At 33.0% G+C, this 67278-nt stretch overlaps 6 protein-coding genes and 1 long non-coding RNA gene across 14 annotated transcripts; 3 read left to right on the top strand and 4 right to left on the bottom strand.

Annotated features, from left to right (window-relative positions):
- The first annotated feature begins 23 nt into the window (after positions 1-23).
- On the top strand, positions 24-3013 carry LOC135120896 (nucleolar RNA helicase 2-like). The gene is made up of 15 exons (XM_064045225.1): positions 24-369; positions 424-548; positions 607-685; positions 750-837; positions 889-997; positions 1049-1233; positions 1285-1406; positions 1462-1650; positions 1703-1777; positions 1845-1941; positions 2103-2211; positions 2363-2467; positions 2537-2660; positions 2741-2860; positions 2919-3013. The coding sequence occupies exons 1-15, from the start codon at positions 24-26 to the stop codon at positions 2996-2998; spliced, it is 1953 nt and encodes a 650-aa protein (XP_063901295.1). The 3' UTR covers positions 2999-3013.
- A 3613-nt stretch (positions 3014-6626) lies between these two features.
- Positions 6627-14355, top strand: LOC135120895 (uncharacterized). The gene is made up of 26 exons (XM_064045224.1): positions 6627-6661; positions 6778-6856; positions 6911-7119; positions 7180-7449; positions 7506-7681; positions 7737-7834; positions 7925-8087; positions 8188-8298; positions 8369-8583; positions 8638-8802; positions 8880-8985; positions 9174-9262; positions 9315-9421; positions 9474-9577; positions 9745-9878; positions 9939-10007; positions 10069-10237; positions 10438-10557; positions 11141-11248; positions 11579-11698; positions 12459-12655; positions 12734-12919; positions 13070-13174; positions 13228-13308; positions 14139-14201; positions 14257-14355. Exons 1-26 carry the CDS (start codon positions 6627-6629, stop codon positions 14353-14355), a joined length of 3378 nt encoding a protein of 1125 aa, XP_063901294.1.
- A 1960-nt stretch (positions 14356-16315) lies between these two features.
- Positions 16316-21496, bottom strand: LOC135120884 (uncharacterized). 3 transcript variants are annotated; one of them, XM_064045210.1, is made up of 10 exons: positions 21418-21496; positions 21229-21343; positions 20569-20678; positions 19255-19380; positions 18999-19112; positions 17650-17808; positions 17548-17596; positions 17324-17494; positions 16669-17275; positions 16316-16393 (listed from the first exon to the last, which is right to left on the bottom strand). In XM_064045210.1, exons 1-10 carry the CDS (start codon positions 21463-21465, stop codon positions 16381-16383), a joined length of 1512 nt encoding a protein of 503 aa, XP_063901280.1. In that variant the 5' UTR covers positions 21466-21496; the 3' UTR covers positions 16316-16380. The 3 variants fall into 3 exon arrangements, with proteins under 3 accessions (XP_063901280.1, XP_063901278.1, XP_063901279.1); XM_064045208.1 differs by having other exon boundaries at positions 16669-17494; XM_064045209.1 differs by lacking the exon at positions 16316-16393 and having other exon boundaries at positions 16472-17494.
- Positions 21497-26291: 4795 nt separating this feature from the next.
- LOC135120894 (uncharacterized) lies at positions 26292-28740 on the bottom strand. The gene is made up of 13 exons (XM_064045223.1): positions 28658-28740; positions 28509-28608; positions 28385-28430; positions 27941-28054; positions 27515-27570; positions 27374-27433; positions 27241-27318; positions 27031-27182; positions 26898-26958; positions 26758-26842; positions 26615-26686; positions 26463-26554; positions 26292-26404 (listed from the first exon to the last, which is right to left on the bottom strand). Exons 2-13 carry the CDS (start codon positions 28585-28587, stop codon positions 26292-26294), a joined length of 1008 nt encoding a protein of 335 aa, XP_063901293.1. The 5' UTR covers positions 28588-28608; positions 28658-28740.
- Positions 28741-39673: 10933 nt separating this feature from the next.
- Positions 39674-40555, top strand: LOC135120891 (uncharacterized). Its single transcript, XR_010278778.1, has 4 exons — positions 39674-39746; positions 39802-39874; positions 40230-40299; positions 40427-40555. It is a non-coding gene; the product is annotated as an uncharacterized LOC135120891 (long non-coding RNA).
- Positions 40556-42165: 1610 nt separating this feature from the next.
- LOC135120889 (LIM domain-containing protein B-like) lies at positions 42166-45766 on the bottom strand. Of its 6 annotated transcripts, XM_064045217.1 has the most exons (10): positions 45672-45766; positions 45541-45608; positions 45431-45485; positions 43688-43805; positions 43503-43598; positions 43375-43452; positions 43182-43234; positions 42513-43116; positions 42318-42460; positions 42166-42210 (listed from the first exon to the last, which is right to left on the bottom strand). In XM_064045217.1, exons 4-9 carry the CDS (start codon positions 43734-43736, stop codon positions 42333-42335), a joined length of 1008 nt encoding a protein of 335 aa, XP_063901287.1. In that variant the 5' UTR covers positions 43737-43805; positions 45431-45485; positions 45541-45608; positions 45672-45766; the 3' UTR covers positions 42166-42210; positions 42318-42332. The 6 variants fall into 6 exon arrangements, with proteins under 6 accessions (XP_063901287.1, XP_063901286.1, XP_063901290.1 ...); XM_064045216.1 differs by lacking the exon at positions 42166-42210 and having other exon boundaries at positions 42296-42460; XM_064045220.1 differs by lacking the exon at positions 42166-42210 and having other exon boundaries at positions 42296-42460; positions 43688-43738.
- Positions 45767-56370: 10604 nt separating this feature from the next.
- On the bottom strand, positions 56371-59081 carry LOC135120885 (trifunctional enzyme subunit beta, mitochondrial-like). Its single transcript, XM_064045211.1, has 13 exons — positions 58952-59081; positions 58708-58852; positions 58501-58656; positions 58361-58403; positions 58156-58260; positions 57710-57774; positions 57529-57646; positions 57385-57479; positions 57039-57179; positions 56826-56902; positions 56671-56764; positions 56517-56620; positions 56371-56465 (listed from the first exon to the last, which is right to left on the bottom strand). The coding sequence occupies exons 2-13, from the start codon at positions 58816-58818 to the stop codon at positions 56396-56398; spliced, it is 1179 nt and encodes a 392-aa protein (XP_063901281.1). The 5' UTR covers positions 58819-58852; positions 58952-59081; the 3' UTR covers positions 56371-56395.
- Positions 59082-67278: the final 8197 nt, after the last annotated feature.

Genomic DNA, 67278 nt, shown 5'->3' with positions numbered 1-67278 from the left:
ATAGGCAATTTGCTGCTGGACTAATGGCTCATAAATCGATTGATAAATCATCTAAAAAACATAAAAAGGATAAGCACACTATTGAGAAAAAAAAGAAAGAGAAAAAATCTAAAAGGTCAAAGGACGTAGAAGCGGAAACTTGTACGGAGGGCAAGCGTTTAAAAAAAAGTAAAACAAGTTCTGACTTTTCTTCCGCTGAAGACGAAGAGGGCGTTATAAATAACGAAGATCCTTCTTCTTTTAATAATTATTGTTTGTCACCAAGCACTATAAGAAATTTAGAGAAAAAGGGCATTAAAACTTTATTTCCGATTCAACAATGTTGTTTTAACCATATTTACGAAGGAAAAGATCTTGTAGGACGGGCAAGTATAACTTTTTTGTGGCTCCTTAGTTATATGTAAAGTTTTCCGTTTATACAAGGAACTGGAACAGGGAAGACTCTCGCCTTTTCACTTCCTATTATTGAACGTTTAGAACCTTCACACGAATATGGTAGGAAAGCACGTGTTTTGGTTTTAACTCCAACTAGAGAGTTAGCTAAACAGGTTTTGATTTATTATTTTTTTAATTTCTTAATATATAGTTAAATATAAAAAAATCTAGGTTGCGGAAGATTTTATTTCAATAGGAACTTTTTTAAAGACGCTGTGCATTTATGGAGGTGTCCCATATGAGCCTCAAGGTTACTAAGACTATCTAAATTTTTTATTTATTAATTCTAAGTTTAATGCGTTAAAAATAAAAAGAAACTGCCTTGAGGAAAGGAGTTGACGTCGTTGTTGGTACACCCGGTCGCATTTTAGATCACATTGAGAGAAAGACTTTAATTTTAGAGTAGCATTATATTTAGTTATTCCTTTCTTTATGCTATAATGAATATAAAAGTAATCTTAAGTTTATTTGTCTTGATGAAGCCGATCAAATGCTTGACATTGGATTTAAAGATTCTATGGAAGCGATACTGAAAGTTGCGGCTCCTTATGGGAATAAAGAAGTTAAATATTATATAAAATAATTTAATCTAACTCATTTGTCGTTTATTTAGAAAACTTATCAAATGCTTTTATTTTCAGCAACTCTTCCTACTTGGGTCCACAAGACAACTCAAAAATACATGAATATAGATAAAGTAACTGTTGATCTAGTAAAAGACGAAGTGCAGAAAACAAGTACTCTTATTGAGCACGTTGCTATTCGGTGCCCTTATTACGCTAGGGAAAAGGCCATTCGGTAGCATTTATTAATTTTTTCTGTAATTTTATTATTTTATATAATAAAAAGGGACGTAATTATGGTTTATTCTGGGAAAAAGGGACGGACGATTATTTTTGTTTCTACTAAAAGAGAAGCCAATCAGTTAAACTCCAGCTCTGTTTTGAATCAGGAGTGTCAACCCCTTCACGGTACTCCCCTCTTTTATTTTCTAATATATTTTTATATAATCTTTTCATTTTTTAGGCGATATCCCGCAGGCACAACGAGAGGCGACCATGAAGGGCTTTCGAGATGGGCAGTTTCGAGTCCTCATAGCGACTGACGTTGCTGCGCGGGGGCTCGACATTGCCAACGTGGACGTCGTTATTAACTGCGAGCCCCCGAAGGACAGCGACACTTACGTGCACCGCTCCGGTCGCACCGGAAGAGCAGGTTCATAGAAAGCGCTTCTCTTGATATTATTCATATACTATTATTTTTGAAGGGCAACGCGGGCTTTGCGTGACTTTTTATAAATCCAACCAAGAAGGGGCTATAAAACTCATCGAAAAGCAAACTGGTTTTTTAAAATACTTTTTTTAGTAATATAATGTTATATATTATTATTATTTATTTGTTTATGAAAGGCACTATTCTAAAACGCATTAGTGCACCGCAACCGGCGGATTTGATGAAAGCCATATCGAACGAAACTAAAAAAGCACTTGAAAGTGTTTCGGAAAGGTTTTTTTTATAATGAGTCGTGTTATGTAACAGTGGTTTTTTTATTTTTCTTACTTGCTGTAATAAAAAGTACTTTTTTATTGTTTTATTTCTTTATAATTACATTTTTTTTTATTTAATACTTTTTTTAAAAGGTAAGATATTTTTAATTTTTTTCCTAGTATTATCCCTCACTTTGAGGAGACTGCAAGAGAACTGATTGATACGTATGGGCCTTTGAAATCTTTAGCCTCGGCTCTTGCTGTTATCTCGGGCTACACGGAATTAAAGGTAATAATAAGTTATTTTACTAATTTTTATTTAATTTTTAATCTAATTAAATACTTTAATTTATATAGTTTTGTATTTATAAATAATTTAGTAATTATATCGTAAAGTATTGATTACGCTATTAATTTTAATCATTGGAATTTTTAAATAGAATCGTTCGCTACTAAACGCAGCTGAAGGCTTTATTACCTATATAATGACGTGCAGCAGAGAGTTTCGCACTTTGGGCTACATTCGCACGATTTTAGAAAGAAATGTATATTTAAGTGTTTTATTTTGGTATATAAATTAAATTTATTCAATTATTTATTTAAATCATACGCAGATTGATCCTACTTTAAAAAACGAAGCAAAAGGAATGAAAATGAGTGTAGATCACAAATCTGCCGTTTTCGATGTTCCTGAAAATATTCATAAGTTAATACAAGAAATTTGGTGCGACACAGCCGGTAAATTGTTTATATAAAATTCTTTGGAAGTTTCTTATTATGCATTTTAAGGAAGTATAATTATTTTTTATCTGTATTAGATTGTACTCTCAAAGTTGCAGCTACACTTCCAGAACTGATTTATCAAGAATCTAATTTCGAGAATGGGAATGGCTGCACCAAAAATTACACACCATGGCGTCGTATTAATGGCCAAAAAAGTTATTAATTATTTTATTTCCAAATATAATAAAAAAACTACTAACATTTTTTTTTTAGAATCGGGGGGGAATAATTATTTTAAAAAAGGGAAAACATTTTCAAGAGATCCCTCAAGGAGGGGATTCCAACGGAGTTAATTTCTTTATTAAATAAACTTGGTTAGTATGAATGAAAAAGTCATTATTTTTTTCTGAAACATTCTAGCTATTTTAAAAGTAAATTGTAGCGCTTCCAGCGGAGTTTTGTACAGGGATTGGCTTGTCAAAGTTATAAGTAGTTACTGAGTTATTCTCTTTATGATTATAGTGGAAGAGTATTTATTATTAGTAGATTTCCCCGTACTTACATTAATTGCTTTTACCGAACTTGGAAGTTTATAGTTATCTACCTTAGAAAGATTTTTCAATATTATTGTATATTGTCGTTGTTTTTTTTTTAGTAATCAATTTTTAGAACAAGAAAATTTATATAATTGAATATAGAGAATAGTTCTAAGTATACTCTCATCTAGATTCTTTTTTGATTGATAGCCTTCCTTTTATTGGAAACTTAGTCGCACATTTATAATAAAAATCCGCACACAATGTATTTTTAAAAAGTACTTTTTAAACTTTTAAACAATCGTTTTAAACTTAATAACTTACTAATTGAAATTTATAAAGTGTTCTAATCGACTTTTGGTTTTATTTTTGCGTATAATACCTAATGCTAGTTCTTTTTTTCATTTCTTCTCTAAGTTTCTAGTTATATTGATTCCGAAGTATTAAAGGTGCCACCACCGCTATACTAACAGTACGTTCAGTTTCCATTTGGAACAGAAATTGAATCATCTACCTTATTAGAAATTTAGGCAGTAATCTTTTAGTAATATAATATTATTAGCTGTCTTTGTACGTCATTTAACCAAAGAAAGTTAAAGATAACCTGGAATTGTGTTATCTATCTCTGTCATATAATCATATTTAATAGGTTAGAAGGCGACTGGAGATACTGTAATACTCCTCTACCTGTTTTAAAGTTTCTTACTTGTGTTAGGACGCGATAACATAAACGGTTTTTTTAGCTATTATGACTGTTATTGAAACTTGATTAAGAGGGCCCGTTATTACTTGATACTTGGATTTAAGTGTTTCTCTTCTTCAGATCCCTTTTTTTTAATAATTTGACAACGTGCGCGGTAAGCTTGCAACGCAAGCTCACCACAAAAAACGAAAGGGTTGCTAGATATAAAAAAAAAGGTTGTTTTTTACCACTCTAAGTAGATCCCAACTTATACCTTAATATTTTTTATAGTTTTATAGACAAAATAACTTTACATTTTTACAGATAAAACTACCTTAGTTTTATTCTTATCGTTATATATCAAAATTCTGCGTACAAAATTTTTTAGACAAACCTTTACAATATACAAGTAATAGTAAGCTCCTAGGCGGGTGTATAACCTCCAGATACTAAAAAAGTGATAATATAATTTTAATCTAGCAAGGTCGTAATTTAGTATATAAGGTAGCCAGAGAGGTAAAAAATAGTTTTTTCTCATTACTAACATTGTCTCACAATGGTCGGTGTAAGCTGTTAGGCAGTGCCCCTGAGCTAACCGAATTAACAAGTAAATACCGCGTGAAAATATGATCCTACTAAAGTCAAAGTTTAGTTAAGGGTTTTTCGTATTGCCTTTTGCGCTGTACTCGGTTTTACTTTGGGCGCAGCTAATTAGAATTTATGAGGGCGAGTTTAAATTAGGCAACCATCAAAGACAGTCGCCTCGAAGGGATCGAATCCCCGGATTCAAGTATGCGCGTCAGTGCTCTTCACTGCTGAGCTACCGCGACGGCATGAGGCTTTACTTATTTACATTGTTACAAGCAGGCACCCGTATATCCCTGGAAGGAGTATCTTAACTTGCCCCAGGAGGTTTTAGGTGTAACAAAGGTGTATTAGACTTAGTCACTCAAATTAGAGTAATGGTAATCCGCTAAAAAACACCACCGAGGGTGGAGGGCCCCTTGTACTTGTATTTAAGGTTTTCTTAAAACAATGACCTCTCATTACTGCTAATCAGGCCTCTTTAATCAAAGGATCCAGCTATGTACCCTTTGTATATATGTATATTGGTATAAGTACTAATTAGTCCCCAATCAGAGAAGAAAAGGTATCAAATTTGCTCCTTGGTAGTTGCTTTCTTTTGCGTGCAACCCCCCATTTTTTCTTGTTAATCAGTGCTGTCGTTTGTAGGGCAAGAACTGAGAAGAAACAAAATGGTTTGTGTAGAAGGTAGTATAAAAACTACAAAGAAGAAAAGGAGAAGAACACTCAGGATTTTATTTAATCGATGTAAATATGTACTGAGAAAATATGGTTAAAAATAAATGCTGTAATATTAAAATTTTTATTTAACTTATTTACATATATAGATATTTTTAGTGGTTTTATTAATTCATCAGCTATAAATTGAGAAATACTTTTCCAAAATGATGCTTCTATAAAAGCGATACTTTTAACTTGAAAAAGCCATTTGTGGATACACTTTATGTTTGTAGCCAATTAACTTTTTGCTTTTTTCGAAATTGATTGTTGGTATTATGGTGTCAGTTTTAATTTTCTTTGTAATATTTGTATTTGAAGTTAAAATGTTTATTTCCTAAGGATGCTAATCGTGAATAGTGGCTCCAAGTGGAGTAAAATAAATTACTCTACGTAAGAACCAGTCTATCAATTTATATTATATATTCCATAGCACTATAATGTATAGCTAAAAATATTTTTAGTGCTTTACATGTAAGAACTTTAAGTTTTTGTTTATAGTTGGGGAGCATAATCATGAATGGTCAACAAAAAATAAGAAAGATCTTAAAACTCTCTTTTTGCATGTGATCTTAATTATTGGGACTAAATTATAACCGGCGGTTAGTCCTAGGCAAACCAGAACTAGCCGTGTAAAAAGCTGATATATCGAGTTTAAAATAAATTGAGACTACAAAACTTTACAAAAAATTTGTTAAGTAAAATCTACTTAAAATGGCTTATTTTAAAAACAACTTTGGCAAAATTTTATTATTACACTGCTAGTCACAATTGTATGGAGTCAATCTCAGCGTCTATAATTTGCAAAGTGGTTACTTAGTTTACTGAAGGCATTAACTATTTGCCTATAAAATCCTAGTGGGTGTTTTTAATGCTACTTTAGGGTAATAGCTAGAGATATTTTTTTCCTTAAAGAATGGAGGTTGTTAGTATAGAAAATAATTGTAAGTCTATTTCATATTTATCATTAAAAGAAACTAGAGCACATGCGTCACCGGTATGCGAAATTCTAGAAGTTTAAGGTTGTCAAGTAATAATTTTATTTTTATAAAAACAAATAATATATCAAGTATATTACTCTAAACATTCTTTCCCTCCTGATAAAGCTACTTTATAGGTAAAAATCAATTTAAGTTCCTATGGGCCAAAACCAGGAAATAAAAATAGAAAGTAAAAAGTAAATGAGGGTTAATACATTCGTATAACAAGTAATTTTCTGTTATTTAATTGTTGGTATACTAGCATGCCTAATATTAGTCTTGTGATGAAGTCTATGAATTGTTTACCAATAGTCAGAAAAAAACCATGCTGAAACCATCAGAGTTGTTAACAATATATATAATTTTATAAAATTGAGTTTAAGATCAACTACTCATTTATACCGCTGACGTAATTACTGTCCTGTACTAGTAACAACTACTTTTATTGTTGGTTTAAACTCAAGTAATATTAATATGCTATATGGGCATAAGTAATGGTGATGACTTACCCAACAAGTCTCTCCCCCTGTGAAACAGTTTAGTGTAACAAGGAGCGGATAAAATCACGTGTCAAAATTGCATCGAGTAAATATTGTTCTTAGTTTTTATCTTGCTTGTGTTGTTTTTTATAGAATGCAGCGTACAATTTATACTCAAGAGTGCATGGAAGGTCTGCTTCAAGACCTTCTTGATCCATCTAGGATGACCTCCGTATGATATAATAAAATTTTCTTATTTTTCTTCTTTGAATTTAGTATTATTTAGGCCACAAAAACTTTAAAAGCCGTTTTAAAAAATCCAGAGCATTTGATTCTGGTTGCTAACTGCCTTGAATCCTCACCTCACCAAAGTGTTCGCCAAATGGCCTGCTCTGTATTGAGGGAGCGTTTAAAGTCCCTGTGGCCTAAGCTTAACTCAGACCTTCGACAGAAACTAAAAACTTTTATGTTACCTACGATTCTTAAGGAGCCAGTGTACTTATAAATAGACGTATAAGTACAGCCTTTTTTATAATTACTTGTAAACTTATACAGAGCAGCAGTAAGATCAAGTATTTCCTCTCTTATTTCCTTGATAGTAAAACATGAACTTCCTAGGAATAGTTGGCCAGAATTTATTAACTGGGTAGATCTTATTGTGCAATCTTCTAACGTAGCACACCGGGAAATTGGTCTGATGCTTCTCAGCAGTCTTTGTGAATATATGCCTAAACTTCTTCGCCCTCTGTACTCCAGTTTGTTTTCCCTCTTTAGCCGTTGTTTTGAGGAAAAGGAATCCTTATTGATCCCGTTTTATGCTATAGAGTATGCGCTAATTAAAGTTATTTTTCTTTTTTACGGATTTTAAATTATACTTATAGAGCAATTACTTTTATTCTTCCTGAGCTCGAATCTACTGAATATAATTACTTCGAAACTATTATTATTCCAGTTGTTACTACAGTTAAGCGTCTTATAGTAAATGATGAAGATCAAGCCCTCAAAGCATTTGATTTCTTCGATAGCTTATTTGATTCTGAGGTTGCTCTTGAAGCGGGTATAGTGTCATTCTTATTATAATCATTCTTTTATTTTATTTTGGTTCCTATTAGTTAACATTGTTCCATTGGTTCATTTTTTTCTCGAAGTGGCCTCCGAAAAATCTTATTCCATTGAAATTCGCATCTCTTCTTTGGCTCATATAGTTTATGTATTTTAATATATTTATTTCAACATCTCCCTTATTATATTAACTTTACTTTTTTATGTATATATTTTTTTGGAATGTGTTACCTTACAGCTAGTAAATAACTGCAAGAAGTACATTTTAAAGCATAAATTGGTCGAACCCATTCTCTCCATAGTTTTTCCGTTACTCGCGGAACCATACGACTTTGATGACGAGGAGATGTGCCCTTCTGAGTACGCAGCTGAATTGCTTGATTCTCTTGCGGTTAATTTTGGTTAGTTACTACTTATAATGTTGTAATTAGTTATAATTTTTCCTAAAGATTCGTTACTTTCGTTTTGCTACGATCTTATGATGACATATTTCTTTTTCAGCTCCTTCACTTGTAGCCACGCCCACTTTACATATGGTGAGTACTTTTTCTTCTTCTCCCGTCCCTGAAAACCGTTTAGCTGCTCAGCTTGCTTTAAGTTCTATTGTTGAAGGTTTAAAAAAAAATTTCTATATTATAACTTTTGAAATAACTTTGAGTTACTTCATATTTTCTATATAAAGGCTGCTCGGATCATTTGAGAACTCAACTGGATAGTTTACTTCCTTTTGTTAGCTTAGGCCTTAAAGATACTGAAAAAAAGAACAGAAAAACTTCTTGTATGACTATAATAAAGTTTGCGAGGCACCTTCAGCCTGAAATTAGCAAGTATCACGCGGATATCCTCCCTCAAATTCTTTTGCTTTTAAATTCCTCTACTGACGATCTTAAAGAAAAAGTTAATTTTTTTTACTTTGACTTTAGGAGTTTATTCATTTGATTCTTTGGAAAGGCTTGCATTGCACTGGAAAGTTTTTGTTTAAATCTAAAAGATGAGTTAAAGTTATACTTGCCGACTATAATGAGTAGACTACAAGAATTACTGCATCAGTCTCCCCGAACGCTTCGCGAGGCGGTTCTTTACGCAATTGGGTCTGCAGCGACTGCTGCCAAGGAGGTTTATATATAATTTTTTAAATTTGGCGGGGAGGAGGGGGGGGAGGTTCATTTTTTGGGTCTTTAATTTTATTGTAGGATTTCCAACCTTTTTTCCCGCCAATTTACAACGATCTTTTATGCTTGATGCGGGATACCGAAGAAGAAAATATAACGCTAAGAGCGAATGCTACCGATGCACTGGGTTTACTATCTTTCCTTATATACACAACTTATTCTCAACATTTATAAAAACTCTTTATTCTTTTGCATTTTTTTTTCGTTTCACTACAAAATTGTTATATAATTAGCCTCTTTGAATGTTGGAACTTATAATTCATTTAATATATTTTTGAATTTTTCGTTTTCCTTACTTTTATTATGACTTTTAAGGGGCCATTATTAGCGCTCTGGGGAAAAACAATGTCAATCAGTTTATTGGAGAAATATTACCATTAGCCAATGAAAACTTATTGATAAATGTAATAGCTATTATAACCATTCCTCATTATATTTATAATTTATTAATTTTAGGATCCTGAAATTGACCAATGTACACTGGGGCTCTTCGGTTCTCTCAGCGCAGTATACCAAGAAGACTTTGCACCGCAGCTTCCTTCAGTTCTTTCCCACATTTCACGGTAATTAATAATAATAATAATATTATTATTATTAATTATTATCCTTATACAGAGTTTTGCACTCCGATGGCGATGTGCAAGTGGAAGAGCCAGAAGACAGCATTAACCTGAACAGTAGCGCTTCTGAAGAAGACGTCGAGACTTGGGAAGATGCCGGTTGGCAAAAGATTTTTTAATTTTATATATATTTATAATATCAGTTCTGTTATACATAGAACAAGTTTTTTACTTGCAGGCACCCGCTGTCTTCTTTAATAGAGAATTATTATATTGATCTTTTATAAACTTTCTCTTACTTATAAAACTTTTTTTTTTACTTGAAGACAATCCGCTGTTGTCTCTCAATAAGGACTTATACTTTGCGAAGGAAACAGCCCTCAATGTTCTTAGCGCTTTTGCTCAGTATCTTCCTCGCTCTTATGCTCCTTATCTCCACTCAACTTTAGACACTATTTTGGTTCTTTATTTCAATATAATCTTAATGTCATATCTAACTGGACCCCTTTATTTTTATTAGGATTTTACCGGGTTTTCATATTGCGTTGACGTTCAAAAAGCCGCTTTTTCTACGCTTTGTCAATATCTGGTACTGTATACATATAAACTTCAACCACATAGAAACATCACAATATTTTGACACCACTTAGGAGTGTCTATGCGTTGTACATTTTGGAGAAGAGCCGCCCATGCACACGTGGGTTGCTGGACTCCCGCTTTCTGGGGCGCTTCCTGAAGATCTTCGGCAACTTTGCTATAAAGTAATGGACAAAATTATTCCCGCGCTTTCTTCTTCAAAAGACATCCAGTTTGTGGCTGGTTTGTTTATATTTATCTATTTCCTTTCATCATTAGGTAAATCCTATTTGTTAATAACTTATTTAGCGCCTACTTTATCACTTTCTTTAAATGAAACATTTTACCTATAAAAAACGTTACAACACCTACAATTATTAACTTGTGCTCTTTATATTACCATATATATGCGAAAATAATAGCAATAATAATAATTTACATAGCTCTTCTCGACTGCTTAGCGGATCCTTTGAGGGCTGTGGGTCCCGGTCTTTTAGAGCATCACCTTGACACGTGGCTTCACTTCTTATTGAGCGTCATACGCGGAAAGGCCCCTTGTCAAGGCTCGTCCGACTATCCATTATTGTTATTATATCTTTTATTACTTATAGTATTGGTTGACTTAAGAATTATTATATTATGGCTTCAGTTCAGCAAATTGACTATTATAATTTTTATAAAAACTATATACTATTTACTTATATATTATAAATACTATTTTTTAACTTCTTTTATGAATAATATTTTATTTGTTATAAACGAATTCTTACAAGTTGAGTTACTATATATGCTTATTTGTAACATTAAATTTTTGGTATAAATAAAAGAATTACAATTTGAAAACTATTTACATAGTAATTTTCTTTTTAAACTTATTATTTACTATCGTACTTATTTTTTATAGTTTTATTATTACATCAAAATTTTAAAGTTTTTTAATATAAAATTCAGATTATTGTCTTTTTTGTATTAATATAATTTATTTTTTTTATGAATTTTTCTTCTCTATAGCATTTTTTATTGATACATAAAATTTTGGGGTTTGTATATGTTATTATTATATATTTTTTGTTTATAATTGTTATTGCAGATACGACGGTGTTTGTGTATTTTTATTAATATTTGTATTTATTGTTATTATTACAGATATCGAACTTGATGGTGAATATGAAAATAAACTTTCCATTGGAGAGTTTGATTCTTTTTTAATAGAAAATGCTTGCGAGTTAATTTCTGGAAGTGCTCAAGTCCTTGGTTTTACTTAAACCGTTTTTTTTATACTCTATTACTTAAATATGATTTTTTGGTTATTTTATTCTTCGTAGTAAGTAATATTTATTAACTTTTTTTTGATTTTTTGCTGCTTATTAAAATTGTAAGAAGTAATAGTTTATAATAGTTTATTTTTTCAATAAAATATATTATTACCATCATTTTTTTCGTTTATTTTTTTTTTATTTATTATACTTTATGTCATCCCGTTTTTTTTATATATATTTTTTCCATTATTCCTTCTATATACTCATAATATATAATGAAATTATATGTATATATATTAGTAATAATAAAATATTTCACTTGTAGGGTCATCCTTTTCCACGTACCTACCGCCTTTTAAAGAGGCACTATTCAAATTTTGCACCGAAAACTCTTCTACTGCAGAGCTATCAACGGCTATAGCAACATTAGCTGAAATCACTTTCGGTTTAGTAATAAATATTATTTTTATTATCATTTTATAAAACTACACACATTTTTAAGCGCAAATTATTTTATTTTGGATTTTGATAGTAATTTTGTACTGTATGTTATATAATTATTTTTTTAATTATCTATTAATGAATTTTACATTATAATTTATTACTTGCTTTGGAAAGTCTTGTCTTGATGTTTAATTTATGTATTAATTATTATTGTATACTTTATAAATATATATAATTATTACTTATTTGTAATATAATTATATACTTATTAATATATAGTACAGAAAAATATTAAATTTATTATTTACTGTATGACTTTTAATTAGTTTATAATAATATTTGTTTTGCTCTGGAATATTATTGTTAGTTTATAATATCTACTCCTAATATATTATGTAAACTGAATTTTTTCCCGAATTTTATATATTATTCGCATATTATTTACTTTTAGTGTTTGATAATTATACTTTTATTTTTATTAAACTATTATTTCATAGAATTATACAAAACTATTTTTTTTATATTACTAAAAATCATGAGGTTACTTTTATTCTATATACTAATAGAAAATTTGTACACAGACCGTTATAATAATTTATTATTTTGTATCAGTTTATTTAAAGACTCATTCTCTTATTTAGAAGGGTCCTAACTAATTGTAATCAGCTCCTCCATATAATTATTAAATTTTATTTGGTTTTATTAATAAAGCACAGCTCTAAGTAGTTTGTGTGCCCTCTATTAGTAATATTAATTTATAGGTATGAAAGAATCTATTGGCCCTCACGCTCCCGAGTTATACAATCTTTTTGTGTTTGGTCTCCACCATTCCGACCCGGATATTCGAGTCAGCTCGATCTACGGTCTCGGGGTGCTGACCCAATACGGCGGCTCGGCAGTTCGAGCTAAATTCTCTGAAGTTTTCTCTCTTCTCCTACCGCTTTTTTCTGATCATCAAGTTTATTCTCATTCATTTATTCACTTATTCTTCTCTTTTTCATACAACTTGAGAAATTTATTGCTTAATACTCTGCAGCTACCGAACATACCCGATAATGTCTGCGCCGCTGTTTCGCGAATGATCTTATCGGATCCCACACTGCTCCCCTTGCGCGAACTTTTAGCTCCTCTCGTGTCTTCGCTGCCGTTGAAAAAAGACTTTGTGGAAAACGAGGTCGTCTATAGCGCACTGCACTCCCTCTGCGCACATGACATTCCGGAGGTTTAGATAAATGCGTTTATTTCTCTTATATTTATTATATGAATACTGGTTATTTACTTATATATTATTTATATATTTCTGTATTATTTTATATATATTATATTAAATGTCTTAAATTTATATTCTCATAAATTTATTATAATTATTTAGTTTTATGAATTCTCTGCAGCGTTAGTGCCTGTTTTTGCTCACATTCTTATGAATATTGAAACTGAAGTTAAAGTTTGTGATAATAAAGAAGCGCTGCTTAATAAAGTAGAAACCTTTACAAACTGAATTTACTTTTTTTCTACTAATTTTTAATATAGATCGCTAATACAGCAAAATCTTTATATAAGCGCTGTCCACAGTATTGGCAGGCTCATCTCCGCTCCTCACCAGAACTCGCGGTTTATTTACAATAAAAAATAGTAATATTGTATACTTTCTGGTAATGGAAACAAACTTTATCATTTATTACTTTATTAGTTCTTAATATTTCTTGTTAATACTTTTTTTTGGGGTTATCATTTAATTTGAAATTTGTTGAAATTTGGTTTTATTTAACTATAAGAAATTATTTAAAATGAAATACATTTACTTAGATTAAGTTTATTTTTCTGCTACGATTACGTGTTATGATTCTGCTTGTTACCTGGGTGTCTATTTATAGCGCAACTTTTTACATTGGAATAATAATTCAAAAAAAAAATTAAGATGTAGGAAAAGAAAGCAATTTTATATCTTCTTTTTAACATTTTTTCTTGTGTTTAAGGACGATTGGAGCTTTGTTAGTAGAAAAGTTAGTAGTAGACGAGGAGTCCCATATATCTTAACCTGTGAATTATATTATACAAAAAAACCTTTACTTTCTTTTTCTGGGAATTCCTTTTATCTAAAATTATATCGTTATCAAAGCGCTTTGGGGCTTAGGGTTGTATGAAATCTATTAATGTTGTAAAAGAATCCCCCGAAAGAAAAGTACATTGTTCATTATAATAATAAAGACCTATATTATGGGAGCGAATTTTTATATGGAAAATGGTAGGTCCCTGTGCCTTAAAGGATCTATAATGGCTATTCTTCAAACTTTCTTGCAGTTGTACCACTTGTAAAAGTTCTATTGTTAATCACAAGCTAAAATTCTTTGTTATTTCTCCTACTCCAGCATGGCCTAACAGTATTTATTGGTATTTTGCTAAATTATCCTGAGTTATTGAGTTGTGCTCTTTGAGGGTAGCCCTCAGAGGGCTACAAAGCTCCCTTTCTCCTGGTAACCAGTGATATACCGTCTATGAAGGAGGTCTTTAAAAGTTAGCAACAGCGATAAATAATAACAATTAACGAGAAAAAATAAGAACCACTTGCCTTACACTCAAACTTTCTATGCTAGCATTTATCACTTAGTTAACGTTGGAAATCTTTGTAGGCTTAAAACTAGGGCTAGTGTAGAATAAAGTAGAGGAAGGGATAGCAAGGAATGGACAATAGAGTACTTGGCTAGTTAAACTTAAGAAAATTATCTATTATTATTGATAAAGATGCTCAACCCTGGTTAAATTAAGTGGAGATTGACAGTTTGGTTATAAAAGCAAGGACTAACGGGTTAAAATAGATGGTTTGTATGCTGCTGTCACTAAGGTTAACGTTTGTCCTGCCTTCCACTTATGTATAACAGTAGATAGAGGTGTTTGCGGTATATCTTTTACGCACGGAAAGGTGGCTAGAATAAAAGACTTCATCAATAAAAGAACACACTGCGGGGCATTCTTGGCACGATTATTTTACGTAAGCAGAGGCCCTCCTCGTGGAGCACCTGAATTTAGCAGACTTTAATAGTTGGTAGCTTTCTGTTTGGGAATATCTTAACATTTATTGATATAAGTACTCTATTAACAAGGGCAAAGCATCAAAGCAAAGCAATTCTGATGAAGACTAGGCAAAGTTCCGGCTGATTTCGAATTAGACGTTTATAGAAGACATTCCACCTTATCTTAAAAATTGATCCCCGGAAGGCGTCAGTTAAACAAGGGTTATTGACCAGTAAAGTGATATTTATTGAGGTAAGCGTTGAAGGTACGAATGCAGAAGCTAACATTAAGTTTTCATATAAAATGCAAAATGGTACACCATAACAATCAGTTGCACGCCATAAGGGCAAATACATGACACCTTATAGTTTAAGTGAAAATTAACTCGAAGCAGAACTGTTTAATTTCAACACTAGGCGACATCCTTTTCTTGCCCTTTACTCTAGTAATCTGACGACACAGATTAATCTTGACTTTACTAAAGAGTGTACATCATTTACGTTACTGAACGAAGACTCCTAAGATTTAAGCTAATAACAGTTAAATGCCTAGGAGACAATTCTCCCACCAGGAGGTCAACCTGCAAAGCTGAGGTCTAATGTAGCCTAACTTAGAATCATAACACGACACTAGCCCAGAGCGCTGTGATCCCAACCCAATGAAAATTGCTCGCACAAGACAAGCATTTAAAATACAAAGATAAAAAACAGTGAAAATGCTGGTACATGCACAAGAAACGAGGTAAGAGTTAACATACAGGTTTCTCAACGCCCTAGTTATTTAAAATAACCCATTTTTATGCTAAAAATAGTATCATCCACATCCAGACTTATCAATCACCCAGGAGAATTAGGGGATTTACCGTTCCTTTCAGATGAGATAAAGATGTAACTACTAAGCTTGCTTTCCCTTTAGCCAAGTTGAATTAGATCTGAAGCACCACCATCTATTAGCAAAGTAAGCACACTACTCAACATGTTACTCTTTAGTAGAAAAATTTTCTAGTCATTTCGAAAATACATCATATTTTCTAGTGTTGTAGTTTAACTAGGTCTCTTTACGATAGTGCTCTAGACTATCGCGGGGTTCTTAAGTTATAAACCAAAATGACACTTTTTAAGAACAGCAAATTTCTTACTATATAAATATTTTTTCTGATCACTTTTCAGGATTGGTCCTTTCATATTAGGTTTTTCAGTCTAAAGCTATTGTCCGGATTTTAACAAAGCAAGGTTATTTACGCCTTTCAACATTCAAGTCAAGTATAACCGCATTCAAGCCCTAAATTCTCCCTTTTTTAATAAAACACAAAATTACAAGGTTTTCTTATTTGTAAACAAAAAAAATGTGTTTTGCTTGAGCTTTGTTATTATAAAAATCGCTAATTATTTTAAGCTTAACATTTTTAATATAAATTGTATATACATAATTTAGGCCATAATAGAGTTATTCCTCGAATGTAGCCGGTCACTCCAATACGCAGCCAAGAGAATGCCACTATTAGATTTCTGTTGCAAAGTTTTAAAACTAAATACTTTTAGTTTCCCTTTAATATAATTACTAATAATCACTATTATTTTCTTCGGACTCGAACAAGTAGTTCAAGCTCAAAGTTTAATACAACCCATCTGTTCAGACTAAATCCAGGCTCTGAAAATATATTACTCCTGTTTAAATTCCATGTCTACAAAAATAAAAAACAATAGAGATTTACATTACAGCATAGACGTCTTTATTCAATGAGTACTGCTAATTACAATAATATAGAAAAATATACTGATATAACAATGTTATAACAAAAAGCCTACTGAAAGAGACCTGAAGTAAACAAGTTATAGCTACACTGACTATAAGCAATATATAGATTAAGTAATTAATTACTTCGCTAAATAAGAGTGCTCTGCTGCAGAGCTCTCTAGCTACTCGATTAATATAACTATAAGAATACACTATACATACTCAAACTGACTGTCCAAAAATTCTTCTTTCAGTGTCAAAGAAGTATTCGCCAAGCCCAACTCCATGCGTCCCTCACCTACACTAGGGGCCACCTCCCCGCTCAACTTTTCCTCTGCACACTCATCGACGAAATGCTGAGCTTCAAGGGCTTCAACGTCATTTAGAGAATGGTAGCCCCCCACTAGGTCCTCCTCTAAATCTAAATACTCGTCCTCAGAAGCGGCCTCATTTCCTTTGTCCTCTTCCTTGTTTCTTATAAAATCTCGGGGTCGGAAGGAAGACTCTAGGCCAATCATGGCTTCTCCCACGCCCTTTTCTTCCCCCTCATTTATTATATTTCGAGTATTATCACAAGGACTACTCTGGCTTTCAAGAGCAGTGGCCCCAGCAAGATGCTCGTCCTCCTCTCCCGCATTACTAGAATGATAGCTACTGAAGAATAATTTGTCTTCGTAAACAATGACGCCTGCCTCTTCATCATAAGGATATTTGCCTTCATAGTTGATCTCCTCCCCATCCTCCCCGAGAATAGGCTCTTCGTAAATCGCGGCCGGCACAACGCCCTTTTCAACGAGTTCACAATTATCCTCCACATTTCCTTCCGTTCCTACTCCGACGTAAGCGCTACTAACTGTCTTGGAAGCATGCAAATTACTGTTATCCTCGCACTGCCCACTAATATTAGCGGCTTCTTCACCCTCTGTAAATTCAGTGGTATATACTGAATTATCGTTAAAAAATCCGTCCGCGTTTTCTTCTTGTTCAAAGGAGTATGTTTCCTTTGAATTTGGTAAGTCTTCTTCTAATAAGGCTTCGTTACTTAAGTCTATTGAAAATAGTAAATCGCCATTGAAGTTAAGTATGAAATGTATAGGCCACCTTGTATTTCCGCATAACTTTGTTCTTGGTCCTCCTCATTATTACTATCCTGATAATTAACACAATAGTTTCAATAAAGAAAGGCGAGAGAAATCTTATTACTTTATAATAGCTGAGAGGATCGTTCCATATGTTCTTCAACTCTTCCTGTAGATAGATATCATCGTCCTCCTGCTCAAACCAGTTAAAAAAGATAGAAGCATCGTGAGGCCTTTTTACTGGATGACCGTCCTCCACGCGACGGTCCATTGGTTCACATTCCTTTGTGTATATATAAAGTAAATCTTAAAATGATATTTCTATGAGTTTTAAAATTAATATATCAGCGCAAACTTTTCTTTTAGTTCCTCTTTAACTCTTAATATAAATACTACAACTTTTTATATATATCGTATATAAACAGGTAAATATATAAAATAAAGAAATAAAAAAAGTTATATATACACAGCTTGACTAGAATGTATATTTGAAAATAATCTAATGATTTTACTTTTTTATTTCCGATACGAATATAAAGAACCAACAAAAAAAATTGCTCAATGACAAATTTTATTATATAAATAAAGTTAGCGTAAATGTTTTAGATTAAAAAGTAATAAAGATAAAAGTAAATAATTTGAAAAAAAAAGAGTTTATTACTTAAAAAATAAAGAAATGAGACAAGAACGAAAAAAAGGAAAAATAAGGAAAAATTGAAAATAAACAATTCTTAAAGCTAAAAGATCACCCCTAAAAATTCTGAACTCTGATATTAATAATTTAAAATTAATGAATTCATAATAGATTATTCAAAAAAGTGAGTAATAATTTCAGAAGTAATTTAAATAGATTATTTGAGTAAATAAAAAGCTTCAATAACAAAAGTCACGCAAAATAAACAATTATAATTCATCGAAAAATATATCAAAGGATATAAAAGATATCTGCATTCATTCTTTTCAAACAACTTTCTTTACTAAATAACGTTTGTAATATTGAAAAAAATTTACAAATAGGTAATTCCTACAAAAATTCCAAATATTAAAAAGTACAAAGCTATTGGTATATTGCAAGTTAATTTTTACTTAAAATCTTATATATACAAAGACTCCTTAGAATAAAATATAAAAAAAAAAAGAAAAGTCAAATAAAATTTCATGAAAAATAACTTTTGAAGAAAAAATATTCACTTAAATATAAAATTGCATAACAAAATTAACTCCATTACTCGCTAGTAAATATCAGTTTACAAAAGTAATAAACACGATAATAAAACTGGCGAGTGTTTTTTACCGCCTATGGAGCTTTTTTCTTACCTTTTTAACAAAATTAAACTAAATTATAAAATTACAAGAAAATAAAGCTTAATAAATATTTATCCCAGAGAATAATAAACAACAAACTAAAAAGAAAAAATTAAATTTAAAGGAAAAAAAGTAAACATGTTCTTGTAATTTTTATAAAATAAAAACCAAATCTCTCTTCCATAAAATCTTTGTGGTGGTAACGGAGCTAACTCCAAAATCGTTATATGTATAAGACTTTTCCAGCGAAGGATTAGCAACAATGGGGTTTTCATTGAATGTCTAAAATTATTGATGCCGAATTTATATTTCGAATAAGTAAAAAAAGCGGGAAAAAGCGTCAAAATTCCACTATAATTTAGATAAAAAGGGGGGAAAGCAGACAACAAAGTAGAAAATTTCGTAAAAAAATTAATGTACATACAAAAACGTATTTATAATTAGCGCCGCATACGCCGATGCCTTCTTCGATAATAAACTGCTTTACAAACTTAAGAAGTGCATAATCCTCCGATGTCAAAATGCTGTTGATATAACCGTCATTGCAAAACTAATAAATATTATAAAAAAGAATAACTAATAATAATATAATTATATAATAACTTAATGGATATGAAAATAAACGACACAAAGAGAAATTATTGCAGAAATTCTAATAAAATTTAATTAATAAACCGACCATAATTTTTTTATCACAATACTCAACTACTAATATAGTACTATTATAGTAGGGTACCCAATATACTACTAAAAATGAAAAGTAAATATTTTTTATTTACCCTCACTCAGAAAAAGTCTAGTAAATAAAGATCGATAATAATAAAATCTTACGTATATATTTATTAAAAAATTAAATAACCCAAAGATAAAAACTACATCCATTTACTTTATGTAAAAATTAAATTTATTATATCGCTATATTCTAAAAAAGGCTCAAGCACAAAAATGAACTCAAAAGTTTTATACTACTATGCAATCTTTAAACTAATTAAATTCTACAATTCATTGAACTGTATATTTCAAGTTTTCAAAATTATAAAATCTCAAAGTTGATTTGATAAAAGTATCCAATTCTTCTTTTCCTTTATATTATTTTATTATTAATACAGTAGCAGCACATTTACTACATTTTTACAAATAATTTAAAAACAGATTCCTCAGTACTATTTATTCAAAAAATATTTTTTCGCGCAGTATGCATATAACAAATTAACTTTATTCAAAAATCATACACATTACCACATTATTAATAAAATTTCCTTAAAGTAAAGCAGTATAAGTTGAGCCTGTAAAACCTCTTAAACGCAAATGCACATCAAGCACAAGTAAAGCTTGACTAACAAACCGTTATATTAATAATTAAAAGTAAATAATAATTTTACTAAAATAATGTTTATAGCTTCCACACATATAAAAAAGCCATCTATAACTAAACGAAAAAGAAATAATTTTAAAAACGGTCAAAAGATAATAGATGATTTCAACTTAAATAAGTGTTTCCTAAGCAATAAAGTTATTCAACTCGCAAACTCCGTAAAAATCATATACTTTCTAACTAAAAAAATATATGTAACAAAAAATATTTTCACCGCTTGCAAAAAACATCAAAAAAGAAAAATTGTAAGTAGGTCGCTACCTATTCTATCTTATAAAGATTTAGCAGTAATTGATTTAATTGAATATATAGAAAAAGTCCAAATTTTAAGTGCAGTTTTTTTTTAATGATATAAGCACTTACAACTTTAAGCCAGAAATCATCAATTTGAGAGATAAAAATAGATCGCTTATCATAAACTTCCTTACAAAGTTTTGAATACTTTCTTTCTATCGATAAAACCTCTTCCTGCCCTGAAATATAATAAAAGTTTTTTTTGAAACTCTTATAAGCTAATAGTTATAACGTATATAATAATGTTAAAAATTAAAAAAAAGGTAAGTAAATAAAGCTGATTATTATGGTTTTAATAAAAACAAAACAAAACAACTGAAAACCATTATCATAGTGCTTACCTACAAAATTAACTATTACCATTTTAATTAAGTAACAGAATATTTGAACGTTAACAAAGCGATAGTGTAAGACTAAAGACGAGAAACTTTTTAAATATAAAATTTATAATTAAAAACTATATAGTATTAATATTAGTGACTTAAAACAGTAAATCGCTAACTTTGCAATAATTACAAAAAGCAATCTGAGCACTAAGCTCTAACAATACTAATTTATCGAAAAAAGGGTATTTATTTTAACCGTTACTGAATAAAAATATCTAATACATAATAAATAATATCTACATACATTATAAAGGCAAATATTTAAATTAAATACAACAAATAATTAAAATTACAGTTTCTGTCTCAACACTCTGCATTAAATTAAAAAAAAATTAAAAAAAACCCAATTTCTGTATATGAACGATTTCAGTTTGTGCCGCAAGAATAGATGATATAGGATCGACGTAGTCTTGTACATTACTGAAATTTTGGCTAGCATATGTCATAAACTTATCACTCTATTATTCAATACACATATGTAAAAATTATTAAATTCAAGTTCATATGAAAATAAGAAAAGGAGTAGAAAAACCTCTTCAGAACAAAGTCGAAGAGCTTTCTCCTTATTATAATAAGACATTATAGCAATATAAAACTTAACTTAAAATAACTATTCCTTAAAAACAAATAAGTAAAAAAAAATAGAAAAAGAAATTTTTTATTAAATTAAATGGTTCAGAAGTAAAAAAAAATAATAGTAATAACAATGGACAGTCAATGAATTATTAAAAGAAGTAGAGAGCGACAACCAATGCCACGGAGTAAAAGAAGACAAAAATATAAAGCACATGGCCCTTAACTAGACATAAATAAATTTTGGGCGTCGCCCTAAAGTGGATGCCTTCCTTTAAAGGGAACTAAAAATTCATTTTAAAAGGCGTTTTTTGACTCGACCAAGTACCAGGCACTGTTATTGTAAATAAATTTTGTAATGCATTAAGCCTCCTTTAATATCCTTCACTTATAGGCTTTTATTTCATTATTAATATAGTAGCAGATAATTTACATTCCTACGATTAGCCTTTTGCATAACCAGGAGTTTTTTGATATTAATTTATTTTTATTAGTTTCTATCCTTAACTTAGTTGTAACATACCTCTACCCAATATTTATATATAAAACTCAAAGAATTTCGAAATAACGTAACAGGTTAATTCTGTAGATCATCGTATCGGAATAAGGAGTTGTCATCGCAAGTTAGCGGTTAAGGCTTTAACTCGCAGGCTTAAGATCGTGGGGTCCCATTCCCGCCGCCGCGGCTCTCTTTTACGATCTTTAATGGTAGGTACTTAAAGTTTCATAAAAAACTACGTGTTACTTCCAGTATTGCATTAAATCAATTTTATTTTCAGTACTTGAAAATTTGCCAAGTAAAATTTGAAACATACTTTATTTATGAACATGTGTAGCAAAAAAATTACTAGTTCCTTGTCCTCCCTCTTCCTTCCCGTCCCCCCAGTATCAATCATTTTACACTTAGTAATCGAATTTCCACTGAAAGTACCTAAATATTCAAACGTTATGAGCGCTTTTTAATTACGGCCTTGCTGAGTATTATCGCAATTATTGTTTTAAATTTTACATCTTATGAAGAATACTTACACGTTCGTTTTACCTGACCTTTCCTTCACTGTCTTGTCTCTGTAAACTTTTAAATTACTTTTAAAAATAATAATTAGTTAATAAGTAGACACGAAATACTATATATTGGGTTCAAAATAGTAACTGATCATTAAATACAAATTATTAATTGGTTTTTTCATGACCTGGGTTAAGCCTAGTTAATACTGTTTGTCACAGAGTCAAGCATGTTCATTTTACGACCAGGAGATCGTAAGGTTTTCTGACGATAATAAGCGCCCGAAGATAATATAGGAGTAAAAATATATGATAAGAAGAAAAAAAACTTAAGTATACTGATTAACAATAAGCAAAAATAGTTAACAGAGCTTAGATCTTAAAACATGAGTGGAACTAACGCACAACTACATCAAAGCTGTGCACAGGTGAAAAAAGAACTCAAATAAGACGGTAGAGTGAAAACATAGCTTAGAAATAGGATGTAGACGCAAAGTAAGTTAAAGAGAAAACGTGCCATAGGCGCTTTATATAAAGAAGGTAACAGAATCAGCTTTCTCATCCTAAGGTTGGAAGAATTAAATGTCTGTTAAAGCGCTAAAACGCAAATCATAAAATTCTCATGGATTGGTCGCATTTGACATAATACCAGCAGTTCGTGACTGAGTTTTAAAAAATTCATAGATGCAGAATTTTTTAGTTTTTATATTGGCATTCTTTTTGTACAGATCCTCTCAGCAAAAATGTGAACTCGTCGCGGATGTTACTTTTATTATAAACAAGAGAGGTTCAATCGCTTCAAAATGAGACCCGTTTGTTATGTGTTTTGGATTGTGTCTTTAGGTGTTTTTCTATACTGTTATTGTGTTATACTCTACCTAAAAACGAAACTGCTAAGCGGGCCCGAGCCCAATTATTCTAGCAAGATCTTAAAGAAAATCTTGAATGAACTTACTAACGGATATGCTACGGACACTGTAACAATCAGGTTTCTGTAATAATAGGACCTTGATTACATAGCATGCTTCCATACCTTACAACTTACCTGCTTTCAGAAAGTTTAATAATCCTATAGGGTGCGCTCGTAATGTAACAAAAAAAAAATTAATTTTACTTGTTATGGAAGTTTGTTTGCCCAAGCTCTTCTATGTTAATATATACCTATGAAGTGTAGACAAAACTTTACAAAATATAATCTCATAGTACTATCATATAATAAAGGGGGAAAGCACGTTTTTAATACGTTAATGAGCATGTATTAAAAGGTTAATCAAAGTATTGTGTTAATATCTAACCAAATATATTATAATCACTTAAACTAAAACGAATAATCACCCCATTGAAGTAAAATGCTAAAAACTCAAGAGCTTATACCATATGCTATATATGTGCCATTATATCACATGGCTGGCCCTTATCAGGTGGTAGCACAAAGTGCTTTCTGTCCCTTGATTAAGTTACATCTTTAACTTAACTGGAAGGTATAAACACATCCATTACTGGAGATTAACACAGGCCTACAAAAATAATTATCTTTTCAGCTGCAAGGATTATACTTGGTAAACTTTTTGGTTTCTAGGATGCTGAATTCGAAAACGACCTCCACGGTTTTTCGCAATGTGATAGGGATTCTCAATTAAAATCATAAAAGCGATGAAAATAAATTACCAATTTTAGATATCAAACTAAACTTATTATTTTCATAATTAAGCAAACAATCCTTTCATGATATATTTAACCTTCCGTGTTCACTCTTTTTGCCTGTGAAACCTATTCTTCTTTTCTTTGATGATTCTTTTAACAAGCTTTCACTTTCCATTTTCCGTTTCCCGCTTAATCATTCAACAGTAGTTAGCTACCATATTCGCATCCCATCTTTTTCTTGGTAGCGTCTTTCGATAACACAAACATTCTGGTGAATCATTCATCCTGCTCTGTGTTATAGGCTCCCAAGTTTCCGGAAAATAGTAAACAAGTGAGTGTAAAAAATGAACTTTTAAGCTCCCCCTACAACTTTGAGATTAGTCAACATTCGATATACATTGGTTTTGTAGAGAGGGCTGTGTTCCCCAAAGATTTGTGTACTACATCTTTAAAGGAGCCTTATGCTTCTTTTGCTTTTTCACCCATTGTTTCTGAAAAGATAAGCTCGGTTATCAGTTTTCGTATAACGGGGCTAGTTAAAACACCCCCCTTCAACTTGGTTTCAGAGAGTTTAGGAACTTTGAACATGAATATCTGAAACATTTTACATCTTTTAGCGGTGTTTTACAAACCGCATTAATGAGCCCTTAGTTTATATAAAGAGCTGGAAATAAAATCTTTTCAGGTGGAACTAAGGTCACCGAGTATTAAGGCATCTTGTAGTGGTCAGTCAGTTTTTGTCCAATAAAGGCCTCTAGCTAGACTGTCCCACAGACATAAGAAGCAGGATGTTTTGTAAAACCTGTCTGGGGGAAGTGCACTAGCGAAAAGAGCTTCAACCCGCCCGATCTGAGAAGTAAATCTTCAGGACCTTGGTCTGTCTGCAGTGGGTAACCCGGAGGCTAATCACTGACTGCACTCCCTCCTAGAAATCGGAACATTCGTGAATACCTCCTGGAGATTTACGGGCGTCTACTTGTGCCTGAATCAAGATTAAGCGATCTGCGCTCGACTTAACGAGCATCCGCTAAAACCATTAATGAAAAAAAAACCTGCCTACTGACCCACCAACATGATAAATATTTTAAAGTTCCCATTAACCATCCGTTGATGTTTTTGATAGCAAACTTTTTCGAAATTCATAGCCAAATGGTCATAGTTTTCTTCCAATTGTACCGAGTGTTCCAGAGGGTATGATGCGTTTGAATTTCCGTCATGCAGCAAAACTATTTGATATGGTTTTTAAAAATTTATAAGGTTGCACACTTCATTTTGAAGAGAAATTTCACTCAATATTAAACTAAAACTATGAGTTTTACAAAAAAAAATTAGCATTACAAAATTTTTTTACTATTTTTTCAATTTTAGTGAATAAAACTTATAAGCAGGAAAATTCCTATCCAGTTTTTGGGTGCGGACCTGTGTGATCTATCGTTTTTCTGAAATTCTTCGTCAATACTCATTTGAAGGGTTAAAGTTACAAGCTATAACTCTATAACTAAAACTTTAAGGCATTATTAACAAAACGAACATTAAAGTAAAAAATCCCATTACTGACTCTATCTAGCACTAAGAAAAACTAAAAACTATTCTGGTACTAAAGACGAAATTCCAAACAGCTCTTTGATAATTAATAAAAATATTATATATATGAATTGGTAAGACTGAGTCGTGATAACTCTTAAGAATGTGGGAGAGGTAGTCCTTACTCTCATCACATGAGTACCCCCACGACGCACCCACTTTATTATAATTTTGACTTTCACTTTAAAAGGTTAGCAACATTTGACTTAGACTATGTATCGTAACAAAAAATAAATATTGTTACCAGAGTAAACAATTCTTTTTTTAGTCCTAATGTAAAATCCCTTAGAAGACGTAACTTAAAAAAAAAAATTCGAATAACGATAGATAAAAACATAATACTAAAGCGGACATCTCCAAGTCTCTTGCCAAACTGTGTTCTTATCTTTGTAAACTACCTCACTAGTGGCAAGTCTAGAAACTATATGTGCTAACCCAGTGGAGGAAACGAAATCGAGCCCTATAATATCTCTCACCCCCTTATATTATAATATGACTTAAATGGTATAAACTGGGTAAATAGCAGCTTCATGCTATTTGCAAGAGGCCTCTGAACAAAAGTACGAATGATTAATATAAAAAAAGGTATTATTTATTTTTTTAACTTCCTTTCATTTCTTTAAAAGGTGATGGAAGCAAGTCCAGGAACTCGTTTCGAAGTGCTCTAATGTAACTTGCATAGATGCCACAACACCCTCCGAGATATGTGCAGCCTTATAAAGTAAGCGGCTTGATGGAGTTATTTGCGGCAACAGGACTTTAAAAAAGCACCTGCTTTGTAATATTTGATGCACCATTCCACAAAGACCATTTCTGTAACCTCCTCACGCAGTGGTTGCGCGTCAGGAGTTGATTCCATTGTCCTGCAAGAAGGGATATACAGCATCCCCCTAAAAACGTGGACACGTTTTTGCAACACATACCAGTTCTCAGGGACGGCAGTAAGCCTGTTTGGATAAGCCCCCAGGACAACCCCATGTCGCTTTAATGCCGCCCTTAAAATAATAAGAAGCATGCAGTTTCCATGCGGGCCAAACACCAAACACCCAACGCTAGTAATGAACACCTGGTCTCTTCAGTGATACTGAGAAGGGCTTCATATACGTCCTCCAGAAGTCCGCAGTTGAACATGATGGCTTCAATTCTGCCGCCTTAACAGCAATAGTCACAACATATCATATCAGAGAAGGGGGCTTGCTTGCTCACCAGCCAGTGACAATAGTTTAGAAATTGCGCCGTTTACGTCCTCTCCCGAGCGCAGCTTCCCCTACCAGAAATTTAGAAAACCCGGAAAGCATCTCAAAAAAACCAGTAGCTAAACATGAGCAACTAAAATAACATTCCGTCCGACAGACCAGCTGGCAAGAAGAGGAAGCTCAACGGCTTCTGGTTGGGCGAGAACTGCAGAAACAGCAGCAAGCATTTCAGAGGTAGAGCTCAATGTCTCGCAGATAATTCCGTCCACGTAAGGCAGTAGCGCTTTTAAGATAACTAAACTCCGTATTTAATAATATATAAAAAGAAAACTGCAACAAAGAACTATACTTGCCTTCGTATTGCACGTGGCACTGTTCGGGGGGAAGAACCAGATCCGGCCGATAGCAGCCGTTAAGTGGCGGCAAAGAACCTGCATGGAAAAAAAGTCTCAAAATAAAATATACATAAAAATGCGAAGCAGTTACCCAAAATCCGAACAGAATCTTTAAACTTTGTTTCATTTCTTGCTTCTACCGCCAGCTGTCCTGTTTAGCGGAAAATAAGTTTATCATAAATATAACTTAACACGTAAGAAGAGAAGGTAAGAAGACTACTTGCGTACTTACCTGCTATACTTGTTAATTCTGCGACAACCTTGTCTCCACCTTCTTTGAAAGTTGCCCTTAGAAACAAGAAAATAAAAGAGTAAATAAACGGCTCAGAACTTATAGTAAGTTTTCGTAAAAGCTCTTGGTAATAGTAGCAGACAAACTTTTTTTGTTCTCTAGCACAATTACTATTCACTATTTTTTTTCTTTCTAACTATATATAATATTGTTGACTTTTTAGTCACCTTATCAAAAAAAAAATTTGGCATCTACAACGGCGTAAAATAAAATAATCTGTGTAACTTTTATTTTAATAATTTTTAAAAAAAGGTAACCAGGCCGATTCACACAATAAAGTACAAAAAAATAAATAAATTACTTGTCATACTCTTACAACTGTTGTTTTTGTCAAACACGTAAAATAACAAGAAGTAAATAAAAAACCTTACAACGGCAAAATTATTAGTAGTGATCATGCAAGATCCAGAAAGAATCATATCCTTATGAATTTGTTTTACCAAAGAGTGGTGGACCGGGTTCAACAACGCTTGTGAGGACCTGCCAAAAACACAAACTTGAAGGCCATTAAAGTTAATATTGTAGTTCAGGGTGCAATTGGACTAGTAAACTTTACTTAAAAGTAGACTTTATCCCCTCAAAAAAAATTAAATAAAATAAAACTGCTATTAAACCAAGCAAACCTTTTAAATAATAAAGTTGTAGTATCATTTAAAAATATATATAACAATACTTTAAGTTATCTATAATTTTACAAAAAGACATAAAGCCTCAATAAAATAAAGATGAGCTTTTTTCAATAAATTATAAGGAATTTTTTTAATACGAAACTAAAAACTATTAAAAAGCTTGTAGCAATATAATTTTAACCAGGTTTTACGATCGTCCGGTAATCCCCTTAAAAAAAGTTCTTCCCCTAAATAAAAGTCAGAAGTTATAAGTAGTAACTTGTATTGTAAGTTAATTTAAAACCAAGAAGAAAAGTTTTTCTCACCCATTCCTCCATCCATTAGCAAAACTTTAGCTTTTTTAGCTTCTTCACTTAATAAAACTATGGGGGCTCTCCGTAGCATAACTGGTTAATTTCAAAAAATCTAATAGCGGAGTAAACAAGCTTACAGCATTACATGAGATATATACAACCAACGTCGTCGCAAGTCCTCAAAGAAGTCGTAAAGTAAATTCGTAGTCATAATTTGTAAAAACGGGTTTCACACAAAACTCAATCGAGTCAACAGACTTCAACCAAACGAGCTTACAGATTTCAATTCGTAAAAAAAAAAAGACCATCATTTGTTCTTTTAACCCCCCTTCACAACCTAAAGCATCATTTTATTAAAAATGCTGGTAAAAGAAATGTTATTTTTGGTGAAAATTATGTATTTCGAGTTTTCTTAATAATAGAGGTGAGTACGATACGATACTATTTTAAAACCGGCTAAAGTTGTTATTAGAACAAATACTAGAAATTATTACACTATAAGCTTTTTTTACTAAAGTTCCAGAGACTGTGCTTCTCTAAAGGTTGCAAAACTTTATTGAAGATGAAAAACTTTATCACAGCTTATCAGCTGGGTACCATTTAAAAAAATTTAAATTAGTAAAAAGGACCCTAATCCTAATTTTAACCCTAAAACAAAAAATTGTCTTGATTTTTACAGAAATATAGAAAGCTTTTGATTAAGTCTGGTATAGATGTTAAAATGCCACTGCAAGTGTTTAGGTGCCTCAACTTTGATAAGAATTATAGTAATTTTTAGCATAGTTTTATGGTGGCCAGTGTAGTTACAATACATTAAATTCTAAACTAGTTAATGCGAGGTTCTTCAAGGTTCTTTATTGTTACTTAATCTATTTTTCATATATTTGTCTAACGTACTACCTCTTACCTCTTTATATTGTTATTAACAGTACCTCAAATGTTCCCTATCTTAACTCATTTAAGGATTGGCCTCTATGAGAATTTATGACAGAAAAACCGAGTTAAACTTTAAAACTTTAGGAAACTCAACCATGCTTGCCTGAATAGCGGTCTCGTGCTCTATATATAGAGTATTTTTTCGGATAGTTTCGAGAAACCTGAGCCAATCATCTGAAATTTTTTGGCCAATGGGATTGTCCGAATTTTAATTAAAAGTGGATTTTCGTTTACTTTTTTGTTAAAACACAAGGCTTGTGTGCTTGATTAAACTAAAATAAAGTTAAGTGGATAAGTCGATTATAGGTAGAAGCACTAAAATATAACAAACTTAAGATATTATATGGAAATGCTACCAAATCATTAATTAAATGTTTGTTAGCTTGTAAACTGAGGTAGCCTTTAAATTTTCAAGAACCCATTTGCTCATTTAAATAAAAGAAAAAAAAATTACAATACTATCTCAACTTTAGACCCCCTAGTGACGTCATATTATAAAAAACAAATTAATATGAAAAGTTCACATAACTACCTAATTAAAAAAATAAAAATGCTTTGTTGATGGTATGATCCAGTTAGAAATGCGCGATTAAATAAGAAAGCGTTTTAATTAATTTTAACTGGTAGATTCAGTCTATCAATATTATTTTTAAAATTGTATATATGCGCACAGGCGAAAAGCACTTCAACCCGCCTGATCTGAGAAGTCAAATCTTTAGGACCTTAATTAGTCTGCGGTTGGTCATCGGGAGGTTGACCACGTACTGCACTTCCTCTCTAGAAACTCGGAACATTCGTGAGGCCCCTCCTGGAGATGTACGAGGGCCCTCTCGCGCCCGAATCAAGACTTAGAGGTCGGCCATCGACTTACTGTGCATTCGCAAAAATCATTAATGAAAAACAGACGAGTTTTGTTCTTTGTTTGTGGCGTCTTCTCAGTATGTGGAGCTGTAAAGAAGTTTAGCTTTATTGTCTAGAAGATAAGTTTAACATATATTTTTGTTCTATAGCGTTGAACAGAGAGTAGTCAGTAAATGTCTATGGATAGTTTATTAGTAACTTAACGTCTAGAGGGCGTGCGCACTATTAAAGATTCTAAAAACTCAAAGAAAGTTCTAAACATTCGCCACATGCTTTTTACCTGCAAATATGCAAAAATAGTGCACTTTACCTTGATAACAAATTAATTATCTGCAAAGCTATTTAAATGGAATTAGACATTAGTAGCTTGGGGATCTTTTAAATAAAGGAGGAGCTTAGACTGTAACTAATTAAAACGACTTGACAAGATTGTTTACTTATTAAGATAAAAGGCATCTCTAAATACATCGTGAAGGCAAACTTGATTCACTTTCAAGTATATCAAACGCTTAGCGGGAAAGAATCAGAAGGTTATAAAATGTGTTACTTGCTATTTCCCTAATTTTAGCCCCTCGTACTCATCTTAAGATAGATAACCGAAACAAAACTTTACTGAATGTATAATTACCCTATCTCTATGGAATATTAACTGACCACTCCTATTTTTTTTCTAAGACAATTATGCAAAAGGAAAGTATACAGAAGTATTCTGTATTTAACAAACATACGACAGTAAAGCCATTTACGACGCGAGTTTTTATAAAAAAGGTAGCAACTGCTATTGTGAAAAAAGTAAGTCCTTATATAGGTTACAAGCTTCAAAATAATGTAATGCTCAAAAGCCTTCATATTAGGGATATAAAGTTAATTGGAACCTTTTTAGGCAGAGTAATAAACAATAGAGAAGCACACCAACACTGTAATTTAACAATATAAATAATGTGATATGCACTCAAACAACATTTACAAGTGGTGCCTCTGTAGCCCCTAATAAAAGTTATAAAACAACAAATTTTTTCTATAACTAATCTTTATCATTTGAATGGAAACTTTACCTTAATAGAGCAACAATTGTGACTCTAGATATAGTGGGTTAGTAAAATGTTTTCGATTTAAGGATAAATTCAATTAGATTGCCCAAACCGAACACATCATTCCCAAGATCTCCGCGTTCCACGATGTTCGGCACTAATTTTATCTTGGGAGTTAACTGTGGGTTAAAAAATTAGGTTAGGCTTTACAGAGTTCTTCAGCATCTATTCAACAAGCTATCTGTAAATACTCCTCATCGGACGTATGGTACTCTACTTGCACCATTTGGACTGAAAAAAAAAAATCTTTTCTGATAGGGTAAAAATCAGCCACTGAGCAGTCATCTGGAGTGGTTGTGGTCGTGAACTCTCCCTTCTTACTAGCTTGCGCGGAACCCTATTATATATGAAGCAAAGCTACGTCCCGCCAATAAAAGGAAGTTAAGGGCTAATAATAATCTACTACCAGTCTATTATGTTTTAAATAGACCGCTTTACTTCTCTGTCTTGCCACAAGAGAGAATTTTAATAGAAGACTAAGGTCTTCAGCTAGAACTTACATCCTTTTGTGAACAGAGGAAAGTGATATTTGGGTATGGGAGGTATATTACTATAGCGTTACGAGACCAAGTCTCCTTACGTTGCGCACATTAGTTCTAAATTTATTCACAAAAAATATTTAGCATAACGGATAGGGCAGTGGTGTGATGCGCCAGCAAAATAATGAACCTTATAAAGATAAGTGATAACAGGCTTATAGTTGAGTCGGACCACAGGGCTTTGTTATGATTATTTAAAATTTGGTTACTTTAATTTACGGTTCCTGCCAGGAACTGACAATGCAATAACCTATTTACTTTCTAAACTGGTAAAGATAGACGAACAGACTGAAGTGATAAAAACACAGTAGCTGCGGTGCTAAGTAAACGACGAGACACTTATATTGTAAAAGAAAATAATGCATTTGTAATTATTTCATGTCCAGAAAAAGCAACTTTCACAGATATTCAAAAATTATAAAGTATATGGAGCTAAATTAGGCGTAGTGCATGGCTGTAGAGCGTGTTAAAAGCTTGCAAAAAAGTCCAACTGAAAAAAGAGCTCATTCGTGTTATAAATAAACCAAGATTACCATTTTACAGCTTAGCTATGGCTATAGTAAGGTTGTCCAAGACAAAGTTGGGCAATGATAGTAAATTAGTTATTGAGGATAGATACCCGCGTCACCTAGGGGCTAAAAAGTTGAAAAAGGTTATTACTTACGGGACGCTATATTAACTGGAGAATATTTGTAGGAGAGTATACCAGAAGATATTATAACAAACAGGGACTCTGTGTTTATGAGTCATATGCTGAAAAGCTTTTTTTTTTTTTTTTTACTAAACATAGACTTGGACACCATGTAGTTAAGGTTAGTTGGCACTAAATTAGGGGAATCGCTGTAAGGTCCATTCTGATTTTTAAAAAGTATTGGCTAAAGGGTGTTTAGGGGGTGGCATAAAATTTGTGTATGTTTACTATTACAGTGGACTGCCCGATCTTTTAGGTGTCAATGCTGTTTATGCTCCTTAGAACCCCTGTTAATTATTTTGATTTAGTGAAAAATAACCAGCAAAAGCGTATTGTAGTTATTAGAAAAATTGACGAAATTAAGCTATTTAAATTAAACATAGGTTATAGAAGGCTATAAGTCAATTGAAGGCGTAAGACAAATCTCAGTATCTTGTAAATTAAAAAGAAAGAAGCTCATGACAAATATGTGAGGAAGAAGTCGAATAGGACTTGGTGATATTATATATCTCGAGAATAATTATAAAATTTTCGGTGAAACTTGGCTTGGACCAGCCGTAGTCGTACCCAAGTACGAATTGCTATGAGTTACATAAAGAATTCTTAGTTGACCTAAAATTAAGATGAAAAGATATTAGACACTGCTTATAATTCAGGTTATGCCATTTAGGTACATCAGGAAATGAAATTTATGTGAGCAAAACATATTTTAAGTCAAGCAAGTGTATAGTTGAGAAAGAAACAATGCTTCAAGTTTTCAATGAGAAGGGTGTTTATATGGAAAGGATTCCCTCATGATAAACGGAGGGATACGTTGGAACAAATCGCTAGGATTAGACTACCAAATGTTTTTAAGGGATATAATTCATCACCTTGAAAGTACCGGGGTTATTACACAGGTGCCCCCATCTTAAGAAGAATTCATACCATTCTTAGTTAGTAGTATTCTTCAAATGATACGTGTTTAAATTTGAGGAATTTTCGACTATTTGCTATCGATATATTGAAATTTTAAAGACTTAACCAATGTAACTTTCCAAATAATGGAAAAATGAAATTCGTGAGTTGATTAAGCATTGTTTTTTGATAGGAAAAAATACCGTTTTAGCTCAGCAATGACTTAAAAAAGTGTTTAAGGGATCTGCTCAGTCGAGAACAGTAATTTGCTGCTGAGTTTAAAGGGACCGTACGGACATTAATAAGGCTAAATTACCAAAGTTTCTCTTAACCCTTCCATTTTCCTAAATCATATTTACTTTTATTTGTCTATAATATTCTAGTTCTGGAAACTCTCAGCCTGTGAAATCAACAGTAGTGCACTATTAAAATTTGTATAGGTACCAGTCGGCAGGTATACTTCTACTGCCAATAACTTGAACATGCATGAAATGACTAAAAAAAAAATTCGTATATTTAGATCTAGAGCTTGCTGCTTTAATTATGCTTCGAATGAAAAGCTTAAAAAATAAATCAATAAGATTGTTTCCTCAGGCTCATCCCAGCGACATGGTACTTTTTACATCAAAAAATTATGCAGGAGACATAATCTCTGATACTATCATCGCATGCTGTTATTTACTGAATTCACCCCGATCTTGGTACTATACCTACTAGGTTAGCAACCTTAACAAAGGGTTGTACCTAAAAAATATAATTTTTGATTCAAGAACTATTACAAATTCAGACTTGTGGGGCGTAATAACCGTTAAAGTATTTTGCTGACAATCTAATGTGTTCTTCTAGTACATATAACTAGACCTAATTGCTACTTTTATACTTTTTTAAGAGCTAAAATTCTTTTAAAACCACAGGAAGTAAATGGCCTCGCATTTAAGTAACTTCCATTTTTTAATGTAAAAGCTTTAAACTTGGTGATGAGCAAGCAACATCTAATATTGTTTGCCTCCCCTTACGCACAGTAAAGTACAAAACCCAAAACGTTCCATGAAGCGGCCAAAATCTATTCAGCAACAAAAATGAATTCTAGCCGTTCTACCAGTCGGTTTTTAACTGTTAAGTAATACTGACGACATCACTTAACAATATAAGAAACGCAACACTGCTAAAAGATACTCACTTCAGTAATTAAAAAAACTATTAGAAAATATCGATAATATTAAGTGTTACCTTATTCAATTCCATGGCTGATTCAAAGCAAGCGCGCAGGAAGACAAACATTTTTTATAATATTTGCTGCATTTAGTGTCACAGTAAGACTTTCTTACTCTACTCCTATTATTTGTAAGAAATTGCTTAATTAGTCCACTAAGAGCTATGCCGTCATTTCATATTAAAAAATTTAAAAAGCGACTAATCTTTAATGACAACCAGCATTCACACCACAAGATGTCGTTTAAGCTTACTGACGCTAATGGCAATACTAATAAAAATCGGCCAAATGAAGTATACTATGGTAGTTTAAAAGTAGGCCGTGAGTTTTTGGTCTTTTCTTTTGTGAAGCAAGTAGTATTAGAATTTACTTACAGGGAAGTTGTACGCGTAACCACTAAATAAGAAAACTGCGAGTTGGCACAGACGGGAATGGAACCTGCAAACCTTAAGCTTTTGTCTCACAATGCTCTAACCACTGTATCCACTGTTAAACCTATGTTCTCAAGGTCTTACTGTCTTTTCTGGGGGAGAGCTATGCTTTTAGCTCTAGAGCGTGAGTGGTTATAATGTATAAGAATTTGTTTAGAGGCATTTTGTTCCCGTCCCTAAGGGTCTTTTCGCGTGGTGCAGGGTAAAGAGGATTACCTACAATATCAGGGTGTGCTATGCTTATAGCCATAGACCTTCTCTTGTGTAAAACAAAGTTTGGTTTGTGTAATTGAGGATATGTTTGGTTAATTATAAAGTTGGTCTATTTCCAGGACTTTTTTTCTTTACCAAATATAATGTGTAAGGCTTCATGACAAAATTATAAGGTTTGTGTCAGTATATAGTATCAAATATTTTTATCATTGGTTAAATTAATGGCTTAGAAAAAAGTACAACTTCAATAATTCTTTTTTTCTGTTACCTTTTAAGTCTATTATTTTTTGTATATCGAGAACTTTACACCCCAGTGGTTGATATGTCATGATATTTTTATATCACATTCAGAAATACAGCATAACGCAAAGCTTCCGTCAAGTGTATAAAGGTTAATTCTAACTGTTTTAGTATATAACGCGTGTTGTATTTTGTTTAAATGTTCGGCTGCATAGCAGTACTGTAGGGTATCCTTGAGATATGGATAAGGAAGATCCCCGTTTTGATAAGTTCATTGATTATAGAACAGCCCACCTTTACCTGTTCTTATTTCTTCAATAGCGGCCGTTATTGTTTATCGGTAAGGATATATTCGATTTTAATATATTATATAGCCTACTTAATAAACACAATTTTTTTCCTGGCATTTGTCTTGTGAGGGGCCTTGTTGTCTCCGTGTATGAACTTGAAGTTCATTGTATTTATATATGTTTAAAACTTTGTTACATTATTGCCTTCTCGTTGTTAATTGCATATATATTTGACATATGCTATCTAACTGTATGATCAACCGGGTTTATAGGTTTGGTAAGTTTGTAACATGCATGTTTATAGGTGATTTGTTTGTGAGGTTAAGGTTAAGGGTTAACATGATGAGTGGAAATTTTATATGGTACAGCAGTTCTGTGAGGCGTACCAGAGAATTTTCTATTAGAATTATATGAGGATGAGGTTAGTTACGTAACCAACAAAGACCAAAAAAGAGAGTCGCGTCGGCGGGATTCGAATCCAGGGCCTTGGGTAAGCGCAACTATGCTCTTAACCCCTGTGCCTACCACTCTTAATCCTGGTATGATGGTTTTACGTATTAAAATTGATAGTTTTTAAATATTTCTTAATGTTTTTTTATTGTATAAAAAGGGCTCTTATATGCAAGTTTCCCTTAACGATAGCACTGGGTTATGAGTAGCTAACCCTTTGTTAAGTTGAGCTAATATACACTCATTACAATTTACCGATAATTATTAGTAGTCGTCTTTAAATTCTTCGTGGACACTTTCATGCTAGCGCCAAGTCTGAAATAAGTGTGCGTTGACTGTCCCTGGGCAACTAGTTTATTGTGGGGTTGAGAAGAGCTTTGCTTCTGTCATCATCGGTGTTTAAATTGCGTATCAATTCTTAAAATGTATAAAGCGTAATAGCACACTAGGTGGTGGCCCTTTCCTTAACATATATAGCGGACGCAATGGGATGTAAAGGCTAAAGGGCTGATATGTGTTGTTGTAGTTTAGCTGCGAGTATATGAAGTTAATTTCGGTTGTTATAGTTAATGATCTTTTTATTAGACCCGTCTCCCTAGTCAAATTATCGGTTATTGTTATAGTTGTATCTTCAATCGCTTCTGTAGGTAATATATTTAATATTTATTATATGTAGTAGCTCCATAAATATTTTTATGTGCAACTTTAGTTAATAAAATAGTACATTGATTTTCAATTATTGGTGCAGGATGTAGACATACCACTAAATGCTTTCATTAAGTCGCTTATGCAGGGTAGAAATCTAGGATACTCACATGAAGTTATTAGATATTTCGAAGCAGCCCTTGACCTTCTAAATTAGTATATAAACTACTTAGGTGTATTACCTATATTATAAATTTTTATCAATGTAAAGGCTAATTATTATTTTTATATGAAGTGCATCTTAAGTTATTTACTAATAATTCGACGTAGTATCGTAGTATTATACCTCTTTATTTTGCTCTTTTTACTTAAAACAAGTAGAGCTGAGTCTCTCTGAGGTGGCGGTTTTGAAACGTATTAGATTTAATGAGAGCGAGGTTACATACGCGATCATCAAGGACCGAAAAAGTGCCGAGTCGGTGGAAATCGGGCCCACGACCTTGTGTATGCGCGTCAATGATCTTAAACGCTGAGCTACAACGACAACTCTCGAGCCCGGTATGATGGCTTTACGTATTTAACCGTTTAAAAAAATCACCGCCAAAACTTCTAAATAGTGCACCCTAACAAAACAAAAAGGCCTTATTTCTAATCAGAAAAAGTTTTCTCGAGGGAGAGTATGTGGGTAAGTTGTAACTAACTACTTAAAGTCATCATACCGGAATCGAGAGTTATCATCGTAATTTAGCGGTTAAAAGCACTGATAAGGTCGTGGGTTCTGTTCTGCCGAGGCGAACTTCGCCAGTTCGTTCAAACCTCGCCCTCTTAAATTCTATTAAGTTAAACCATATGACTTAGGCTTGTTCCTGACAGTCTACGTATACCAATTTGGTTAGTTTGATGTTAACAACTATGAGGAAGAGCAGCGAAGGTTTTAAAAATAAAAAATTTTCAATTCTTAATATTTTAAATATTTTGGATGCCCCTCTTTCAGAATCCCAAATCTGGAGTATATTACTAGAGGTAACTGCCCAGCTCTTGGTTTTTAAACCTTTCTACGCTTACGTAGATAATTTAGTCAATGCTAGCGGTGAATAAAATTGAAGAAATTAAAATATACTCTAAACTCGTTTGCTCTCCCCACTCAATTATTATTGATATTGAAGGAAAAGTTTCTTTTCAAAGTAAATTACTTATTAATCTCGCTCATGTTTTTAAGTTCCCACTTAAAAATTTACTATTTTTAATTTTAACCCGTAATTTAAAATATGGAAACCTCATTTCTTTGCTACTCTTAATTAGTTTTAGAAAATTTCGAAGATTTCTACTTTGATTCTTTTACCAATTTCTTTCCTCCTGAATTGGAAACTATCGAAATAACGACAAAAGATACCTTTGAAAAAGTTAATTTTATCAGTTTTTAGAATCATCCAAGCTAATTTTTTTTATTTATTCATATTAGGCCTGTTCGTATGGCATTGGTGGAACTCTATATTGTGCAGCTGATTACAAAGTCGCTGAAGATGAGGTTTGTAAATATTTGTAACTGTTTTCTAACCTTGTAAACCCTCTGTATTTTTTTTTTATTATATTATTTTATCTTTTATCTTATTCTTATTTTATAACTTTTTAAATTTTTGCCTAAAAAAGATTTTTAATGTATATGTAGCTACTAAGTTTTATAGATAATTTTTTTTGGTTTAGTATTTGTATTGCCAGTCTTTTTAAGTTATCCTTATTTAAGCTATAAGTTAATAACAAACTTTCGTATTTTATAATTTTAAGAATACAAAAAAGATTGCTCTTTTTTTTGCCAGGGGAAGTTGATGGAATTTCTTATCGAATATTTAGGAACCTGTTCTTTCGGTTGATTTAGAAAAACTACTTGAAGCAATGACAAGTGAAGATCCTTTGGAACGGCCAACCGTTCAAGCGGTTAGCAAGGTCTGCGCTTTTGTTCTCTTAGAAGAGCAACTTTTAGTCTGAAAAAATAGTTTACAAAATATAGATGCCCTTTTGACCAATCGATTATTATTTTACTGGGTTAAGCTACAAAGTATATAACGTTATTATAAAAAAAAAAAGAAAAATACTTCACCATTTGTTTGTGTTTCGTGCAAGCATTTGTTTAACTATTCATTTCAGCTTAGCAAGTCTCGCACATGTTTACTGCGTGGATTATTATATAACTGAGGGTTAGAGAGAAAGATTAATAATTTGCTAGGTTTAGAAAGCATAAACCTTTATATATGGATCGCGTGTTTTTTTACCTATAAAATCTTATTAACTTCAACTTTCTGGGAGATTTTAACATTTTTATATTTATAAGTACTTTTTGTTCAATTTTGTATGTATAATGTTATACCTTACCTAAAGCTAGCCGAGGAGAAAGCTCCCAATTCTCGTGTTCTGCTTTCTGAATTATACCAGGAGGTGTGCAATATGGATCACGTGATAAACATCTCTAAAAAAGTATTTCTATTAACAGTTATAATATAAAAGTTGACTTCTGTTCTACGCAAGCACTACAGAACACATATTATGAGTGTGATATTTGTACTGCAGTATATATATAGTTTGCAGTATATATACTAGACTTAATGCGTGCAGTCTATAACTATAACTTTTCTTAGACAGAAAAAAACAAAGCACCTTTTAAGAGTCCTTCAGAAAAGCCCTGCACAGTTCAGGAAACCCAAGATCGCGACACTTTAATGGAGGCGATAAGAACTGGAACTTACTTGAAGCCTACGGTTAACTTTTTTGTAATTATTCGAGTACTATATATTTTTAATTTAATTTCCTAAGAATGTAGTCGTATTTGAAAAGCAACCTGTAGTAGCAAGCCAATTTATTTGTGGCGGAAGTGCAAATCCTTCAGGTTTCAACACTATCATCATTATATACAAATATTGTTCGAACAAAAGAAATAACGGGCTTTCATGCTTTCAAAGTTTGTCTATCAGTTTCTGCTTTGTTTAATAAAAGGTTTTTGTTATAAGGGGGCGGCTTGGTTTTTTTAGGAAACTTTTATGCGCATTCCTAAGCGAAGGCTAGAGCGACTGTTGTAAAACTGAACTGTCTTATCATTACTATCAACCTGCCATGGCTATTAGCTTTTATATTTGCTGTTTAAACTTTTTGTTTTATTTTCGAGGAACTTTAGATTTACAATATATTTAAGTCTTATTAAAAGTTAAAGGGGACTAGAATATTTAGTTTTTTTATTAAAACAGAAACAGTTGATTCTAATTCGAAAAACAAACCTTTAAGCATACCGGAAAACTCGAATGCCAATCCTGAACAGTATTTTTCTTAATTTTCTATATTTCTACTGGACAAGAATTTTTACAAATGTTGATAAAGTTAGCAAAGGCTTTTATCCGTGCGGTTTATTGAGTAACTGCTTGTATTTCTTTTATTTAATCTTTAGACGTTCGCAGCGTTCGCTTAATTTATCAAGAAAAGAAAATCGTAGTGAACTTGTACCAAAGTCTCATTTTGACTTATTTAACGTGGAGCTTTCAAGAAATGAGACCAGTTTTAGCAGTAGCTGCTGCAGTTTGACCTCAAATGGCAGCATTCTTTCTGCAAAGTGCAGTTCGGTGAACCTTCCTAAGCCCGCTGCTCGTGTGGATAACTCGGGCAATTCGACTGAGAGATTACGGTAAGAAGGCGGCTTATTTTGGTTGGCTTTATTATTTTGGTGGTGCTTAAAGTCTTCAGGAAGTGGTGCATATATGCAAAGTTCTTCGCGAAGCGTCCGTGTCCGATTTGAAGTTTGAGGCCTCCGCTGTCTATAAAAAGGTTCTCTTCTACTTAAAGCAATGCTTTATATTATTTGCGTAGTCGCATTTAGTTATCATTATATTTTACTTTTTGTTCGGTTTTTTTTTTAGGTATTTTTGAAGTCCTTGTGGCACTTATTATTTTTTTAGCTTTTTTTTTATTATTTCAGATCGTCGAGAGAAAACTTTGTTGGATTTGCAAAGCCGTAAAGTTTAGTTTATTTTCTGCCAAGTTCAAGTTGTGTTTTTTGTGCGGTGGCTGCGTGTGTTATAACTGTTGCCTCACGCGAGCCGTCCTGGAAGAACGCGAAAAAATTGTTTGTATTGCCTGTAATAACGATGTATTATTGAAGCCAATATGGTAAATGACGTGAAAAAGCTTTCTAGTAGTGACCACAAAATGTTAACCGAACAAAGTATACTTTATGTGAATAATTTTAAATTAAAGATTTGTAGATAAAGCTTTCTTCCTTCTAAAATTCTGTGCCGCAGCCATTATTAGCTTTACCCGTTAAAAAAATTAAAAAGATAAAATTGTAAAACCTAATGCCTGTCTATTCACAGTATTCAAATCTTTTTTAGTAACAAAAAAGGATGACAATAATTTTAAGCGTATAATTTAAAATTTACGCTTATATTGCGCCTGTACGAAAGTCTCTCTTAGAAGTTTTTAAATTAGTTAAAGGTTTACTCCGAAATTACTTAAGTAAAACTTCGTCATTACTTGTTATGAGTCTTTCAAGTCTTGATTTTGAAAATAGCCGATTTTCTTCTAACCATTAAGGAGTTTGGTGTATTGGTGTTTCTGAAAAGTAGTTTAAGATTCTTATTGTTAAAAAGCAGTGCGTTGCCCTATTTTCTAAGGACTTTAGCAGGGGCTAAGTCCAGCGCAGTATGCGTCCATGCTGTCCTAGTTTGGATGTAAGTATGCGCCCGTATATCTCTTAAAGTTTCGCGCCCAACTTTATTGTTTAGTCGGATAACAGCAATGGTGATTAATGCATGTACGGTCCATGCCGAAATATTAGTCGTACAACGCAGGGCAGCTGTAGGTCGACCTAAGGGATATAAAAACTAGTCTTCCCTTTTTAAGTGGTACCACGTGCGGGATCCACTGATAAAAGTGCCGTTAGTGACTCCTTGCTATTTGCTATGTTTAAGACGGGTCCACCACCCGCAGCAAGCTTGTCAAGAAGAGCTGCAGGTTCTGGCTCTGGCATAGTAAGGCGATCGCAAGTAAAAGAAGAGGATAGTAAAAAATGAAAGGGTAAGGTCTAACAGAACAGTCAGGGAGTGCAGCCGGCCGAATAGGCCTTCGTGACGTACTCAACTATATTACAGTTTAAAATTTTACTGCTGAGGCTACGGCAGTTATTACTGAAGCCAAAAAAAAAATTTTTTTTCCATGCAAACCAAGCACATGCAAGCCCTAAACATTTATAATAATATTATATTTAATATTTAAATATTTAATTTTTAAAAATTTTAAATTTTTTTAACAATAAGAAACTTCATATACATGTATATTGCGAGTACGTAGTCATAGACACATCACGCGTGTTCCCTACAGTAAAGATCTCCATCGCGCGTAAAAGGGGAGGTAAGCGCAGAGCTACATTCCTTGCAAACTACACAATTGCTATGATACGGTTTGCCGGCTACGCAAGGATAGCTTGAATCTGTGCAAAATTTTGAAGAGAACACTTATGTACAAGATATAAAGGAAAAAACCTTTTATTTGCAGATTACACTTAGTGCAAACTGGAAAATTTTCGCACTTATCACAGGAAAACGCGCCATCTTTGTAGAAGAAGGCGGACAAATCCAAAGGACCGTGACACGTAGAGCACTTAAAACAGTCGCTGTGGTAGAGAAACCCCTCAAAACGAATCCTGTCCTCGCTAGGGCGAATGCCTGCCTTGCATGCTGCGCACGGCGAGTGCTTGGCCTGTTTTTCCTCGTAGCAGGGGATGCAGTAGATGCGACACTCCTCTTTCTTGCTTTTAGGCTCGTGAGGAACAAACTCCTCTTGTGCGGAGAAAACCCTCCGGCACTTTCGACACTTGAAGCAAGGCAGATGCCACAACTTATCGTCATAATACGCATAGGACTCCTCTTCAGCCAACGAATTACCACATGCAGCACAGTTTCCAGGAGTCACTTCTGAAGTTTCTATTGAAACTTGACTGGGAACGATGTTAATGTTGGCATATTGATCGGATGACTGCTTGTTATTTAAAGGTTCCTTGCTGGGTTTAGCAGACAACATTTCAAGGCCGACGGATGTGCTGGCCTCTTTTTCTTTAGAAACTTCTGCAGGAGCAGTAGCTCCTTTCTTTGTAAGTAAAATTCAAAAACTTTTGTAACTATTCAAAGTGTTTATATTATAGACACAAATACAATAGATGGATCAGCAGGGCAGGGAACAACAGCAGCAGTTTTAACAGACGTATCTATACACGAGAAATAAAATTTATGTGAACTACATTATTTTCAATTTATTTTTTTATTAATTTTTTTACTTTACGTACTTTTCACTCTTTTACTTATTCAATGTAAATTTATATAAAAACATTATATCTAAACAACTTACTGGCGACTTTTGCTGTTTCTTGATCCTTTAGAAAATGAGTATCCGCTTTAGGTACGTGAGCTTTGCAATAAATTTCTCCTAAAAACCATAAATTTAAATATAGGCTATTATAACCTAGTAAGATCGACCTTGAGCGGAAACAAAATTTTTTAAAGTCAAAGTTAAGTGGCAAGTAGCGCAATTAAAACAAGGCTTATGCCAAGATCGCCCGTTTACTAAGTTACCTATTTCATTATTATTAGGATTATTAAAAAATCTGTTAGAAATAAGGTTTATAAAGATTTTTAAACAAAAAATTAATTATTTTAAATACTTTCAACTGGGTACGCGACCTTTGAGCAACGCCCGCAAGTTTTGTTCATAGCTTAAATTTATTTTTGATTTAATATATTAACTTAGGGTTTTAACACCGTAGAAAAAATCAAGAGAACCTAAAACGACAGTTAGTTATAAATTATTAGAAGATACGACAGTCAGAAAATTTTTTACTTTAAAAAACAAAACACCTAAAGAGGGTTTAAGGAAAAGATGAGCGAAAAAAAAACGATTGACTCCTACACACATTAACTTCGAAGAGTGCACCCACCCGAGTAGACAAGCCAGTCAAAGGGCTTATTAAAAGCTCTCATAAACACCATAGCTATAAAACCCTTTTATAGGCTGGACCGAGTCGTTACTTATGAGTTTATTCTATATTTAGTAAACTCGGCCCATTTCAATTATTTTGAAAATTGTTTTATGTTTTTGTTTAAACAATAAAGTAAATTAGTCAGAATGATCCCCATGGATTTTATAAAAGAATGACTACATATATAAGAACCAATTCAGAGCATTTGTTAATTATTTACTTAATTTTTATTAGAAATATTAGAAAAATTAGTTTCTACTTCTATTTTAAGAACAATGTTAGCACCCTTCAATAAAAAATTCTCAAAGAGGTGCACAACACAACAGTGTATAAGATACTTTTCATACTTAATAGATGGTAAATTAGGAACCAAAAAGATGGTGTAAATAGCATAACAAAGTGAGACATTATTTTTTTTTTTAATTTCAAAAAAAGTTTAAATGTAAAAATCTAAGCTTTGTACTAACAGGGGCTTTTGTAATAAAACTAGTTATTTACACCCCTGCTTTTACTATCTACGAAGAGGGGCATCTTTGGGCTGCTAAACTCATAGTACTAACTTCATCTGTATATAAACCTTCGATAAGCAAGCTAAATAAGGATATTTATTAAAAGCTGCTTTAAAAAGTAAATCAATACAAAGCTAATAATTTTATATATATTTAATAAACAATTCAATAATCAAGCATGCGCCCTTATCTTCAATTTCTTTTAGAAATTGCCCATAGTCATAGTTGCCTTTCAGCACTTAAACAGATTTTTAAGGTTTACTACCGAAAGTAAGGACCTGGTAATGTGCACCTCTCGATTTTTCAAAACTTCAATATAACTTCTTTTGAAATTCAAAAAATCCTCAATAATGAGGAAGCTACAAGAGGGCCCAGAAAAAGCGCTTTTAACAAGCTAAACTTTTAAACTTTATGGCCTTCTTTTATCTGTAAGACGATCTAAGAAATATGTATGCTACTTCGAAAAGAGTGAAAGCTGTAAAGTTGAAACTAAAGACCATCGAAAAATTATTTCCCTGTCAAAAAGTAAACTAAAAGTTGAAAGAATCCCCAGATCAATTTTTATTTACAAGTAACCGCTAATCCTTACAGTGCTCTTTAATTAGTCAACGAGCTTAAAATAAGATAATAGAGGATAGTAAATTAATTTACTATCCTTAGGTAGTGCTAAAGTAAAAAAAAGTCACAAATAATAACAAAAACCATGATAATATTAATAACAAAAATAATATAGAAATAATACTTGTACTAAAAGTAAAGATGGCTGTAACAACCATAATAGAAACATTGCTAATAATGACACTAAAAACTCTATGTATAACTAATAAAAACATAAAATATAATATAAATAAAGACTCAGGTATATTCCCTGTAGAGAACATGAAAGCAGCCTGTATTTTTAGATGATAGTATTTCTTACCTATGCCCGTGATATCGCCGGCAACTCCGATCTAGTTTTTGCAGCTGAAGCTTCTCTAAGAGGAAATAATATAATATTTCACCTTTATAAAGCGAAAACAGGAATGACACCTTTTAGTAAAACTTCTACACAGCGGCGGAAATCCTGAAGTCCAAGAACGCACGTCGTGGCCTTAATCCTGGCAAGCACAGATGAATAATTGCACCTTCACATCTCCTGAGCATAACGAAATGCTACTTACCATAGGAGAGACCTTTTAAGTTAGTATTTGGAGGGATATATTGCGTTCTCGACGTTCCAACCATCGAGGGAGGCTTACGCAAGAGGTATGTCCCCTGTGCAAAGCGTGCTTATACTGAAGTAAGACGACAAAATCAGTTATAAATAAAACGGTTTTCCGTCTTCAGGTTATAGCGGAGAAGCTAGGTAAGAAACCGCATTGGACAGTGCCACGCTGCCCCTCCGTTTCCAAAAACTCTATTAATGGAACTTGCCTTCAAACGCTTGTGTTGCGCCATTTCTATTAGCAAAAATTGTAACTACAGTAAACTTTACCCTATAAAGATCTTATAAAAGACCTGTTATTGTTGATTCTAAGTTAAACAAAAATGTTGATGTTCATCACTTATAAACTCTTTCTGAAAACTGTGGGGCATGATGGACGTTATTAGTGCACCGTGACCAGCAAATAACGGTGGATCAGTCACCTGTTAGCGGTCGTAAGCGATCAAGTGCTACTTTACTGCGCCTTCTTGGGGCGGCCGTCGAAGCCTGAACGCTTCGCCGGGGTTCTAGTTGGCTTTTGGCTAGGTAGGTGTATAATGAGCTCATTTTTACATTTTTATATGTTCTATGAACAATCCAGTATTTGACTTTTTAAATAAATAATTTTAGAAAGGATATAGAATTGTCCGGGAAATTTTCCGAAGTTCATTTTTAGTTAGTACATTCGACATATAACTGATAAAGTCAGAAAGTTGAACTTTTTCATTTCTAACCTCTATGTGCAATGTATCATCCATATACCTTTTATTAAACAATATATTGGAAAAAAGTTATGAAATAAACTTTAAGGCTTTATAATACGCCATATATAGTTGCTAAAACTGGAGCAGCATACCCCATAGGAATACCACTTAATTGTTGGTGTAAAATATTATTAAATAGTAAAACCTTATTATATAACTAGAGATCGCTACATGGTATATACAAAGGAAATTTAAAAGAACTCAAAGGGATTCCACGATTTCTAATAGAATACTTGTAAATAAACTGACTCTATATAATAAACATAAACGTCATGACTTTTAAATTTGATATTATTTAAAAAAGCAAAATGGTGTCCGAATTATTCTTTAAGGAAAATATTTTGAGAAAGCAAAGGCCATAATTTAAATTATAGCAGCAGACTTAATTGGAAAATTAGGTTAAAATATGTTATTTTAATAATTAAGTAGTTTAAAGTAATAAATAAATATAAAGTAAAGTGCTATGTAAGTAGGTTAAATATTAATGGTAAATTTTAAGCAAAAAGTTAAGGTGCACAGGCCATATCCAAAATTGATAAAAGGACAACGGTACATAAGGATATAGGCCTTTAAAAGCTATCAAAATAGCCAACTTTCTAGAATATCCTATTATACCACACGTTTCCTACGTGTATCTTCGAGGGCAAAACGCTATAAGATTGAGATGACTTGCCCTTAGCGCTTATTTATATTATTTTAGAATGGTTATTTAGTTTTTGAATTTGTGCTCCTTAGGAGTCTTAAAACTTATCAATAAATTATTATTGTGCTTAAGGTTTTCATACTACAATATCTGTAATCTATAATGCTTTTATACTAATTATACAACTCACTGTTTATAATATATTTGCGTCCTGACTTTGAACCGTAAAACCAAATTACGTCAAAAAAACAAGTTTCCCGCTTTTTACATTATAATTTCTAATTTGTAACATCTTTTACAACATGCATAAACGAATTTTTCTTTAATGTAATTTGCATGGTATGATGGAATTGTATTTTTAAAATTTTTTTAAACTAAATAATAAAATATTATATGTAGATATAATACTAGATTAATAAGGTAAAAAGCTTTAATTAAATGGGAACTGGCTCATCACAGCAGGTTTCGAGAGTTCTTTCTGCTACCGAGAGAAGGTTACTCAGAGGAAATATTTAAGGGTCTAAAGTAGGCCGCAGTATTTACGATAGTAAATTATAGAATGTTATCCATCTACGTCAGTGGGTTTGCGAGTCAAAATAGACTGCCTAACGTTACTTAAGGCATTTTCCGTCGGCTGAATAACTTTCGCAAAGAAAGAACAGATTTGGGAGTTATATCTTTGTCTCAAGGCAAGACAAGCCGGTGACACGAACTGTGTAGCAAAGTGCTCGGCAAAAAGTGTCTCTTCTACATCTTTCTTCCCACCAAAACTACTTTTTGACGGTGATGGTTGGTATGATAGAGGTTTTTATTGATCCGCTTAACGAATCGCCAAAAGATACAATCCATCATAAGCCACCTTCGACACACCTAACATTACGGCCTCCAAGAGGCTGTGGAAAGAAAGATCAGCTCTTTTTTAGCTGCGTCAATTGAATGGGCTAAGTATAAACTTACCGCAGGAGTTTTGTGCAGTGACAGCCAGATGTATGAACATTTTGTTCTTTTAGGTATATCGATAGATGACTAACTTGGCACGCTTCGCATTGTATTATCGCAGTGAAGGAATGAACATTTAAAGGGTACCCCCTCTTTCTTGTGCAACTGTCTTTGAGGAGCCAAACACTCGTAGGATATGCGTTGTTCTGCGTATTACTCGACATTTTACCATGTACGCTTCTGATTCATCTGTTTCGAGTTGCTAAGTTACAATTATTGACGCCACATGGGGCAACAGAGTCTAATTGTAGCTGCGCACCCTAATTACTTATGCTTAACGATTTTCGGGAGAATTGCAGATCGGAATTTTTTTCGTGGGCTTGGCTCCTGCTAAACTAAGAAACCTCTACGCCTTTTCAATTAGGAAAAGTATTGGGAGGATGTTGCTGCGCTTCTTTAAACGACCAATGCGGTTCCGTTAAGTAGTTTTTGAGAACCACCCATGTGCCAGCATTTCGGCTTATTTTGGCTGCCACAATTTTACAGCTTGTCCTTGCAGTTAACGCAGTGGGCATTCTACTGCAAAAGTCGTCTAGCGCAATAGCTGGTTTTTAAAAACATTTACGGTTTCAGGTTTTTAAGGTTTAGAGGATCTGTTTCCAAAGCAAAATCTTTTCATTTTGACCGCATAAAGCAAAGTCTATTACATTAACCGTGTCTTCGTTGGTAGGTAACGAGCTAAGGAAAGTATTTTATTTTCGAGAGCACTTTTACAGCCTCGAACGCTAGACTTCCGGCAATATATATCAAGTTATTTTTCGCAATTTATAAAGCGTAAAATATTTTCACAGCCTCTGCGCGTCCCCAGAGTACAAATAGAGCTGGCTAATGCTATGTGTGGTTAATCTTTTGCAAGGATTTAACGTCAAACAGCACATAACTAAAGACTGCAAGGTATTACCTACCAGTCCTTAACGTATCGACAGTAGGACAAGTTCCTTTAATCTAAAGATTTTTAAGGAGGCACTACCCTATGAAGGGCTGTTAGCACAAAATACTGTTTATATGTCATCTATAGAAGGTGGGCTGGAAAGTGCTCGGAAAAATATCATAACAATCTATTTTTCATGAACAGCTAGTAGCATTAGACATTGTAAAAGTCCTTCCGTAGGGGTGCTATAATATTCAGCGAGTATCACTTGCAGAAAATTCTCATGCACCGCTGGCATTCATCAAAACTAACTGAGGAACCGCTTTGTCTTAATTAGATTTTCACCACGCAAAATTGAACGTCCACATTCAGAGGACAGAAAGTCATCTATTAAGTATCAAGTCTTAATAATCTTGCAATCTTTATTTTTTTTTCTTATTTTCTACTATTATTTACATCTTCCATAAACTTTATTGTTCGTATCAGCTTACATTTCTTCCAAGTGGGGGAGAAGAAGGAGGGGATATCGAACCCAAATTACATTTTTATAATATTTAAATACTTCGATTGCTAACTTTATTATTACTTTCCAAATTTGTCAGTTACACAGTTTACTTATCATTATTTTCAAAATAGTTCCACATAATCAATCTTCGCATAAATAACTCTGATACTACTATTAAGTCAACACCAGTGTTTACTTAATGTTAAAACCTTAAATTCAATTAAAATCATTAAAGCTAACAATCCGCTTTTCTTGTTAAAAAATAGTTATTTGTTAAAAAATTTGCAGTAAACAGTGGAGCATAATTTTACTTAAGGGTTGTAGTAGTAACTAAAAAGCGAAATTTAAGTAGTAGGCGGTAAGTAGCTATTACAATGTGACCGAGTTTATATTGTATTTTCGATAGTTCCCTAAATTTAACTTGTTAGCTGATTAAGTTTAAGATAAATAATTTTTTTTTTTTATACATTTAAGAAATTTATATTTTACTAGATAACCTGAATAGCCAGCGAAGCGATAACTAATTATTTTGTTTGACCAAGAGATACCCCGTGTGGGGCAATGTTTCTGTTCAAGTTATAGGGTGTCTTAGCGATGTTTTAAGCAGCATTTGTATAAAGTAAATACTAGTATATATTACTACATTTAAACATCTCAAATACAGGATTAAGCACTGTTATCTTTAGCCAAATTTATTAGCCAAAAGATGCTATTACTTTATATATACTACATTTTAAAAATAGCACTATACATAAACAAACTATAAGAAAGAGTAGCAGTTCCCACTAGTCCTTCGCCGAAACAAAGCAGCGAGTAGTGTTCTCTACCACCACTCAATTTTTAAGCCTTTTTTTTCGTGCATTTTTTTTAAAAATTAAAAAACATAATGCACTCACTGGGAGTTTTCGTCCCGAAATTACTCCCCTAATGCAGCACTTAGAAAATTCAGCCCGAGACAAGTGGCAAGTTATACCTCTCATCAAGATAGATACAAAATAAGAAAGATACAATGAAGGCCCAGTCAAGCTCCGCGGGAACAATGTGGAAGGTTCAGAGATCAAAGCGCGGTAGTGACACTAGCATATCATTAGCACAATAGACAACGTCCCAACGGCGCTCTTACATGATAAATCTCTGTCATTTTTTTAAGTGAAACTGTAACCATAAGATGCAACTCTAAAAGGTGTTACATGCAGGTCTCTTGCCTGCGAGCCGTGTTCGATTATTATCTTTTTAGGACCAATACTAGCTTTACTAGGCAGTTTGCTAATTGTAAACAATTTTTGTATGGAAAACTCCGTTGATGCCTGTTCTTCTGCATTTCACACATTTCAGCTCTAAACGGCAATTTTACAAAGTAGAGGCGGTAGTTTAGTTGAGAGTTTTTGCCTATTCGTCTACTGTGAGGGGCTCAACGAGCATCAGAACCATTTTTATTTTATCTTTAAATCCAGTCAAGTACTTTTTCCGTCCAGTAAAAAATTATTTTCTTCCGGTAGACACTTAAATTAAAATGTATTCAGTACTTCTTGGGTCCCCATAGTGTTTGCAGGATTGCGGCTCATTTACATTAATTAAAAGGTACTACTTCCTGGAAGCCCTGTGTCCAATTACTTTACTTGCAAATGAAGTAAACAAGTAGAGTATATATACAACTTCTTTAGACACAAGCCACACTTACACATGGGTGGAGTTCATGTTTATCGCAATTACAATATGCAGCCAAACTAACTATACCTTTTTGTTGCTTCCGGTCATACGTACGTATGTATCTTTTTACTGGAGGGTTTTATTAATCTCAACCCAAAAGTAGATGCCGAGGACAAAAATACTTTCAATATTTTTTTAGGATGGTAACTTATAGCCCTATTAATTATAGGGTTCTGGTGTGTGCACAGCTTTTATAGGAATTTGATTATAAAAATTTTATCTTAAGGAGCATTATATATCACGAAATATCTGGGCAACTGATATAATTTATGGGAACTTTGTAAACGTACAAAGCATCAAAATTTGTTAACCAGCAATCTTTTGTGACAATAATCCCCACGAAGAGCGTGCAATAGCTTAAAGATCAATTAAAGCACCATCTTTCATTTAGTCATTTGTTTAATTAATGCTCTAACTAATGAGTTCCAATTGTTTTTAATATGTTTTCGAGTCTTTTAAAAATCTTTTAGTCAAAAATATTACTTGGTTAATGTTATTTTATAATTACAATCTATAGTACTACTGTTACTATTTATATATCACTAATAATATGTTTAGCATTTATAGTATTATTATTGTGACATTCATTAATAAATTTTTGTTTATTATTATCTTAGTTGGGTTGATATATTTATTATAAATATAAAAGTCGTCATCATCACTGTTACTTTTGTGCATATTACCTTAAACTTCGCATTTCTTTTACATGGGGGGTCAAGTCTTGAAAGTAGGGTTGCGCCCGGTGAAGAGCGCCTCGATCTTGTTAAATACTTTTTAGTTAAGCCCGTCTTACATATCTATATTTAATATTTGTTTTTGTTTTAACCTTCTTATCTTTATCCCCAACTTGTTCTTATCCTTGTATTCCTATATTACTAATTTTTTATATTATATGCTAGTCTGTTTCATGCTCTTATCATTCTTTTATTTTTTTATGTTTTGTAACTTTTAGCGCGCTTTATTATCATCATAGGGCCCCTGCCGCTTTAAAGTCGTGTATTAAGTCACAGTTCATTTAACTCACCCTTTAGGTGATGGTAAGTGATATCTATGTGTTAGCCGTTTATTTAAGACACCTCGTACCCTTAGGTTTAAATTGCATCTATCAATGTGCTCGGAAAAAATAATTATTACCAGATCTTTGAAATGAGGTAAAATTTGGACTATAATTTCAATATCGGTTAGGCTTCCTATCAATAAATCGAGATAGGTAAGGTACCAATAAATGATGTTCCTTATAACTTAGTTGAGGACGTGAAGATCTTGTTTAAAACGGAGAATTATAAAAATAATATTGTTACAAATCGAAAAAAAACCAAGCAAAGTAGGAAGCCGTCTTCACACGTTATCCTTTAAATGCGTAGAGAAAAATAAGCATTCGTTTTTAATTTTGAACATAATTAGAGCCCTTAACTGCCTTGAACTGTGGAGCCCAATCCTCTAAAAATATATATGATTTAAAAGGTACTTCCAGATATAAGGAGCGTATTATAAGGGAAGCACCTTGAGTCAAGCTGAAAAATAAGTCAAATGAATGGTTGAGCTCCGAAAAATAGCAAAGACCTCATATTTATGCATGATGTGAGAAGCTACTTAAAGTAAATTTTTTAAAAGTAACTAATAATTTCTGGAAAGAAACCATACGGTTCTTAAAGAGTTTAAAAGATATGCGTATGTATGTTGCTCTTAAGAGCATGAGTGGTGGGATCAGGACCCCAAATGAGGATTATAAGTATGACAGCCAGAAACAAAAAACTGTTTAGCATATATTGTAATGCAAAGAACCACCACTCGAGAAGAAATAGGCGCGCACTTAAGAAAGTACTTCGCGCTCGCTATTTTTAATAAGAGGAGGACACCCCTAAGATTAAACTTATTAGCTTGGGATTCTAAATAAAGAATAACCTGGCTCAAGTATTTAAAATAGCTTTAAAGGTAAGCAATTGGTACCTTAATGTTCTTTAATATTAGTGTAACAGTCCTATTCATTGTGCTGTTGTTACTGTTCCTGTTAGGTAAGCTGTTAAATCTAATGTGAAACTTGGGTGTAAGATGACGAGGAAGAAAATTAAGTAAATGGTGTCATAAAGTTATTAATAAATAAGCGTGAATCATATTAATAATTGATAAGGCACAACTCTTCTGATCGACACCAGCATTAAACACAATTTAGTTAAGCTCAAATAAGATAGAGCATAACATATAGATAGGATTTAGCTGTTGCTTGGTCCTTTATTAAGCTAATGAGTATATATAACTAAACACAATTACTTAAGCCATAAGTGAACAGTAAGAACTTATAGGAGTTTTTTTTTTAATATGGAATATTGATAGAATTAAGCACATATAAAAAGCAGTATTTATTGGTTATTACAATAAATACTGTTGGAATTAACTTTACGTGAATTAGTACGTTTTTAAACCACGTTTTTTGTTTTCTATCCTTTATGTAAATTAACTCTGTTTCTCCCCCTAAGATATAAACCCGTCCCTCTAGGGAAACAATAAAAAGGTCGCTCTTCCTCTTTTTTGCGGTTACATGCATAGTAAGGTAAATATTATAGAGGGTTTATAGTTAATACTTTCCCATCTGGTCATGGTTCGACTGTGAAACATGTGGACAAGTAGAAAAAAAAATTAAATATCTGGGGAGTGACAGTATTACATTTGAGGCTTAAAAGATAATTGTCACTAAATATGAATTATGCCAGCGTTTTAGGAAAAAATTCTTTATTCTAAGGAAAAACCTAGATTAATAGATAAGGGCTGAAAAAACTTAGGTGCATTTAGCTGTTGATATAATGAAAATGTTTAAACCGTGTGATTTATAAGTTATTTTGACTATACTGAAAGTTTGTATGGGCTTCGTTACCTCCTGAAGTTTACAGTAAAAGCTGTAAAATCTTGCTTAAAAAGAGTTTACTTAGCTGATCTCTAAAATTTAAGTTGTAGAATGTTTCTTTTTTGGGTAAGCTGGTAAGTAATAAGGATTTTAAAAGCTTAATTATGATTGGGATAAACCATTTTATGAATGTCCGAAAGTGTAATTTATATCATTAAAAAGTCTATACTACTGTGTGTGAAATGTCGAGGGGTTTACAATATAAAGAACTAGATTACCGGTGGTTGTTGGTTTCTACTCTTTTAGTCGGAGTCAGAGTATAGGTTAGTGCAGATTAAACACTATTAAACTCTTTTAGTGCAATCAATGCAACTAAACTTGTGTTAAGTCACAAAAGATAAATTAAATTTTAAACATTGAAAAACTTATAAGAGAAACCGTAAAATTATTATCAGACACAATTGGATAATAATATGAATTGCAATATGTTTAAAAAAAGAAAATTTTTAATGCAGGTCAAATGGAATTACAGAGAATGTGATAGTAAGCTAAACGGTGAAATTTAAAAAGGGGTCTACCACAATTACTGAAGACATGAAAATAACTTACATTAATAATATTTTGAGTAAAAAAAACTTTGCAATAAGTGATGAAAAAAATTATAGCTAGAAAGCATTATTAATTAAAATCTAACGAAAAAAAAATAATTTTTTCAAAGATTATCCCTGATTAAACGACGCTTTCGTTCATACTACTAAAAGTTTATGGAAACTTTTTACTTTAAAAGAACGACGAGAATAGTTTTGGTAATAAAGTTTTTATTATACGAGCACGTTATTTTTACTTTACTCTTATAAAAATCTTCACACTAGGCTAACTTTAATTTTTTAACATAAGATTTCATCACTAAGGGATGTGGTTCAACATACCATATGCCATCCATTGTTCAACCTCTCACATTATATACACCTCGTGTAACAACCTTAAATTTTTAGAAAGTGACCAGTTCTTAACATTTTTATAGACTGATACACAAACAAGTATGCTCCTGGCAAACTTATAAAAAAGGCACCGTCAAAGATTAGATGATTCACGTATGCTGTTCACGCTACTTATTTCTGTCTTCCTCCTTCTTTGCGCAATCCAAGAGATCCATCGTTAAAAGTTGGTTTACTTTTTTCTTTTTTAATGACTTTAATATTAAAAGTTTTTTTTTAACTTCAATTAGTTGAAGATATTACCATATTTAGTTAGTTATTTACATATGGTTGCACAAATGAACTGCATTCACATTCTCTAGTCCTTTAAAAATATAAATGGAAATATTAAAACACCATCAGGTGACACTATACTTAGTTAGGGCTCCTACTCGCCTAGTCTCTCGAGTTTGACTGTAGCGCTTATAACAATAAAATTGATATAAAAAGAGGTAGCAGGTTTATTGAACTACACTATATCTGCAATGTAGTAGAAAAACCCTAAACTATAGCTCATTTTTACTGCTTAACCTTTATTACATAGGCCAGGGTCCATACGTATCTTAGGTCATTCTTTTTCTAATTGACTTTTCCATTTATAAATTGTGAAGATTAGGCAGTAACCTACTTGTTATTTTAAGAGTTCTTGTATGTGTCTACTATATTATTACACCAATTTTATTTTCTTTATATTCAGCATGGGTCTGTGTTACCTCAACCCGCCTTTACAATGGTTTAAATCTGTATTAATTACTTTCGAACAAACAGATAAATTTTCCAGTATTGTCTGTAGTATCTCATTGTATTTTGCTGGAAACTAGCTTCTAAACATCCGACATAACTTCGGGATCCCTCATAATACATAATTCTATAATTTTTGCTTCTGCACAAATGTGTCTGGAACCTTCCATGTTTCATATAAAAGGCAGGACATCCCTTTCTACGTAAACAACTGTGAATGTGTACATTATTGCATGTGTACATTATTGCATTTTCTTTTAATTCTCTACTGTACGGTTCAAAATAAATTCTGTGCTACGACTTCGAAAAAATAGGAGCCCTTACAGCTGAAAAGCAATAATAGAGAAATTATACAGACAACGGTAGGAGTTGTCCTCTTTAGGCATACTAGGTAGAAAATTAGAGGGGTTGTAAAAACTGTGCGGCTACTTATCCTGCACGCTTATAAAAAAGACAGAGCATAATTATTAAATATATGAAGATATTTTAAAGACGTGGCTATTTCAAAAGAAAGGATGTTTCGGGTAAAACGGATTTCCAGAGAGAAAAGTAAAAGCAAGACTTTAAACCTTTTTAAAGAAAACAGAAGCAGAGAAAGAAAGAAAGCTGCGGTAAATGTTTTTAATAACGTAAAGATGAGCAGTCCCGTTTATGAGGAGCGTTCGAGGATAGCGCAGCAACCCTGCCCGCCTGCAGCGCAGACGGAGAGAAGCCCAAGTCTAGAGGCAAAGTTAAAGACTGTATTGAAAATACTGCTTTTACCAGACAACCTCCCGTCTTCGGTGAGCAGTCTATTAGCAACAGTAGTCAGCAAACGGACACCCGTTGCGCCAAAGGGGTGCCCTATAGACAACGATCCGCCTAGCAAATTAAGCTGGTAGAGCGCATTACTGAAGTTGTAAAGTTGAAAAGTATTATCAAGACTTTTTCCATGGGAATTTCTCCTAGTCGGTTTCGCCGGAGGTGACGTTGGCAGAAAATTTCGCTATCCAAAGCCCGCAAGCAGGCGAGAACTTGCCTAGATAGCAACACGCACTTTACAAAGACTCTGCAAGGGGGAAGTACTCGATGATGTGCACCCGGCAAAGGCTTCATGCAGTTCAATAACATCAATGTCAGAAAGTTCGAGCCCCGCCAATGAGAGGGCTTTAGGAATCTAAAGCAGATAACGAGGATTTTTAGGTAAAACTGGCAATAAACAAACGGCGTCTAAAATATAATAAAAAGTATAATTTTAATTATCATCCGAAAAGCTTTTTAAGGGTAAGCACACAACATAAGCAGCACGTAACGGCATAAGCAGGTCCAAGCAAGAGTTGATCGACGGGGTCCTGTGAAACAAATACCAGTTCTCGTATGTACGCCTTCGGCTTATAGCCGAGTGTCAAAGCTGTTTCTTCCGCCATAAGTAAGGCGGCAGCGGCACCATCAGTCTAATAAAAATATTGTAGGTGTTTATATACATATGGAAGAGGTAGGGACAGCATCACGCCTTGCAAAGGCTTTAACTAAAAATCTTCGTGGTTATGTAGTTAACATTAGTAGCTTCCGCTATCATCTAAGTTTCTTACGTGCCATAAAAAATGTCTACTTTAGACTTGCCCTAAAATGGTTCGAGAATATAGAGTATGAAGCTACGAAGAAGGAGGAGTTTCCCGGAGTTACGGAGCCGTGGGGTCGAAGGAAGCAGGGTTTATGAGCAGCGAGCTTTTCAGGGTTGCTCACTCGTATTCCTGCAGTGCAAGTACCAAGAGAAGAGAGGACGGAGCAGCAGACGGATACCGTTGTCCTCAGAAACAAAGTTGACGGCGCCCGGCACACGCACGGGGGTCCGGTCCAGCAGCTTTCCAGAGGCACTGGCATCCAGAGCAAGTTTGTGAGAACGGAGCGCGTAGGCATCCTTATAAATTGGATAGCAATAAATACCACTGCGGCTATTTGTTCCCCAAAAACATATATTTACTGATTCTTGACGAGTAATGTTGAAAGCAATGCAGAGACGTTCAGCCGATTCACCTAGAAGCTCTCCTAAAAATAGTTTAGTCAGCAAATTCGATTTTAAACTTCTCCATAAAAAGTTAGATAAGTAGAGCAGACTACAAAAATAATAAGACTTATAATAAAACTTATAATAATAAAAACATGCTAAAAAAATTCTTGTATAATAAAATGATCTGTTAATAAAAAACTTGAATACTTCCTTAAAAAACGAATAAAGGCCAAAAACTAATAGTTTATAATCTTCCTCAAATAAGTCTAAATAACACAACCTAGTAATTGCCTCAATACATAATAAAAAGGTTAAAATTTACAAGAAAATTTGAGGGTTGACATTAAGGTGGAGTATAAATATCATTATTTACAGGTTTCGTAAAATTCAAAATACCCATCAAATTATTTAACAAAAACCTGTAGAAAATTCTTTAACTGCGGGTATATCCAACTTGAAATCGGTCGATTCAAGAGAGCAGAGCCAGGATAACCAATTAACAACTCCTTTCATTTTGCATAACTCTAAAACACAATAGTTATAAGTATAAAAAACAACTCAAGCTCAAGTTGGAGGAATCCAAACAAAGAAAAATAAATTAACGAATAAAGCTTATTGTAGTACCTATCAACTTTGCTCTTAACGAACGGCTAAGTCTAATAGGGACCTGTAAAAGTTAGTCATATAACTTAGTGAAAGTGCAGGATCACATAATGAACAAGCGAAAACATAAAACTTAAGACAAATATTATCTCAAGCGGTACATCAGAAAACGTTTCACAACCGCCCGCTATGATGGCATCAGCTTTTCCGAGCGCTATTGCATTTACAGCAGCGTCAATGGCCGAAAGAGACGAGATGCAAGCAGAAGTAACTGTGTGAGCATGCACGGTTTCAGGTAGGTTGGCCCTCAAGGCCGCCTGATTTTGTTATAGGTATAGCTTTATAATACTATCCTAGAGGTATACAACCTCGCGAGCTACATTGCTTGCATTAATCTCTTGAATTGTCGTTCCTATAATAACTTGTGAAAGAAGATCCTTGTCTACTTGAGTTTTTTTAAGAAGGCTTGAAATGGCCATTCGCGCCAAATCATGGGCTTGCAAATTCTTATAACTTTTATAATAATAATCAGTAAATAAATAAAATAGATAAAGGTATTTGTAAATCATAAAATATATTATGAAATGAATATAAGATAAAAATTCAATAGACCCAGTTCTAGAAATTTGAAAAGGAGTTCGTACACCCTCAACTACTACAACTTGACGGCCAAGTCTTTTAAAGAAAAAACTTTTCTTATTTGAAGAACTTGAGATAAGTTGTCGATTTTTATTACTTCGCTTAGACCGGTATTTAGAATTCAAATTGGTGGAAATAGTTTTCTTCAAAACCTTAAAAACCAAATTTGGACGTATTTCAAAAAAGGATCCAAGGAAACAGTAAAAATTAATTCTCGAAAGCATTTCGAATTTAAAAGGAATTAAAAGTATGATAAAAGTATCACAATAAGAGTAACTAATTTAAAAGACCCTTTATTAAATTGTAAACTCAAGCTTAATACAAAATAACTACTTTCGTCTCAACACTGCGACTGCATCCGTGCCCTCGTCAAAAGAGTTTTAGACTCAAGTCGCAATAAAGAGATTTCATATTAGACGAGAACTAAGAGCATAGACATTTAAGCGCTTGAAGTTCTCATTTCTCATTACTTTCGTATTTAAAGTGCGTAGTAAGGTTCAACCAGTATATTATATGTTCTAACTGTAACTTTTATGTATTGCGATATAACTTTATAGTATAGCGCTATCTGTTATCAGGCGAATTCTTCCCGTTCTTTAATTAAATGTTTGAGTCAAGTCCTTTTTTTTTAAAAATTGATAAATTACAGTCTATAGTTATTACCTTAAAATCATGCTTGCTATGCTGAATAATTGAATTCTATTTAGCTTTTATCTTTCCCACAGTTTATAGATTCTACTATTAAATGTAATTTGTTTTTCCCAATAGAATATAATTTTTTTAAATTAAATAATTACTTATATTTAATATAGGGGGGTGCAGCTATATCCATTTTATAAATGCATTGAAATGATAATAATTATTCTATTAATTCTGTCGTTCTTTGAGCTTCTAATCTTACCGCTTGCGCTCCTGCTTGTGCGTGGTTAAGACTTCGCTCCCTAGGGCCAATAGGTTTAAAATTTTGAAAAAACCAATAACCCAATTATAGGTCATATACATGATACAGCGGAACTGTTACCATATATGGAACTACTGTGCACATTGATCTACTACATATTAAAGATTAGAATATTTCTCGGAAAAAGCATCCAGTTCCTAGAAATGGTTAACCCTAAATTAATGTTTGAAAGGCAGTTTACAAGAATCAGTTTTTGATACTCAGGGGATTCCCTTGGTGCGTCTGCACCTATCTACTAGTCGATTGGCGAAGTGGACCGTCCCTATTTTGGTCTTTATGCATACATCTTTTTATATTTTTAATTATTAACAAAGTATATAATTTCAATTTCTCTACAAGAATATTTTTAAAATAGAGAGTGAAGTCGTTTACTCAAAAGAGCTAGACGGGTTAGTGGCTTAAACTAAAAAAGCGTGGCCTAAAGGCGTAAACTGAAATTAAAATCCTAATCTTGCAAGCGTAAGTTTAAATTAGACTAATTGGAAGAAATTTTGAACACGCGTTATTATTTTTATTAATAGTATCACTAATATATTCTTGCCAATATTATATTTCTCTTACATAAATTTTGCCTTTAAAGATGTCCAATACATTAGGAGTGTTTCGATCGCATAATTTAAGAAAGTAAATAGGTTTAAAAGTAGAAAGGAAATGTTGATTTATAACAGAGACCTCCAAATGCTTTTAGGCAGTTTTTAGTAAAGCGCTAAGTATAGTTCTCATATACCGAGCAACTATAAACATTCTTCAAAGTTGCTTGGTATTAGTTGTCTATATGTGTTAGAAGGCCAAGCTACTGACGCACACCTCATTATTAGCCTAAATTTAGCTTTGTAAAGATCAGGTGGTGAAGGCCTCTCAATTTAGTTTGTAAACCCAGAGGTATTTGACGTGATCATACCGAGGTGAAACTTTTAAGTAGAGAGACTTTTTTATTTATGCTTTTATCTCTTTTTTTTATAATGAGCATGATGTGGCTCTTTATGATTTACTATTTATAAACGACGTTTTCTGGTTCTTGATTAAGTTAACAACTTCGCATACAAGAGCTCTCAGATCGCTTTTTAGTAGTGCACGAGTACAGGTTAAGTTATTACCTTAAAGTATGTCCTTAATGTTCAATTTAAACCCCCTTAACTTAGCTTATATGAATACAAATGTATTGTAATAACAGCCATACACGAACAAAACAACAAAAGATGGATGAGAACAGCATTCTTATTAGGCACACATCAAGTTATTTACAGGAGTGGTTGGCCACGTGCTTATTAGCATGAAATAATCAGAATCAACTAAATAATTCGTAAAAGTTATGAAACTAACACACACCCCTCACCATTATAAAAAGATTTTAAGTTTACTTTACAAAGTTGAGGGTCGGACGAACTTTAGTTACGAGATCAGAAAGATTGTTAACTTCTAAGAATATTAAACTTACTAACTGCATTTTTTGAGGTTCTCACCTACCCTAAAAGTAGTGAATAGCTATATGTTTGGATCTCTCACTATGTTCGGGTTATTGCAGATCTAACAGCAGGCTGTTTATCCACTCTTATTTTTACGATGTGGTCGACGGCAAGAACTTCCTTAAAAAGTCTATGGTCGATTCACAGATAGCCCTCAATTCAACCCTATTGTTGACAAGACCGTGGTTCCTGCAAGGCTTATTTCCAAGTAATGAGCACACTATTGAGGAGTTAATATATCCTGTCGAGCTACGCCCTGTTTCCTTTCAACTGGCATAGTCGCTATCATTATAACCTTCTAGCACACAAAATATTGTTGACTATTATAATATATTGTATATAATGTTTAGTTTTGACAAGGTATCTTTTGATATTTTTGGCTAAAATTAAGTCTGCTCCTGTGGGCTTATTGCCTTTCTTGAACACTAACCCACAGCCAACGATTATCGGGCCTAGACACGGTGTAGAGCAGGGAAACCAATCAACTCTCTGCAAGGTGTAATAGGCAAATATGCACGTTGACTGTCATCAGTATCCATAATAGCAATATTCCTCGACGACTTCGCTTCATTCATTCCAAATTATTAATAATGTAATCTATACATTTTCATGACTTAATAATACTATTTCTATTTTGAGTGACATACATCCCCAAGGACCCTTACACTTATATAGTTACAAAACAAAGTCTAAAGTTTATCAGTCAACAAACACAGATAGTAAAAACGAGATAAATATTGCACAATGGTGCATCTTATTTCACGCGCAGGGACACGTCGCACAATGACCTGCTGTCCAGAACGGCTCGAAGATAATTTTAAAAATAAAATTATCCTTTCTTAAGAACGTGTCAAGTAAATATCCACATTACCATTGGGCTTAAGAATTGCCAAACGAACTTGGTAAGCTCATGATTTCGACTGTTCGCGATGAGTTTAAGCGCACATTATTTTGTTTGTATAAATCTACCTATAAATATAAAAATTAATGAAGGAATCGCTAAACTAAATAAGAATTATTCATAATAATTTAAGTTATTAGCAGATTAAGCAGTGAACACTTCATTTTACCGAGCATCTGCACAAATTATTATATGAAGATAGGGTTTTTTTGAGTTGCAGTCTCTTTATCTTTACGTTTAGTTTGTGCACGAAGAAAGTCTCCTGCAAACTTACTAATAATATTTTGCGTATACATTATTGTCATCATTGTGCAACGGCAATATCATAGCTTAAAGCGATGATAGAAAGCAAAACTCTTCTCTTCTCATTTGCTTCCCCACTTCGTCTCAAGTTCCTCTACTGTTATGATCCTCCCCCCCCCCCGCCCTTAAGTCCAAGAATCTTTTAGGCTAAAACAGCTGATGCCCTATAACTGTCTATTAGAGATTAAATCTTAGTAAACTCCCGAATAAACATTTAACGGCCCAACAACTTCTTCGCCTAATTGAATGAAGGAAATAAGCCTTTAGATATAAAAGATCCACTAAATCTGGCTTTCTTGATGTGAAGAGGGCCGAGTAAACCATGAGAGCTTGTAAAGCAAATTTTTTGGCAATCCCACCCGACCTATAATTTGTATTCGAGTCGTACTTTAAACGGCAGAGACTTCAGGTTTAAGTGGGTGCAGCTCCATTCGCAGTACCGCAAGATACTCTTTTTTCATCTCTGCTATTTTCGCTCTCTACAAGCTAAGTTCCTCTACCAGCCAACCGTTATACTCGATTTCGACCTTTACTCTTACGATGAAATGATTAGTCCGTTGTAAAAGGCACCCGTCCTACCACGTTAACGTCTTCAGCTTGGTGATGTTATTGGTGCTTCTTTATTTGCGCAGAAGAGAAAAACATGCTGACGGCCGTCGCCCTTAATCTTCAACGGCATGAACATTTTTTGTCCCTTACCTAAATATTCAGAGATCATTATAAGGGTACTGGGCCTACGCCAAACGGCGATCCCGCCCTCGTTTCCAAGTGCGACATAACTACTGCGCCTTTAGCTAAGGCGCCGTGGTTTTTGCTAAATGATATAGTTTAACCAAGAAGTTTATAGTTGAAAACCTTTATATAAATAATCAGTTTATAAAATTTGTTTGAGAAAGTTGCCAACTAGAGAAATGTGAAAGAACAAAGTTTTAGAAAGGAGTAAAATACAGTACAAAAATAGCATTGAAAATAAAAAGTGGGTGTTGTTTATACCTAAAAACCTCGAGCATTTTGTAATTATAAATTTGCTAATTGTTTTATTTGTGTACAGCGGCTATACTGTTAGAATTCTTTGAAAATTGAAGAGTAAGGCAGCTCATTTAATTTGAATTATATTAATACAATTATCAAGCCAGTAAGACAGGGTAATATAAATTTACATAGTGAATATGCAAAGGAGTTTGGCCCAAAATTGACTTTGACTCATCCCTTTAAATACCGCAGAAAAATTGTGTGGTCATTAAAAACAATTAGATCCGCATATAAACGGTGAGAGTTATGTTCTTTAGGCGGGCTTGCCCCAGGTATAAAGGAATGAAGCACTGTTATATTCTGCATGTATAATGAATAACATGCCACAGCTCTGACGGCCGATAACACAGCACATGACTTTTCAACTAAGGAAATATCTAACAAGAGAAAGTTCCTTACATTTGACTGCGAAGTTATTTTTTATCTAACCCCCAAATCAAAATTAGATGAGCTAAAACTGAATTTTTATCGGTTCTAATGTTTCTAGGGAATGTTAGAGATCCTTAATAAGCTTTAATTACTTACAGCAAAAATGTTTATTTTGACGAAATATAAAATGTTAATGAGTAAGTAGTAAATCAACCACTCCAAACGCCTACCTATAATAGTTAGCCCACTGCGGCCCTAATCACGTTTGTAAAAGGTAGATGAATAAAAATGCGAAGATGAAGAGGTTGTCAGTGGATATAGCGATGAATACCTGCAAGCGATTAACCAGGAGTTGGCTATTATGCAAAAAAAAAAGACTTAAATTCCAGCTGTTCTTCCCAAGGTTTAGCGTACGGTTGAAGTGTGGACGGCGCACCTGCCATTCCTTCTCTTAAAGAAAAGATTTACCCAGTCATATCTCAAGGTGCCCCGTTAAGGAAGGATTTATTTGTGTTAAACTACTTAATCGTTTCAGGTTAAGCTATGGGTTTTAAACAATGTTACAATGACACATGTATTCATGTAATGAAATCGCAAGGTGAACTTGTTATACTATTATTGTATTTCGATGATTGTATAATGGCTGGCAGAACCAAGATTAGAGCGACCACGATTTACTGCTTAGTTTTCTCACCATGTTTATACCTTTATATAAAAAGTTCACAACAGATCATATTTGTAAAACCAATTTAATTTATGCCAGATTAATTTTTATAATTTTTACCTTGTATTAACTTCGTGGTTGTGTATGGCGGTAGTGTCATTCAAGCGTAGATATAAGTATACTCAAAGTAGGAATAAAGGTTTAAAGTACATATACAAAACAGTGATTAGGCTGTCCCCCTTTACCACAGTACGTTCCACGTGGGGAATCAAGAGCAGAAAATTAAATCCCCCCTTCAGGGGTGTGCTATCTCTATTTATATACATTGGCATGCTAATTAGTAGACGCACGAGACTAACATATGCAAGAAAGGGGTGAAACCCAATTTTTCCCTTTTTGATTGTTTATTTAAGGCATGTGGGTTATGCTCCTCAGGCGGCTCCCAAATTATAATTAAATTCTACTGAGTTTTGTATTTAAAATAAATCTATGTTCTTCTTTTTTTGCTTATCTATTATATTTAGTTCTCGAAAACGTTAGACTTGTAAATAGACAAAATTTTTTTACCAGTTCTATTTTAAAAGTTAAATTATTCCAGCGAAAAAAAAAATTCGATTGAGATTGCTGTTTTGTTTTGTTTTATTTTTGTAATTTTTGAAAAGTTTATTTTTGGTTAGATAGGTAAGTAAACATTTGTGTTATTGGTTTTATTTTGAAATATTAATTGGGATATATAGAATTAAATTTTGAAAATAAATATTGGACTTTAAAGTATAGTTTCAACATTGGAAGCGATTTCTCAGAAAAAAACATATTTATTTTAAGCCCAGAGTTTTGCCCATTAAAGAGTTAAAGTGTATAACAATGAATTAATTTCCTATATTAATTCCAAACATGATATTAAAATACCAGGAGTGGCGTCATGAATTAACCTTTTAAACATTTTTTTTTTGCCTTAATGTAGTAAAATTAGTGTTTCTTTCAATCTTTGCTTTTTAATTATTTAAAAAGCGCGTTTAGATCAAGATTTTGTTATATACTTTAAATAGAATATTCACCCGTTTAAAACTTTGTTTTTCAACTGTGGTTCGCGGACTGCTTGTACTCAAAAATTGATTGTGGATCCGCGAAAGCTTTTCCATGCATTAAATCCGACTCTGTTACTACAGGCTTCGGAAAATTTTGCTGTTGCGGTGCGAGGGGTGTAGAACGCTGCATTCAACGTATTAGAAACCAAAGGTTATAACGTTCTATGAAGACAAAAAGCGCTAAACTAGCCGAATTTGCATAACAAAAACTCAGAAATTTAATACTAATTATAAAATGTACGACTAAAAATAAAAGATAACATTGAAAAATAAAAAGACCAGTCACTAGTAAAACTAAATTATAAGAAATAAAGTACAACTGAGAGTTATAGTAGCACAGTCGAGAACAATATATAATAGGAAAAAACCTAACGACGTGAGCCCTCGTACCTTGTAGGTTAGCCACACAGTATAGATTTTCCGGGACTAGAAACGAGTACAGAGAAAGAGCGCGATCGCCCAAGCCAAAAGCCATTATTTCGTCGGCTTACATGTTGGGAAAAGTTGCAGAAAGTCTGGTTATATTGCGCTTGTGCGAATTTTTTTTTAGTATTGTGTTTTCCTACAAGCTTGGGAAAAAAAACCAAACAGCGAAACCTTTAAAACTATATTAGTTAGACAAAATAATATTGTTAGCGCCTTAGTTTTTGAAGAACAGCAAAATAATATATCTTGATACTTTGAACTATAAATAAAAACAAACAAAAAAAACTTAGTTGGGCATTATAAGAAAATTTAAAACTTGGTTTCCATGTAGTATCTGGCAGTGAACTATTGTCACGGTCCCTCGTGTAATATGCTCCAAAGTTCCTTCAAAGGAAGCTATGAAACGTCTAAACTGATTTGTTTTACTTGCCTTATCACTAGTAATCACAGGACTTTTTGAAAGATAACGAGAACAGTTGGAACTTCAGAAAAGTCAAATGAAAACGATGACAACTTGTGACAAGTCACTGCACCAAGAGTTTTATTTAGTTGCTTTTCAAATAGCTAAAACAAAAAATTCATTTACTAATATTGATGAGTTGTTAGTAAATCTTTGCATCTTAGATGTCGCACAAGAAATTTTGGTTCCCCAAGCCACCGAAAACTAAAAGCCATACCGATTCCCGACAACACTGTTATTGTTGACATGGTCATCGCTATTAAAAACCAAGTTGTAGAGAGGATAAATGCGCTTTAATTTGATAAATCAAGTGGCTTGAGTAATCACTCTATCTTACCTTACTTTGTGAGATATAGTTAAGTTGATTTAAGAGCTAACTTGTTTGTCACCCAGATTTACCTGGGCGGACCAGATAACTATTTCAAAGCACAAAGCTTAGACTGAAGTATATGATTGGTGTGCGTAAGAACGGTGCTGCGAGTTTGACTGGTCGACGTTCAATAGTTGCGAAAATAAAAGAAGTCGTACACCAAGAAGCTTGTTCCCGAGACCATGAAGCTGCAAAGAAGCTCTCTCCTTAACTGGACACTAGGATAGTCTTGCTACGTACTAAAAATTGTTAAGACACCC

Source organism: Zophobas morio, unplaced genomic scaffold (genome assembly GCF_036711695.1).
Source record: "Zophobas morio isolate AGI-343-1 ecotype UQ-CSIRO unplaced genomic scaffold, CSIRO_AGI_Zmor_V1 ptg000436l, whole genome shotgun sequence".
NCBI classification, from domain to species: domain Eukaryota; kingdom Metazoa; phylum Arthropoda; class Insecta; order Coleoptera; family Tenebrionidae; genus Zophobas; species Zophobas morio.
Note: the sequence above shows the minus strand (reverse complement) of the source record. Positions and strands in the feature narration are given on the sequence as shown.

Excerpts from the sequence above, each read along its gene's own strand:
- LOC135120895 (XM_064045224.1), top strand. The coding sequence starts at position 6,627 with ATGGGCATAAGTAATGGTGATGACTTACCCAACAA. Across the intron at positions 7,450-7,505 it reads ATCCCGTTTTATGCTATAGA|AGCAATTACTTTTATTCTTC; the intron begins GTATGCGCTAAT and ends TTATACTTATAG. Across the intron at positions 7,835-7,924 it reads CTTTGGCTCATATAGTTTAT|CTAGTAAATAACTGCAAGAA; the intron begins GTATTTTAATAT and ends GTTACCTTACAG.
- LOC135120885 (XM_064045211.1), bottom strand. The coding sequence starts at position 58,818 with ATGGCCATTTCAAGCCTTCTTAAAAAAACTCAAGTAGACAAGGATCTT. Across the intron at positions 58,261-58,360 it reads GTTAAGAGCAAAGTTGATAG|AGTTATGCAAAATGAAAGGA; the intron begins GTACTACAATAA and ends ATTGTGTTTTAG. Across the intron at positions 56,765-56,825 it reads CTGCATGAAGCCTTTGCCGG|GCAAGTTCTCGCCTGCTTGC; the intron begins GTGCACATCATC and ends GTTGCTATCTAG.
- LOC135120896 (XM_064045225.1), top strand. The coding sequence starts at position 24 with ATGGCTCATAAATCGATTGATAAATCATCTAAAAAACATAAAAAGGAT. Across the intron at positions 549-606 it reads CTAGAGAGTTAGCTAAACAG|GTTGCGGAAGATTTTATTTC; the intron begins GTTTTGATTTAT and ends AAAAAAATCTAG. Across the intron at positions 686-749 it reads TGTCCCATATGAGCCTCAAG|AAACTGCCTTGAGGAAAGGA; the intron begins GTTACTAAGACT and ends AAAAATAAAAAG.
- LOC135120889 (XM_064045217.1), bottom strand. The coding sequence starts at position 43,736 with ATGAACAAAACTTGCGGGCGTTGCTCAAAGGTCGCGTACCCAGTTGAA. Across the intron at positions 43,453-43,502 it reads AAATTTTGTTTCCGCTCAAG|GAGAAATTTATTGCAAAGCT; the intron begins GTCGATCTTACT and ends TATGGTTTTTAG. Across the intron at positions 43,235-43,374 it reads AGAAACAGCAAAAGTCGCCA|ATACGTCTGTTAAAACTGCT; the intron begins GTAAGTTGTTTA and ends TCTCGTGTATAG.
- LOC135120884 (XM_064045208.1), bottom strand. The coding sequence starts at position 21,465 with ATGTCTTATTATAATAAGGAGAAAGCTCTTCGACTTTGTTCTGAAGAG. Across the intron at positions 20,679-21,228 it reads CGTTCATATACAGAAATTGG|GGCAGGAAGAGGTTTTATCG; the intron begins GTTTTTTTTAAT and ends ATTATATTTCAG. Across the intron at positions 17,495-17,547 it reads AAGTTATGCGGAAATACAAG|ACTTAAGTAACGAAGCCTTA; the intron begins GTGGCCTATACA and ends TATTTTCAATAG.
- LOC135120894 (XM_064045223.1), bottom strand. The coding sequence starts at position 28,587 with ATGCTACGGAGAGCCCCCATAGTTTTATTAAGTGAAGAAGCTAAAAAA. Across the intron at positions 27,571-27,940 it reads AATAATTTTGCCGTTGTAAG|GGCAACTTTCAAAGAAGGTG; the intron begins GTTTTTTATTTA and ends CTTGTTTCTAAG. Across the intron at positions 26,555-26,614 it reads ACTGCCGTCCCTGAGAACTG|GACAATGGAATCAACTCCTG; the intron begins GTATGTGTTGCA and ends CCCTTCTTGCAG.